The sequence below is a fragment of the Haemaphysalis longicornis genome, unplaced genomic scaffold (genome assembly GCF_048455015.1).
Source record: "Haemaphysalis longicornis isolate Haplotype H1 unplaced genomic scaffold, Haemaphysalis longicornis Haplotype H1 scaffold_1, whole genome shotgun sequence".
Classification (NCBI taxonomy): Eukaryota; Metazoa; Arthropoda; class Arachnida; order Ixodida; family Ixodidae; genus Haemaphysalis; species Haemaphysalis longicornis.
Window position 1 is genome coordinate 7,214,759 of NW_027526203.1, and position 72,089 is coordinate 7,286,847.

Sequence of the window (72,089 nt, forward strand, 5' to 3'; positions counted from 1 at the left end):
TTGCTTAAGATACGACTGCGAAAGCGTGTGGCCGCGGAGTGTTGCTGACTTAGAGCGAGAATTTAACGGTTCCAGTGTTTGAATGAGCATATTCCAAGAGCGTCGTGGTGACGCCAGCGCTTTGCCGCCTGGAGCCGTCCATAGCTAGGGAGATAGAGCTGGCGCCAGTGACCGCACCATGGGACATCTGAAAAAAATTTCAAATTCGTATAATTACACACTATCGCCTTGGTGTCTCTTCTAATTATTACGCATCTTAGTTCGTTTCTGTTTATCCAAACGTGGATATGTGCCATGAAAAAACGAGCAACCAAACGACAACTACGTTTGTTATACCACTTCCATGAAAAATGTAGGGAAGGCAGAGTGTTATCGCGAGCCCTGGGTTCAAATCCTAAATAATCACAGGTGCATTTTTATTTACTCTTTAAAGCTGCGGCCATTTCATTGACCGGACAACAACAACGACGACGAGAACAACGATGGTTTTTCGTAGAATGGGGCAATAAAGGCTTCCTCCCTCGGAAATGTAGGGCAATTAGGCCCTCCTTACGATGCAGTGACTGCCAGAACATCAGTGATCGATTGGCAAACGAATATGGCAGATAGGATCTCTCCGCAGCGTTCCGCAGCGTTCTGCCGTTCGCACTGTTCTTCAAAACCAAATCGCCGTTGACGACCACGTTTCATTACAGATGCTATCGACGTTGACAGTTCACAGTCCATCGGCGTGGACAGCGAACCGATGCAATGCGAAGAACAAGTGCCACATGTAACGGATATAGCGCACTAGTGTTCAGCCATGACTCGGCACTGCAGAGGCGCCTCCTTCCCCCTTTCAGCTGCAACGACTACAACCCTGACCCATTGTCATCGTCATCCTCTTTGTCGCCTTGCGTCATTTCTTTCTGCTCAGTGTCCTGCTGCATGACTACAAAGTACAAAGCTGACCCATTGTCATCGTCCTCCTCCTTGTCGGCTTGCGTCGTTTCCTTCTCCTCAATGTCAGCTGCAACGGCTACAACGCTGACACATTGTCATCGTCATCATCTTTGTCACCTTGCGTCGTTTCATCTTAGTGTACCCTGTAACGACTACAACGCTGACCCATTGCTATCGTCATCTTCTTTGTCACCTTGCACCGTTTCCTTCTCTTCAGAGTAAGCTGCAACGACTACAACACTCACCAATTATGATTGTCATACTCTTTGTCGCTTTGCAACGTTTCCTTCTCCTCAATGCCAGCTGCAACGACTACAAAGCTTACCCATTGTAATCTTCACCCTCTTTATCGCCTTGGCTCGTTTCCTTCTTAGTGTACGCTGCAACAACTACAACGCTGACCCATTGTCGTCGTCATCCTCTTTGTCGCCTTGCGCGGTTTCTTTCCCCTCAGTATCAGCTGCAACGACTACAACGCTGACCCATTGTGATCGTCATCCTCTTTGTCACCTTGCACTGTTTCCTTCTCCTGAGTGTCAGCTGAATGACTACAACGTTGACATATTGTCATCATAATCCTCTTTGTCGCCTTGCGCCGTTTCCTTCTGCTCAGTGTCAGCTGAAACTACAACACTGACGTTTTGTCATCGTCACCCTCTTTGTCGCCTTGCGTCGTTTCCTTCTCTTCACTGTAAGCTGCGACGACTACAACACTCTCCAATTATCATCGTCGCACTCTTTGTCGGCCTGCGTCGTTTGCTTCTCTTCAATGTCAGCTGCAATGACTACAATGCTGACCCATTGTCACCGTCATCCTCTTCGTCGCCTTGTGTCGTTTCCTTCTCAGTGTCAGCTGCAACGACTACAACGCTGACCCATGGTCGTCGTCATCCTTTTGGTCGCCTTGCGTCGTTTCCTTCTGTTCAGTGTCAGCTGCAACGACTACAACGTTGACTTTTTGTCATCGTGATCCTCTTTGTCGCTTCGCGTCGTTTCCTTCTCTTAACCCGCCGCGGTGGTTCAGTGGCTAAGGCGTTGCGCTGCTGAGCACGAGGTCGCGGGTTCGATTCCCGGCCGCGGCGGCCGCTTTTCTGATGGAGGCGAAAAGCAAATATGCCCGTGTGTACGAGATTTCGGCGCACGTTAAAGATCCCCAGGTGGTCAAAATTATTCCGGGGCCCTACACTACGGCGTTCCTCATCGCCTGCGCTGCGTCGGCGCGTTAAAACCCTACAATTGATCAATCAATCAATCAATCGTTTCCTTCTCTTCAGTGTCAGCTGTAACGACTACAACCTTCGCCAATTGTCATCGTCATCCTCTTTGTCGGCTTGCGTCGTTTACTTCTCCTCAATGTCAGCTGCAACGACTACAACGCTGAACCATTGCCATTGTCATCCTCTTTGTCGCCTTGTGTCGTTTCCTTCTCCTCAGTGTCAGCTGCAACTACTTCAACGCTGACCCATTGTCATCGTAATCCTCTTTGTCGCCTTGCGTTGTTTCCCTCTCCTTAGGGTCAGCGGCATGTCTACAAAGCTGACCCATTGTCATCGTCATCCTCTTTCTCCGCTTGCGTCGTTTCAATGTGCACACAATTTGACGGCCGTATGAGTGCGGGGGGGGGGATGGAATCTCCTCAAACTTCTCATCGACGGTACGCAAACCAAGAGCAATCAACAGATATCGATCGACAGGATCCTACATCAACAGCGCGAGAAAGGTCTAACAGACGACGACATCCTAGAAGAACTAGCGAATACCTGCCTCCCCCTTGGGACGAGCGGAGAAGAGGACTACCCGGAGTACAAGGGCGAAGCGAACCCCGGTCTGGACGAGCCGATCTCGGAACAAGAGGTCTGGGAAGCCCTGCAAAACCTAAACTGCAGATCGGCTCCTGGACCCGATGGGATCACCAACACGCTCCTCCACAACCTGGATGCTAAGTCAGTAAGAACGCTGACGAATGCGGCCAACCAGGCCTGGGAAACTGGACAAGTTCCTGATGAGTGGAAAACGGCATCAGTTATACTGATCCCCAAACCCGGCAAACCTCTGGGCCCCAACAACATGCGACCCATATCGCTCACTTCCTGCATTGGAAAGGTACTCGAGCACGTCGTACAAAACAGAGTATCGGACTACATCGAGAAACACGATGTCTTCAAGCACAACATGGTGGGTTTCCGGCCTGGGTTATCGACCCAGGACGTGATGCTAATGCTGCGCCACCAGATACTGAACAACTACTCCAAAGACGTGAGAGGCGTCCTAGCACTCGACGTAACCAAGGCATTCGACACTGTTAAGCACAAATTCATACTTGAAGCCATTTCCAAAGAGAACCTGGGGGCGAAATTCCATTCGTACATTAAGTCGTTCCTCAGAGACCGGAAAGCAACGATCAAGATCGGACTCCTCCCATCACGAGTATTCAAGCTGGGGCCGCAAGGAACACCCCAAGGAGCCGTCTTGTCTCCCTTGTTATTTAACCTCACCATGAAAGGACTGTCAGACAGATTAAGTACAATTAAAGGAATCAACCACGCCGTCTATGCAGACGACATCACAATATGGAGTCTTGGAGGATCGGAAGCAGAAACCGAACACGCCCTGCAGACTGCCCTGGAGACAACGAAGAGCTACATCCGTGACTCTGGTCTCAAGCTGTCGCCGGCGCAATCGGCCCTGCTCATGAACAGATCTAACAGGGAGGGCGGTAGAGGTAAACCACCGTCTAACCAAGCGAACATACGCATCGAAACACAATACGGGCAAACCATCCCCATCGTAGACACACTGAGGGTCCTCGGACTAATGATACAATCCCGAGGAGAGATTACGGGAACTATAGAAAAGCTCGCCAAGAAATCGGAAGACACAATCCGACTCATCGCACGAGTATCGAACAGACGAGGGGGCTTAACGGAAGACAACCTCCTAAGACTTTACAACGCCTTCCTAATGAGTCACGTACACTACGTCGCAGCAGCGGTAGACTGGGCCAAAACCGAGGTGGTCAAAGTCGACACGCTCATTAGGAAATGCGTCAAGAGGGTACTTGGTCTCCCTATTAGTGCCAGCACTGAAAAGGTTGAAAGACTGGGTGTACACAATAAACTAACAGAGATCATCGAGGCACAAAGAGAAGCCCAAAAGCAAAGACTCTTAACTACGAGAGCAGGGAGAGCCATACTCCTCACCACGGGGCACATCCCCGAAGATTTCGAAGCATACCAAGTAAAACTCGATGGGAAAACCAGGGAGACCTTCGAAACCAGGCCCATCCCTCGCAACATACACCCGCAATTCAACGAAGGCAGGAGGGCGGCCAGGGCCAAGGCGCTACTGAAAATTGCACAACAAGGGCGGCGAACGTCGACGTTCGTGGATGCAGCACGATACGGCCGTTCCAGCAAATACGTGGCGGTCGTGACCGACCCTGCTGGCAAACTGCTGAACGCAACATCCGTAGTTACCCACAAACCCGCTATCGCAGAACAAGTGGCGATTGCCCTGGCTATGGCCGACCCTTCGAGACCGAACATATACTCGGACTCAAGGGCAGCAGTCCGTGCGTTCCTCAAAGGAACGATAGCCAAGGAAGCAGCGCGAATCATTAACAACAGAAGCGAGGACTGCTATCACTGCATTACGTGGTTCCCTGCCCACATGGGACTAGAAATACACGAAAAAATCACCAACACCAACGAGATGGCCCACGACTGCCCGCGTGAAATCACCCGCCGCGGCAGCGTAGGACGCTCTACGACCAGTGACTGGAAGAGTATAGGGATCCACTACAAACTTTCAACGAGATCACGGCACACTACAAGCTAGAGAGAAAGAAATACCCAGCCCCGCCCGCCAAGCTTCAGCGATCACAATCCACTGCCATTAGAATGCTCCATACGGGTACATTCCCCTCGAGAAGCGTATTTAGCAACTTCGTACACGACATCCAACCACACTGCACAAAATGTAGTAGCACCACATGCTCCTTAAACCACATGCTCTGGCAATGCCCTGCGTTACCGCGCGGTGACTTCATAACAGAAGAAAAGTGGGAAGAAGCCCGAGAAAGGGACGAGTACGTGACTCAACTCCGGGCTGTCCAGATTGCTTGCGAGAGAGCGGAGGAACAAGGACTTCCGCCCCCTGCGGAAGTGCCGCCCGCGTCCGCAGGACGCAGTCACTAAAACTGTCTCGGATTTTCTGGACCTCAATAAAGTTCTCTGTCTGTCTGTCTGTCTGTCTGTCTGTCTGTCTGTCTGTCTGTCTGTCTGTCTGTCTGTCTGTCTGTCCTCCTCAGTGTAACTATGACTAAGAGGCAAGGCCAACCGCCCTTGTTTTCCGATAGCAAACGATCTTTCCTTCTTCTAGGATTTGCGCATAATTATCTTGCTTCTGCGCTTTTAACTCCGCCCACCCAGTTAGCGGACGAATGGATGTCTGATTAGCTCGACATTCAAGTGCGCTTTGATTTGTCGGAGAAATTAGAAGAGATTTTAAGGTAGCTTTCTGTAACTTTTTGATTGCGGCAGCTTCTGCATTTCTCCAATTACCGGAGATGTGCGTCCAAGAGAGGGATTTGTATTTATATTGACTCCCTTAGAAAGCATATAAACATAGGCCATGGAGTGTTCTGCATTTGGTACTGAGGACATAGTATTATTTGTCCAGTGGTGGCTTATCGGCGATTGTTCTGAAGGCCGCTAGCAGTTTTTTGCGTTTTCTCTTGTCTAGGAACCCTGACAGGTTGAAGGTCGCGGGCGATCTTTCCAGTGTATTATTCACCGTGCATATCCGGTACAATTCTTGAAGTAGTCTGCGTTGGTAAGCGGCCAACTATTCAAGGACTCCATACAGTCGTACAGCTAAATCGAACTTTAGCGTCCAGTTTAAGATGGGGGGAGGAGGGGTTAATCTCCATTAGCTGTCCCGATATGCGGGAGACCGCAGAACATTTTTCGTGCATCTGCCTTTGGATCGCCCCTGCGTGAACAAAAGTGGGCAGGCCGACTTGGACTGTGTGACTTCTTCGGACCCTGGGCCAACACTGACGATTCATGATTAAACATTAAAATTTTGCTCCGTTTCATGTGGGACACTAGACACGAAAAAAATTGCTAAGATTTTAACAGTACAAGTGACTTTGTATGTGTACTTGTTCATTTTGTTATGTCGATTTTTTTTCGGTTTAGCGTTCTTTCCTTTATCTGCACTCTTTTCCTTCTTCATTTTACGTAGTCTCAGCTTATTCCATAGGCGTATTCCCTTGGAATTTTGTTTCTAGTATTAGATGCGACTGCATCTCATTCACTCGCCTTGTCCCTCCATACGGCGTTGTTGTCCGTCCACACCCATCCCCCTACACTATAAAAAAAATAATAGTTAGCGGCGCCCGGTTTCGATCCCACGACCCTGTGGGCGGAACGCGGGGTACATGGTGCTCTTCCCACTGCGCCACAAAACCGAGACAGAATCAAATGCTACGAACACGCCTTATATCCTTGACTCATTCAAACTACGTCAAGAAACTACTGATACAACGCATGATGGGGCAATGATTAACAATTGCAATAAAAGAAAAGAAGCTCCCACTTACAGCAACAATGATGGAGTAAAGGTCGTTGCGACAGCGAAGCCCCAAGCATACCACTTAGAGAGATTGACCAACATGGGCCAATAAAACATACCAATATTCATAAAACATAATAATCATACGCGTTCCCGACACGTTTCACGCGATTTCAGAATCAATCCAACGGAAACACCAAGTGAACCCCCCGATGCATCGCATCTACACAGGGTTCCCCTCGCGGGAGGTGGGCGCAATTTTTTTCCTGGAGTTTATTTTTTATACGTTTTTCTTATCATTTTCTCCTTTTCAGCTGTTCCCGTATTCTCCCACATAACCCCCAGCAATGTAGCCATCCGCATCTCACGCCGACTTATTCAGTTCACAACAAAGCGCTCTCTCTATTACAGTTCATTGGATCTTCTCTGCAGTTACCACATGAATGATCGGCTCTAACATGCAATTTCTTTCCTGAATTCAATAATTGAGTTTTAAGACGCGTACGCTCAGCTTCTCGAGATGCTTCTTCGTTCAACATTGCCCTATTCCTGAAAGTTATGCACGGAAAAGGCTCGATCACTGCAGCTTTTACCTTGGAATAAATGGGATCCTCTCATCCAAATTCATGTCAATAACTACGGCTTCTTCATATTCTGCAATTGCTCCTGCATTGAAAAAAAAATGTCGAGTTGTTCACACATCTACCCGAACTCCTTTATACTAACGACATCGTTGAGAAATGCAGCGAAGGCCTCCCGTAGTAGAAAAAATTAAGGTGCTCACATCTCTGAACAGTGCCTATAAAAACATTTTGCAAGCTCCAGCTGCTTCCACCAAGCGGGTACGTCTCGAATCACTTTCTCTGCACCTCCGTTAGTTTTCACGTTGAGTAAAAAGGCTTTAATTTTTTTTTTTTTTGAGAAACCGCTGGCTTCAGTGCGCGCAAACTTTTCACAAAGGCCGCCTGCGCCGCGGGGTTTATTTTTTCCGTGGTAGCACCGGCAACCGTATCGTCTTAGTTTTTATTGGAATCTATGTAAGAGGCGGTTTTTTTATGAGCGCCAAATAAAACTTTTCTTCAATGTTTTTTAAATGTGTCGACCCAGGTAAATATTTATTCCCGCCAGCGTCCCTTTAATAGGCGAAGGCGGGTTTTTAATTCATTGTTAAAACCTGTGCTCTATTGCGTCTTCGATATTTTTAGCTTAAAAGACGATACATCGACGAAGGCGACTGGATAGCTCGAAAACACTGTCTTGCAACCGCAAATGCAGTTGTTGATAAAATTCCTGATCTTGCGCGTAATTCAAACTAGGAAGTATCCTTGTCAGGAGGGCTTTTGATTGATTGTAGGGTTCAACGCGCCGACACTACACAGGCAATGAGGCGCGCCGTAGGGGAGGGCTCCGGATTAATTTTGACCACCAGGGGATCATTAACGTGCGCCGAAATCTCGTACACACGGGCTTTTTTGCTTTTCGCCTCCATCAGAAAACCGGCCGCCGCGGCCGGGAATCGAACCCGCGACCTCGTGCTCAGCAGCGCAACGCCTTAGCCAGTGAGCCACCGCGGCGGGTCAGGAAGGCTTTTATCCTCGGCATGCGTGTATTGGGTTGGCAGAGGCAAACTATTTAATGACATCTGCCTCTGCCGCGTTATACACATGCTGGCTCAGGTTGACACAGAAAAAAACCTCTCAGAGAAGGGCGGCAAGATTCAAAGACCATTTTCAAGCTACAAAACACTGCAGAACTGAAAAGACAGATCGCGAACAAGCTGTTGGGGCTGTTTTAAGTAGTGTTCAAAGTATGTTACTTACTGGTGAGATGCAAATATGCGAAGAGAAAATGTACAGAAAAATACCCATACTGGTAGAGTTAGACAAGCATGATTATCTGATATGGCAAGGTTATCTTATAACCCTTGAAATCCATTCATATTTAAAATAAAATTACACGTCAGAATTCAAATAAGAACACCTTGAAATTAAATTACTTTAAATACATTTTGCGTCCTGAGAATTACAAATAACCGGATACCTCTTCAAATTTTGATCTCGGGCTAAAACCTTGGGGGTATGACAGATCCTTCTAATGGTAATAAAAGGATATAAATTAAATGTATATTTCCTAGTTTCATTTTGTTATTATATGGCGCAAGGAAAATGGAATCCACTGTCACATATTACTATGCTAAACCAAGTGGTAAAAAAATATTCTCCACCAGGTTACTAATTACATTTCTCAACAGGCATAGGACAAATATATGATTCACCAATTGACAACGTTTGGTACTGTCCAATGTGGGACTGAAATAAATACACATTTCACGCTTGGTCGGTTTGCGGCAAACGAAATTCCTGCGTCTTTGGGGCTAAAATATCACGCAGTGGTGCTTTCAAATTGGCGCGTCAGATACTAATGTCGGGGATTGGAGTATTTGCGCATAGCGCACATTCTCTATGCACTTCATTTGGAGGCTGCAAGTGCAAGGGTAGTCCGGTCGCTATTTCCTACGAATACTTGCCCATCCCCCCGAAGAGATATGTGTCAAAATACGGGGAGCATCATAATCATCAACATTCCACGGAGCACGACTCGAGACTGCTGGCGGTGTACCTCGAGGGAGCTGACGAGGAAGGCCTGCGCTGCCGCTGGAGCTGCTATCGGTTTTCCAGTGAACGTTCTAGCGTGCGCCTCAGCGCTTCTTGACGTCATTGTCACCGAGGTACCGTCTAGCGAGGCTTCTGTGGCATTCCGCCCAGAGACAGCGTGACCGAAGACTCGTAGACTCTCGCGGTCTGCTCACGTGAACGGTTTCTCCGCTGCCGAGAGAAGCAACACCATGCTGGGCAGTGTATCATCGTGTGCAGAACTGTTGCCGCAGAAGAAGCGCCGGCTTCCTCACGCTGAAAGCCCGCGAGAACTTGGGATAACCCTAATGCTGACCGGTTGCTTCGTGGTGCTGGCTATCATCGCTGTAAGCCTCAACGTCATCTTGAAGCCTCATCCCCAGGAACTCGTGGACTTCGGACCTGCTGTTCCCGCCATTGCGCGTCCGGCTATGACCAACCTGAGCTTCCGCGGCACCAACGGCTCCAGCAAGACCGGCCCAGAGCGCGCGAGCCTGGCGCAGGTTCTTGGCCTAGCGCCAAGCCGTGCCTTCAACGAGAGCGGCTCCTCCCAGCCTGACGAATACGAGCCACACGACAAGACTGGCTGGTGACGCGTGAATGAGAGGGTCGCGAGGCTAAAGGCTGACATCGCCATGTCGCGGGAAATTCCGTTCAGTAAAAGCTCAGAGCCCGCAAAACAAAAAAACGGCGATAGTTTTGTCTTACTTTCTTCTTTTTAAACGGTAAAGCTATTGTTAGTATCAGGGTTGATTCGCGCAACGAAGTTTAGGCTAACATTGTAAACAAGATTAGATGTATTTATCCTAGGATCCTGTCCATGCCTCGTGAGTCTCGAACCGCCACTCTGAGCAATATATTTATGCATAAGGGAACAGAAATCGAATTTTCAAAGCTTCTCGAAGACCTCAATGGCATCCATTACCCCAGTAATCAAGATACTTAAGAAAGATTTTGTAGTTGTCATACTTGTGTTGTCTGAAGGAGCTCAAGAAAATTGCCAATGGGTAATTTTCGCGTCACTGCATGTGCACGTTAATTTTATCTGTGTATTCACCTAGCGCCTTCAGTATCCGCACTTCGGCCACCCGCGAAATTTCGCTTTGCCCCGAAAAGGCGCGAAAAAATAGAAACCACCCGAATGTTATTAAAATAATTTTGTGGACGACCAACTTAAGGACGTCAAACCTACATTGCTATCTCTGTGCGTCGCTCGCGAGGCCGAAATATATTGTAACTCTCCCTCTCTCTATTCCTTCCCACTCCCCTTACGCAGGCCGCACAACCATGCTTTTTTTAGTTAATTCATTCATTCCTTCTTTCAGCTTAATTAGCGCCGTTATATCAAAGGCACACTGAAATCCCATTACTTAAATTTGCATCACGCCTTCTCATTGTAGCCTGGAAAATGTGACTTAAAACGCCGCCTAAAAAATTATTCGAAGCCGGTGTACAATAAACGGTTATATCGTTTGCATCAAATGAGGGGTGTATGGGACACTTTGCTACAGCCACCCTACGTACGATCGTGCTTCCTTTTTTCCGACGTCCCCGCGCGAACTTGTTAGTTTGATCTGTCGTTCGTGGTAATGTGAAACAAATGGAACCTAAATTACACGCACAGAGTTGGCATTAGGGGCGAGGGGTGATCTAAGGTATGCGTCTACACACAAATTCGTGGCTTAAATTCTGGACCGCCGAGACTGCTCCTCTCATAGCGGGGGAAAATATCGATATGGTCACATACAGGGATATTATAAATCTCTACAAGTAAGCCGAATGCAAACATCCAGTGGCCCGCAACACCCTTACCAGAAAAGAGGCAGTCACGTGGTGACGGTTGAAGAGACACTTACGTGTCCCGTTTCTCTCAGACCGGCTTCACATGGTGCAGCCGCCAATGCTAGCAAAGGACGTATAAATACACTCAGAAAACACAATATTAAAACAATAGAACATCGGGAGACTATTCTGGTAAGCTCCACTCCAGAGCCACAACTCACAGCGGTCCGGATGGCCGAAGCTACCGCTAGGATCCCAGGAATCCTGGATAACGGTTGAGGGAGGTAAATCGTCAAAGTTATCGTATAAAGGTATCGTATAAGGAGGAGGAGGAGGAGGAACAACTTTATTGGAATCACCGGCAGCTAGGACGTGGCCGCTACGTCGCGGAGGCCTGCCTGGTGCCCGGGCCTACTCACGCTTCCCAGGTGGGGTTGCGTTTTCGGGCCGCTGGCGTGCCAGGGCAGCCTTCGCCTGCTGGACGGCCTGGATTTGTGCTCTGTAGTCTTTAGCGTTCATGGCTTCTGTGATATGAGAGGGCAGAGTTCCTTGCGCTGCCTCGGCAGGCTGTGTCCTGCAGTTCCAGAGTATATGGCTGAGTATCGCACGCGCACAATCACATACACGGCACATTTCACTTTCGTATACACCGGGGCACAGATGTTTTCCAAGCACTGGGGTAAGGAGCGATTCGGTCTGTAATTGTCTGTAGAGAACTGCTTCTTCCCGATTTAGATTTGGGTGAGGTGGCGGCCGTCGTCTTCGGGTCTGCCGGTGCCACTCCAAGATGTCCCCGTATGTGGTGAGGGGGTCGGGCATCTCTACGTCGCCGGACGGGTCCGGTGAGGAGGCCAGACTCGTGAACGCCGCGCGTCTGGTGAGCTCGCGCACGGCGGAGTCGGCCTCCTCGTTCCGGTTCGTCAGTCCGCTGCGGAGGCCCAAGGGACCCACGTGGGCGGGGAACCATCGGAGTGCCACCGGTAGCCCGTTGGTACGCGCACTGCACAGCACTTTCACAGTGTTTGGTTCACTTGGTTGGTTGCGTATGCCAGCATTGCCGACTTGGAGTCACTTAGTACCGTGGTTGTTTGCGGGTCCACGATGGCCAAGGCTATAGCCATCTCTTCAGCTTGCTTCACATTCTGCGCCTTAAAGCTGCTTGCTGACTTTACTGTACCGTCCGTGGCCGCCATCGCCACGGCAACGTAAGTATTGGCTCTTCCCGGATAGGCCGCCACGTCCACGTAGGAAGCGCCAGTGTCTGCGGCGTACGTAGATGTGAGGGCCCTGGCCCGAGCGAGCCGTCTTTCTTTGTTGTGTTCCGAGTGCATATGCTTGGGCAGTGGGTGCACGTACAGCCTCTCGAGCGTGCTCTTAGGCAGGGAGGCTTCGTGGTCAGACTGGAGCTGCCTTGGTTGCTGCTGTGGCGCAAGCCCAGGCGCTGTAGGATGTAACACATCGGCCTGTCCGGGTGGTGGAATGTGCCGCAAGATAGCAAACGCCTTACACGGCATATCCCGAAAGTGAGCTGTGAACATACCACTAATGCCATCCGCAGTATCAGGAATTACTTTTGTGTTTTTTAAAGCCGCACGGGCTGGTAGTACTGTTTAAGAAATCACTAATTAGAGCTCTAACGCCATTCACGTAAGTAGGTGTTATCCAGTTCGACGCACAGGCCGGCAAGTGGGCTGAAGAAACAAAGAAAAAATCACGGCCAAAATGTCCTGCAGAACGCCGACACATTGAGTCCTTATGATTCTTATTAAGCAGTGGTTTGCGCGGAGCGGACCCACCACAGACTATGCATATGCGACACACCTCGGGCACAGATCAGGAAATAAAGTCCGCGAGCTACATAACAATCTTGACGGCTGTCGAATCGCCAAAAAAGTGACGAAGGTGTGGTGGGTCTAACAGTATCTCAATAGCCAATGAAGTCGCTAGAGGTAGGTGGCCTTTTTCGGGAATCCTGTTGATTGATTAATTCAATGATTGATTGATTGATTGATTGATTGATTGATTGATTGAATTATTGATTGATTGATTGATTGATTGATTGATTGGTTGGTTGATTGATTGATTCATTTATGGATTGATTGATTGATTGATTGATTGATTGATTGATTGATTGATTGATTGATTGATTGATTGATTGATTGATTGATTGATTGATTGATTGATTGATTGATTGATTGATTGATTGATTGATTCTGGGGTTTAACGCTCCGGCGCTTCACAGGCGATTTGGCGGGCCGTATTGGAGGGATCCCGAATAATTTTGACCACCTGGGGATTTTTAACGTGCGCCGAAATCTCGAACACAAGGCCGTTTTTTCCTTTTCGCCTCCATCAGGGAAGCGGCCGCCGCTGTCGGGAATCGAACCCGCATCCCGTTAAATAGCGCCAAAGTGAAGGGACAGGCACGCCGTAGGTGCACTGAGAATTCTAAGATTTTTATACGGTAAAAATAATACGGAAAATCCGCGTCCGGTTATTAAGTTAATAAACTTCTTGTAAGGTGTAACATAGAAAGGAAGGGCAAGGGCACTTGGGGTCCGTGTCGTAGTCGCTTACGCTCCACGTCTTCTGCCATATTAAGTTTGCAACCTTCATCACCCAAGAGCGCACCATGTTTATTCGACATTTCATGCAGCTCCTCTCCTCTTTTCGCAGCACTGCGGGAAGCGAAATCAACGACCTCGTCCCCGCACACCTGAGCGAGCTCGGACGTGGTATATGGACAGATGCAGAAAGCTTTAAAGTTATAAAGGCGGTGAACGGCAGGTGGACTAACAAGAGATAACAGAGGAAAAAGACTGTCTGAGTAGACGTCGACGGAGTAGTAAGGTTTGTTGGCCATAAAAACTGTGCGAGTTGCTGCTTGACAGCCGCCTCTGTATCAAAAAATTTTAAAAATCAAAACCAAATTTTCTGCTGTATGGCGGCTCAGCACTTTATTTGTCTTCCTAAGCGAAGCATCCCATTTCAGAGCATCACCCCCATACGTACAGGAGGAGCTTATTTACCAGGCAGTAGAGAAATTGTCCTTCATTTTGGAAATCGCGTCTTGGAAACTTTTGACGCCGTGTGTATACTTTCCCGCTGCACATACTACGTTTTCACACGTGAGAGCGGCGCGAATGTGTAGTCTGTGATTTGCTTTGGGCACCAAGCCGTAGCGCAGGATGGGTATCGAATTCATGGACAGGTCGCGGAAGGGCAGAATGATGCTGTATTAAAATGTAATGGGTTGCTGGTCGTGAAAACACAAAAATACGCGTGCTGTGTGTAATGTATACATGAATTTAAAGCGGAAGAGCGTTGGCAAAGACTGCGAGTACGGCGGTTCGTGTCGTTGAATGAGAACCCATGACGACGAATAATGAGGACCTCAGTAACGAGTAAACGTAGGCTTCCTGTCCATGTTTTATGTGCCGCCATGCAGGTGTGGCGTAGCAGACTACAGGAAGCCCCACACGATGATGTAATGAAGAAGATGAGATCGACTGACCATTGTGTGCATGCGTGCAAATTTTCCAAGAGAGACGGCCATTTTTTGCAACTATAAATCTTAAATGGTTTGTGCGCGCAACGCTGAGGTGGCTGTAGAAAATCACTCCGAGGAGTTTCATTTTTCTGACCCGCTAGATGGTGGTGACATTGAGCTTGATTATAGGTTTTTGGAATTTTCGATCCAGCAGATACTCCACTGGTTAGTGAAAATGTCGCGCCATTATCCGTGTACCACCTCTAAATGGGACTTCGAATATCGTTCATGATTTGTACGGCTTACCGATCTTAAAATTCTCTTCCGTCAACCCAACCCTATTCAGTAAAGTATATATAAGAACTTCCATTGCAACCATGATTGACTGCTGACTGTACAGTAGAAATTACGCCTACGCTAAAAGAAATCTATAGACAATGCAACACACTTACTGAAGTGCTTCGGTGCAATAGACCATGGTTTCTCAAAGCGGGTTCCGCGGAACCTAGGGGATCCGCAGGCCCCTCCTCAGGGTTCCGCGAGCCACTGATAAATTTTCCCTGGTTCCGTAGTCGAAAGTCTTATATGGTGAATTTGAGGCGCGATCGATCTAAGGAACCTCCATTACTCGCGCCCGAGTGTCAGTAAGCACATCTCGGTTCATAACAGAAACGCGCGAGCTGCGCAATAAATCTCGCCAGCAGCTTGTAGCCAGCCAGACTCCGGAAACGGGCCACGTGGTTAAACTATTGCACTTAAATCTCGGTCCTATAGTACCCCACTGCGCATTTCTCCTGTTTGGAGATTGGTGCCGCTAGCGTACGCATTCGCGTAAAGTCGTCGGGGGAAAAAACGATACCCTTGCTTGCTTTTGAATTTATTGCACGTTAATATAGCATGAACGGAATGAAAAATGGCGGAAGGGGGGGGGGGTTCCTTGCCACTTAACGGAGCTTAGCAGTGTTCCCTGGGACCAACATGCTTGAGAACCCCTGCAATAGACTATAGTATAATAATTATTGGGAAATTGTGTCCATGAACAGACAGACAGACAAATGTTTTTATTTGGATGGCTCGAGGCCGCAGGCTTAAGGGAGGGGGTTAATAATGTCCGGCCATGGCTGCCTCGCATGAACTCACCAGCCCCTAAAACCACACGGGGACTTGCAGTATCCGCGTATATTTAAAATGAAATTCTTTTGTTCAATGAACAACCTTAGGGGGCCAAATGACTAACTTACAAAGGGACGGCTGGGTTCGGAAAGTCAGGCTGAATCCTGATGTGGGCAACCTTATAAGGTACCTCAACCTCAAATATACCGGAAACTTACACTATCCGGTAAGGTTGAGGTCTCAGGATGCGACCTGCCGCGTGCGGTCGGATGTTTGTACTTCTGCCGTAAGTGACTAGTGGTCAGATAAGGGTTGAGGATGAGATATGAGGTTGAAAGGACGTTCTTAGTAAGCTCGTTTGCTTTACAGGGCCCCATTGACAACCTGTCATGATTTTTACATTCCAGCAAGACATTTAGGATATCTTTTAGGAAAGTCTGCTGCATATGCCTCAAAATTTCAAAGAGTTATCTGCGATACTGTTAGCGCAACCACGGGAAGGATGTCATGGATGAACACAGCTTAGAATTCGTACCTAAAACCGGCAAGTTGGTTTTGTTGCGTCACTTACAAACAGGCGACATATATTCATCATCATCACTGCAAAACTTTATTATTATTATTACTTTTATTATTATTATTATTATTTATTCTTATTGTTATTATTATTATAAGTGCTTCACTTGATTAATAAATATCACCACTATCATGCCTTTTTCAGGCGAAGGACTCAATAAAAGAAACACATAGGAAAAAGCCAAGTCAAAAGAAAGAGGACTTCATGCGCGCGGAGCGTGTAGAGCGTGCACCCATCCAGGAACCACAACCAGCGTGTTCGGAAAGTCGACGATTTTGTCGCCGGCACACGTAAGCTAAGTAACACTTATTTGACTGGGAGCTTTGCACCTTAATGTAGGTATGCGGTGTGTCGCAGATGTGCGACCTTAGCAACGCATGAAGCGCAAGCGTCGCCCATTTTCTCCGCGTATAACCGCGGAACTTGTATTCCAGGAGTAAATCGTAGCCAGCCGTGATAACCAGGTGACCAAATGACTTTGAAATCCGCTATGGTTAGGACAAGTTAGGACAAAATAGTGGCCGAGTAAAAAATACGCCCCTATAGTCTCCCATAGTGCTCGTCCTTTCCCCTTAAAATGTCTTATAGAATCCCATTGCCGAGCTCATAACGTGTGTGTGTGGCGAATGGCTGCTGTTGTGGCTTTTAATAGGCCGCTCTGCGCAGGCGAAGCCGGTGACTACTCTGACCGCTTCCCCGCAAAAAGCTGTACAAGCAATTGAGCTAAAAGCTGCCGCATTGGGGTAAGCGATGACTTCCAGTCTTTTGGCATTCCCATACGACCATTGTTCTTCTCCTCTTGCGCTAAGACAGGCAACAGCGGCTCGTGAAAAGGAGGTCCCCCCCACCAAAAAAAAAAATTGGATATATATGTAGGTAGTTTCCAGGAAATGCGTATTTTACATGGTGATATCTATTTCAGTCATTTAAAAATGGGGAATGGTGGGGTAGTATGAGAAGAAAAGACACGTGGGCTCCTGAAATCACGTAAAGAATCGACATGATTTCGTGCGAAGCTTTATGAAAGGAACTTAGCTAAAGTGTAAGTGAAGTAACTGCCACTGATTCAGTTATATTCTAAGACAAATTTTAGGATATCCGAGTAAGTCGGGTCACTGCACCTTTGACGACGACCTAATGGTATGGCTTAGATTCAGTATGCTGAGAATACGGTAGACATAGCGGCGAACGCGACTTGCAGTAGGCTGTCAGCATTGCATCCATAAGCGCGTATCGTAGAAGAGGGTATTATTCGCCATTGATCTGGGGACAGAAACGCGACAGAGCAACAGAGAGCGAAAGTGCCTGAGGCCACGGGTAAACACAGACTTGCGTGGCTGAAGTAGCGTTGCCTTCACACCGCTGCGGACATTGCTACGGAGAGGTCCAGTTGAAGCGCGGCTGGCCACCTGCCTCTCTCGACGCACCCATCTCACGCTTTCTCGGCGGCTCACGTGACTCCCGCCAGTGATTGCAGGCGTTCTGAATCAAGTCTAGCCAGTACAGGGTGGCAAAAGAGGAAGGAATGGCAATGATGGCGACGAATTCCCGATACTGGCCTACAGGCGCGGCCGCTGTTAGAGCGAACACGGAGCGCGTGGCGGAGCACCACGACGGGCGCCGCGGGAATCTTGCGCCGCATGCGCAATCAGTGTCATAGGCGGAGATAGCTGCACGTCGTCTGCCATGGTTCCTGCCACTTCGCCGCACACGGAAAAAGTGTAAACTCAATCTAGCCACGGTGCTATAACAAAACGTATACGTAAATCCATGATTCAGATATAGTGCAAGGTAAAGTACAAAACATTTAAATTTAGGAGGTGCATTTCCATGCTTTCTTCGATAACTCAGTTTGAGTACTTTAACAGAGTGCCATCGCTGCAGTGCTTTTGTGCAGCCGCGCGCGGCGAAGTGGACGGAACCGTAGCAGACGACGCTGATATCTCCGCCTCTTGCACTGACCGCGCATGCGCCGCAAGATTCCTGCGGCAACAGAGCAGCCACGCGCTCCCTGTTACCTCTAATGGCGGATTCCATTGGGAGAGCAGGAGCACTCAAAAGCACTCTGAAAGTGCTCTCTCCTGGGCAGGCGTGTTTCAGTGGTCGAACAGGAGTAGGAGCACTGTCATCCAGTGGTAGAGCGAGATCACCTTCGCTGCTCCGAGAGCAGTCGGCAGCAGTCCGATCTGCTGCCGCTTGAAAAGCGGACTAAGCACAGTACGAAGGAAGTCACATGACCTTAAACATCATATCCTCCCTTTTTTGTGTTTTTTTTTTTGTTCCCACGAATTGTCGCGGCTCGGCGAGCGCGGCCCAGAAAGTGCGGCGGTATCCATCATGCATTTGCAACATTTGCGGAATGGGCAGCGAGCCAAACGAGCATGCGCCACTGCTTTTCACGGCTTTGCTGACACATGCTTTTCCGCAGAGATTGCTGGGGTGCTTAAAGGCCGGAATACGTGGAGCGAACTTTCACGACCAAGTTCGCGCGGTGGGAAATCTCCCGCGGCAGGACGCCGTATGTTCGTCGCACTGAGCTACATCACAGAACAGAGAGGATTGCTACATGAAGCGACGACCCGGCGCGCACCGCCGCTGCGTTCTTCCCAGTTGCCTCTATGCCCAGAATCAACGGTGCATGCCGTTCAGTATACAGACCCAGTGAAAGAGCTCCCCTCTTTGGCTGCACGTCACATAACGATTCTGCGTAGGCCGGGGGCAATTCTTTTACTGAAATATTCGTTCTGGGTTCTCAAAAATGTTAGAGGCAGAAGAAAAAAAAAAGAACGAGCGGCGCCGGCGAACCAGCGACTCCAAGAACAAGTAGCCGGCATTTTAACCTCCCTTCCACCATGAGAGATGGCGCATATGTGCAAAATACAGCTACAGCCTCCTAATACGGCTGGCAGTTACTTGTTTTTGTCGTATTTTAGAGGCCCTCGTAGTGATACCGCCTGTTCCTCACTCGCCGATCTTGCAGACGGGCCTGATATTGCTACTACTCCAAGTCATGTAGCCGCATCGCCCTCATTTAACCTGATAAATGCTACCGTGCATTCCCATCTCGTCGAACAAAGCCACGACAGTCGGGTCGGGACCGTGTTTTCCCGCCTTCGTTTTTTCCTCTCCCACCTGCTCTCCAGGTCCGTGCCGCATTCCAATGGCAGGTGCAGTGGCACTGCTCCCGCGTGCTCCCAAGTGTTCTGCCCCCTACTCCTCACTGCACGAACCATAACAGTGACCGCGCCTGAACAGCAAATGAGCAATAGACCGGTAATGCGCTTGCTAAAGCGAGCAGGCACCACCATTGAGACGGTTAGAGGGCAAATAACCGTTGTACTGATTTCCCACTGCTTTGCTGCTTTTCCACTGCTCCAAAATGTACTGCTTTCCCACTGCTCCAGTACTGCTTTCCCACTGCTCCAAAATTTTTTTGCGCGAACAACCCACACGACAAAAACACACGCCCTACCAGCTGTCCTCAGAGGCCTGGTAAAACTCAGTTAGGAAAAGTCCCGCACTCACCCTTGACCGCCCTGAATTCTGCGATGCCCGGAGCCGCCTTGACGGCCGTGGTCTTGGTTCTCGCACCGCTGGCTCCAGATGTTACGAAGTTGCCATCTGACCGCGCTGCCAACCAGTTGTTACGACAGTGTCATCCCAGCGCTGACACCAGTTGTTCCGGCCGGGAGGGCCGAGCCGAGCCGAGCTCTGTCGCCTCCGACATACGAGTGGTAGCGTGGTGTGACGCGGGCGGCCAGCCGCTGTTGCAGCTGTGAAGAAGTCCAGAAGCCGTAGGCTGAGGTAACTTTTAAATGCAGAGCATTTCAGTAACTCACGATGTCACCCGCGTTGGCGTCCGTAGTCCGCGTCCGCATCGCTCCCCCTACACTATATAAAAAAATAATACTTGCCGGCGCCAGGTTTCGATCGTACGACTCTGCGGGCGGAACGCAAGGTGCACGGTACTCTACCAACTGAGCCACAAAGCCGACACAGAACGGAAGGTTACGAACGTGCCTTATATCCTTGACTCATTCAACCGTCGGCCAGAGGTGCGCCCTCTCCCCCGCGTCCTCCTCGCCTTCTCTCCGCTCGCAACGCCCTCTCTCGCCGCGTTCGGTTCGGGCGCACAACAGGTGGGGACGTGCGCAACACCCTCTCTCGCCGCGTTAGGTTCGCGCGCAAGAACAGGTGGGGCGCTCGCATCGCGCTCTCTCGCCGCGGTCGGTTCGCGCTTAAACCACATATGTCGTTCGCGCGCGCTGCGGTCGCTAACATCTGTGGCGTGATCGTGACGTCAGCATCACGCGTTCGCGTGGTGGCGATTTCGGCGCTATAACACTCTCTCGCGAGGGGCATTGGATTGGATTCGATTGGATTGGCTTGGATTGGCTTGGATTGGATTGGATTAAAGTGGATTGTGTTGGATTGTGTTGCGTCATAGCCGCGCCACGTTGCGTCATAGCCGCGGCAGGGGGTTCACGGCACGTTTCACCATCGACTTCATCGACAATGTCTACGCTGGAAGACAACAATTACAACAACAACAACCAATACGTAATCCATACGACTTGCAGGCGCGCCCCCCCGCAGAAATTCTCTGCATTTGATCGTGCCCCTCGCGAGGGGGATGTTTCTTCCTCCATGCCTGACAGCGAGGCAGTTTGAGAAACAATATGGTGCGTGCGGACGTGTGCCAAATTGTGTGATGCTACGAGCCGCCCGTGTCATTGTGGAAATTATGGGAAGAGTGCAAATTTGTTTAACCCAGCACGACCTTTTCGGCGCAGGGTAGTCTTCTTCATCAACGTACAAAGCTAACGCCATAGCGGCCAAACGACGCTTGCGCTCTGTTTCCATTTCGACTGCTCCAAAATGCGCGCGGAACCGCGAAACCAAGCGCAAAATACACATAAAACATGTGCGGCGCGGGCGCAAGCCGTTCGTATGGGTTCGCGAGTTCGTCTGGTTGGAAGCACTGTGGTGGAGAGTGTTGCTGGTTGGACCGCTCTGTCGTCTGCTACGGCGGTCCGCCGTGTGGATGCTCTCGGCGCTGTATCGGACCGCGGCGGGCCGTGACGCGGCATCACGTGACCGGTCGGACCGCGGACTCGGTCCGTCGTGTGGATCGGCCTTTACGGACTGCCTTTACGGGCCTCATACGTTTGTAGTACCTGCCCCAGGGGTGAAGCGAAAAAATTGGGTCCATCTCCCCGCGAGGGACGTCAAGAAGCTGCTGATACAATGCATTCACTACCACCAACTCCCCAAACACTAAACGTTAACGCAATACACCCACCCCCTATGCGACGCATTTACTCGAGTCCCCCTCGCGGGGAGATGGGCCCAATTACGATGGCAGTGCAACGGTGCAACGCCGGCACGTGCGGGGAGAAAAGAACAAAGAGAACAGAACTCCCGCTGGCGCAGTTTCAGGCAGAGGACGCGCGAGCACTGCGAAGGCGGGAAATTTGAATTGCATGGGGTGGTAGCAGTAAGCGGATAACGGCGGTACAGGCCACTATGGCGAATCACTGCTCTGCATTTCCGACAGCTTTCACATTGAGTGGAACGGCTTCTAATTTTTTTTTTTTTTTTTTCAGAAATGGATGAGGAGAAGACGAACAAGACTGCTCCCAAGAGCAAATTCCGAAAAGAAAAGAGAAAGCAGAAAGCGGTGTCTGTGTCGTCATCTTTCTCAAAAGACTTTTATGCACGCCAGCGCGAGCTGAGCGACAGGCGTGACAGAAATGTCCACAAGGTGAAGAAGGCCGCGGAGAAGGTAAGACGCTATATCTACCGATATGCGTGTCTGTACACGGCAACAGGCCCTCAAACATTTGATTCGGATTGATAGGAGCCACGCACCGCTAACATTTGTATGGGGTGGTGCTGTGGGAGCGCACACGTACTTCGTACACAGAGTGAGAGCACAGATTTGGCGCATATACCTAACGAGTTGCTTTCCGACATTTGGCTGGCAACGGTGGTGCGCTCAAGCAGGAGGGCGCGCGCGACACGGCAAGTTGCCACAAGGCGGTTTGTCCAGGGGCGGTATTCTCGAGTTTTGTCCCTTTTGCGTCCTTTTCAAAAGTGTCCCTTTTGGCGAGCCCTGATTGGCTAAAAGGAAACAACCGGAAGTGACGTAGCGCAAGCGCGGCAAACCTACTGCCAACGCCCACTGCGTAACCGGAAGTACGTCACGATGAAACGGACTCAAAAGGGACGTTTTCAAAAGGGACAGTTACGAGAATACAGCCCCTGTTGTGGGCGCTGTCTGGAAGGGCTTCGCATGCGTCCTCGAGTTTATATGAAGCGACGGATTATGCGTAAAAACAGCCTACAGCATACGTGCCAGGGATCTCCACAGTGTACGGCTGAGCAGACAAACACCAACTCTTAACCTGGGTAACGAGCTGAAAAAAAAAAAAAAAAAAAACTTCCGATAATGCTTGATGTGTTCAGGCTGGAAATACCCCGTGTCATTTTAGTTCCACTTTGATTGGACCGGAAAAAATCTACGATTCGTAATCCGGTTCCGTGTTTCTGTTTGTGCACGACGGAAATTAGGAGCACAGTCAGATTAGAATAGGCAACATTCAAGCGTCTGCGTTCAAGTAATAATGAGCGCCTTAAAAAGCTTTCTCAATACAAAAAACCGGGCGGAGACTAAACGGCGGAGAGATAACAGACGGGCACGATAGAGCCTGCAGGCGAACGCCTGGCTTTGCTGGCCTCCCCCTTTTCTCGCTGCTTTTTGAGTGCTTGCAGACCTGTCCGTGTTTCATATCCCATGTTTCCCAAACTCTGCGGCCTATTAGAAACGTCACGCTGTTTCATCCTCAGTCCCCCTTGCGCGGATTTCTATCAGGCGCGATTTCGATATCAGTGCAAAAACATTAGGAGGTGAATGGGGGCCGGAATGTGACTTGCTATTAATGCAACTGGTGTTAATCAGTTTTCTGGAGTCAGTCGAACGAAAAAAAAAAAAAAAACGCTTGCGAGCAAACTTGAACACTCTTGAGGGCTTAGGAGATCTTGTTTGTGAGACTACAGCTCTCCAAAGCGATAATAGAATTTGCGCGTCTGAATTTCGCGTATGCACGAGATGTATGGTTTCGCGAAAGTCATTAAAAAAGCGAATGTAGGAATCAGTGCAAAAAAGTTCAGCCCAAGGACGCGGGTTCAAATCCCGGCCGTGGCGGCCGCTCTTCAGATGGAGGCGAAAAGCGAAAACGCCTGTGTTGTCGAGATATCAGTGCTCGTTAACGATCTCCAGGTGGTGAAAATTAATCCGGAGCCCTCCACTATGCCCGCAACATCGCCTGCGTAGCGTCGGCGCGTTAAACCCCACAATCAACAATAAATAAATAAATAAATAAATAAATAAAATAAATAAATAAATAAATAGATAGATGAATAAAAGTAAATAAAAATAAATAAATAGCCATCTTACGAAGAGGGCTTCCCTCCGATCAAAGGATTTTGACGACGATTCAATTGCCTTTACACAATATCCCAGTCAGCGTAGCTGGTTTATTATAAGTGGTGTTAAACATATACGGACGCTGGTAAAATTACAAATGAAAAATTATGCTGGAGCACAAGTAGTCCTTACAGCTGCAAATGGCGCCCTAAAACGGTTTTCTGGAAAAGCTGTTTTCTTAGTTCCGATTGACAAATTCATGCCTCATACGTTGGAATGTATTGCGGTGATACCAAACGAAGCAGGCGAAGGAAATGATCGCGTGCTTGCTTAACTTAATACCGATGACACTCTAAACAAGGCCAGGATATCGGACGTGTTTGAGATATACCTTCAATATTTGGTTTTCTAAGCATTATGTAAGGAGTGAACCATTAGCTCAAAATGAGTAAGCTTCCCTCAATCTTGCTAATCAGTCCGTGTACTCGCCGGGTGCTGGGATCGATTCCCATCTGCACTGGCTCAGTGCCTAAAGCATTAAGCTGCTGTTCCCAAGGGCGGGGATTCTGTCCCGGCCGTGGTGGCTGCTTCCTGATGGAGGCGAAAAGCGAAAACGCCTCAGTGCTCAGATTTTGGAGAACGTGAAAGATGCTCCGGTGGTCAGAATTAACCCGAGGCCTTCCACTCATACCCCGGGGGTAGCTTCGGCTACACCTGATAATCTAGTTTAATTTCCCTTGACGTGAACACGGGAACGGGATGCATTAACTATGTATCACTGCAGTAGCCTAGTGAAGTCGGAATAAAATTTTGCACACGTGCAGCATTCGGGAGCCGATATCATCTCGAATAACTCACTGCGCAAGCATTCGCTGCGCAGGCTGGAAAGTCATTCGTACAGACGTTAAACGGGCGTGGTACCATGCGAAATGGTGGGCATGTGTGCTCAATGGATTGCAATAGCCCGGAATGCGATCACGTGGTAATCTACCAGACGAACTGCTCATTTAAATTATTTTTCCAAGGAAAGAGGAGGACCAGAAAAAAACGAAACAGTCTTATCCTAGCGGTAGTGTTTAGAACATGCCTTATGCAATGTACAAGTGGTTAGTTGGATGACTTGGCGTTCATTTTGGTTCAACAACGCGCTTGTACTCGCTCGTCCAGCGTTCTTTGCTGTTCGTCTTAGTGCCCTTATCGAGCTTTTAAACCGACGTTGATCACAAGTGTCGTGTCGCATTAGGCTCGTGCGTTCATTTCGTTAGGAAACCATTCAGAAAACGAGTTCGGCGCTCAAGGCTTGTTGATGGTTGAACAATGACCCTTTATCTTATGTGTTGCGCATACTTTTCATCCGGGTGTTTCCCAAAAGTTGTCCGTAGTTGATTAGCCGCATTTTTTAACATATCGCAATATGCAACCCTGTTCGCGCAAGTATCCCATTAACCACGTGTTTCTAACCCCTTGGTTATTGGCTAAAGCGAGTATAGCGGGAGACATTGCCCTTCATTCACCCTTCATGTTTACAGATTTTTAAACTATACGCGAAGATTCTTACACGTTTCTTCATTATGATACATTTATTTTTTCGTCCTTGTTCACAGAGTCATCAAATCGGTTCATTTGCTACGGGTAATAATACCCTCTGATGTGTCTAAAAAATATGCAGGCCATATGTGCTTTCTCAACTGGCCATAACACTTCAAACGTTCCTCAAGGTGTAATTCAAAGAATAACTCCTTACGCACACATTAATCAAATCCTCCAGGATGACAAAGAGAAGCGGCGATTTCGGGCTCGCCCGGCACCCTCCACCAGCAAGAGAAGCTCTGATTACTCGACAGTCCTGAGAAAGTTGCGCACCTTGAGCGTCGTGACAACCACTAAATCGGAGGCACGTCCGAAGGCAAAGGTAATGTGCACTCTAAGAAAAAAGGGTGTGGTAGTTTCTCCCTTAAGGGTGAAACAGGAATGTATCATATATCGCTCCCTAAGAGGTAGAAAGATTTTCCCTTTAAGAGGGAGAGCGCGTTTCTACCCCTAGGAGTGGAGAAAGATTTCCCCCCTTCGTGAGCTAATGGAGGAGCGTTCCTCCCCTGGCAGCGTCCCCCAAGCAAGGCTTGTCGTGCGAGAAAGGCCTAGCGAGCTGATCGGTTTGATGATCGAGGAAGTACAAATAAGTAGGTTACTGTTGTTGTGTGCGCTTAAAATACGCTAAAATAACCAAGAAATTACCTACCGAGCACCAGTACTGCGGTAAGCAAGCGATGTCGCCAATCGTATATGCGCGACTTCTTGCATTCGTCTCACTGCGCGCCCCGCCTCCGCGTTAAGAGCGAACGCGCCGCCGTAAACACAGTAGAAGTCATACCGATTGCTTTAAAAATGCCGCCTTTATTTCCGAAAGGCTCGTAACCCCGCTGTTCACCGCACACGAGATCACAAGCATATAATGCGGCCGTTTGAGAACAACCAGTTGTTGTTAGTCGTCTTACCTTGCTACAACCGATGCATCAAAACGCGGATCGTCTGCAATCGTAAATCTCAGCGCAAAGGCAATGCAGGCAATACGAAAACGCATCCGTCGCTGTCGCATCCGTTACAATGCTTGCCCTCTAGCGTGCTCGAAGTAAAGCAATCGTACACGTTTTAAAATGACCGATAGATGACGCAAAAAAAAAGTAGGGGTGGGGAGGGGCAGCTACTAAGCATCACCATCAGTGGGCACTTACATCAAGGCGTTTCCTTGGTTTCCTTTATGGATAACGTATATTATTATAGCCAGCATCACAGAGGCCGCATGTGGGCGGGTACAATATATTAGGAAGAAACACAGCACAACACAGCGACATACACTTCGTTAAAGGCACTGCCAACGCACAATACACCCAACCCACACGTATACACCGCAACATATAGTACACTTTTCACATGTCCGCATAATCACAAGCCACAATTATACATTGAAACGGCGACAAAGTATTTATAACCCTGATCGCCAAGAATGCAGGTAGGAACAGTGAGATCGTTGCTTGTTTCGATAACCCACGGCAGTGCGTAAGCCTTAGGTGGGTTTTGTTATTTCATCAAATGTAACCCGTGCAATTGCAAACTTTTATTAATTTGAGGTTTTGTAAGAAGCAGTAAAATAGCTCAAAGAAGAAAAAACGTTCCACGAAACAGTACGGCAGGTATGTTTGGGTAATGACACTCATTCATAGAGATAATATACTGACTCTAGAGGGAAAGCGCGCCGCTGAGCCAATGCATTGGAACCGTACGACACATAGTGGCAGACATGATACAACGATTTAAAGGTAGCCAGCTGAGTTTTTGCTTACTAAAAACGGCGAAAGCGATGGGTTGTAATCTGGCAACGGGCTACTGCGGCGTTTCCGCGTCCGGCTAGCGAAGCATGCCGGGATTAATTGTAACATGGCGGACCGCTGGCCAGGCGGATTTTGTGTAGGCGGCGGCGACAGCATTGCGTGGTTTATCTCCTGTGGTAGGTAACCGACGTGTTTTCGGTTTAGTGTGTGACTTATATGTACTGAGACTATATGAGCAAGATGTGGCAACGCTCACGCAACACTTGCGCGCAAGCTCGAATGCGACTGATCGCATGCGCGAGGACGTCAAGGAATCAGCTGATCCGTACTGCGGCGCACAGAAAAAATGAATCTCCGTCATGATCTCCGTGCATTTTTGCGCTGTGGTGCTTTGTTTGCCATTGTGTGACATCTTGCGAGTCGCTCGATGCTTTTCAAATGAAGTGAAGTGAAGAACTGTGGCTTTGTAGCTCAATGTAAAACCTTTGTTGACACACACAAAAAAAGAAAAACGTTATCGCATGGGCCAACGCTGATATTGCCGGTGAGTAGCGGCCCTTTGAAGCACAGGAACGAAAGAGCGCGGTCGATCGCAGGCCAATGGAGTGGCAGAATGCATGCCAAGGGAGTATGCGAAATACCGTCAGCGGCGTGTCCCGTTTTCCTTTCCGTCTGTATTCGTCAAGTTCTAGCTGCTTTCCACCACTTCAAAGGGAAAGCTTGCGGGACTCAATGGGCAGTATTGAATGGGTAGTAATTTGCCGCACAGAGCGCGCGAGGAGACAACATTGACTTGTTGACTTGTTGTGATTGATTAAAAAAGAAACCGCATTTCGTTACCTCTTTTTTCGTTTGCCCGGAAGTTCGAAGCACGAAGAGCTGTAATAAGTTCCATGAATAAAACAACTGCAACGGAACAATGATAAAAGTTCCTTTTATTTCTCTTCCAACGAGAGCGATCGCTGGCTGCCACTCCGTAGCCTGTAGTGAACTTGCGGTAGTCAAGGTCAGATCGGAATCGCTGTTCCGGCGTCAGGTCAGGGGCAATAGACAGGGTGCTTAACGTGAAGAAGCGAATGACAGCCTCGCAAGCGCCCGGGGAGGCACTTGCTCAGCGTGTGCATCCGAGTTGTACCAGTTGTACACGTTTTGCCCGCACGCAGATCTGAGCTGGAGACTGCACACACACACACTGCGCAGTCAGGCGCAAGGGCCTCGCCACTTCCTAGCACACTTAAAGAAATCGAAACCAAAACTGAGCTACGAACTTACTTTTGGTTCGAAAATTAGAGCTTTATTACACTAAAAGTTTTTTGTAGAGCTAGTTTTAATTACTGCGGCAATTATTTGCAACTGTTTTGCTTCAGTTCTTTGTTTTAGTTAAATAATTAGCGAACAACCCTTTTCAAAACTGAATACAATTGATCTGGCAACCATGGGAATTGTATCATGTCAGCGCCCACGATTCGTACGGTCTCGGAGCTCGCTTTACCCCCCTGCACTCATTGCCTCGCCTTCGCTCTTTTAGCGTAGAGCGCACCGCTGGTCTGGCAACCATTCAGCCAAGACGTTACTGTTACCGAATGGGGGCCTTTTGTTGTTGGTAACTGATGCGTCAATATGCTGCGGTCCGTGCTCGTTGACGAAAAAAGGGGCAGTTTGCTATCATCGCTTACCTCTTTTACCCTTGGGCGTCAGTATAAAACGTCCACAAATGCAGTGGTAACGTTGAACAGGGCGCAGGCGAGTCGCCCACAGCAAGCATGCAGCGGTGCCAACAGAATGTGCTTCAAACACACGGCTGGCGAGCCGTGTGTTAGCGTGGCAGGCACATGGTAATAATAAAAAAAGACAGAGAGAAAGCAAGCAAACAGCCCACCGCAGGGGAGGTGTTGCTCATAGTCGTCGTATGCTCCCGATCGGAGAAAGCCACAGTGCAACGATGAACGGTTTCGTTTTCGGTGTCGGCGCCGACAGCAGATTGCAGACGACAGGGGAGACTTGGTCTCTTTTTTTTGCCTGCTCAAAGCAGCTCCGAGCAGCTCCAAGCAGCTCCGTATTTTATTTGCCCATAGAACGCCTATTGCGGGAGCAGTTGTGGGCTGCTTGGAGCTGCTCAGAGCTGCCCTAAGCAGGCAAAAAAAAGAGACCTACTATTTCCTCCCCCGTTTCGGTGTTTCGTATACTGCTGTATTCGGGTGGTCGCTCTGATACTCCGACTCGGAGTACGCCGATGCGCCGCTTCCCCCAATCCGTGCAAGAGTCACGGCTCCCCAACCGAACGCGTACGCGATCTTGGAGTAGCACGCGACCGTTGCGCCGCGGCGCGGCCAAAACGGCAACTGCAAACAGCCAGGCCGGCCAAGGTGTAGCCAAGGTGTCTCAACAAATGGCGGCCTCCGTATCGGACGCGTCAGCTCCAAGCCAAAGTTCCCCGACATCAGCCGAGCGCCTGTTATTCGCAATGATTGAAGGTAAGTTGTAGCATGAGCTCTCAATCGTAATCCCAGCTTTTTTTTTTTTTGTCTGGATGGGTGACCGTAGGGCCAGGCTGATCTAAAAAATATAAAGGAAAACGCTCAAAATACCGCGTAGCTGAAGCGAGCACCCGCATCCCGCCAAGTTATCTGAAATCGTGTTAATAATACATACGGCCTCTGTAAAATGAACTGTTAGCAGTTAAAGCTCGCAGGTTTCGTCAGTTCACACTTTTATACTGGAGCAAGCGCAGTGGGCGAAATGACATGGGAAGAGAGCGGGATGTACCGATCCTTTGCTGCTAGGACACGACCGCCGAGACTGGGGCTCTCTTTACGCGTTGGTCGTTGTTTCCGCGAGCTGCTGTATTGCGCTCTTAACCGAATGGAGTCGGTGACGGCGAATGTCAAGGTGGTCAACGTTTCACAGGATCAGTGCTTTAACCCCACATGTGCTCACGTCTAACAAAGCAGTCTACAGCTTGTAATCTATTTGAGCCGTCGCGTTCATTGTGTTTGGCGTCTTCGCTGCTCTAATATGCGCCATGTAAAATGCTCAGGACGGCTACATTTCTTACACGATGGCTGTGTCGTTTGAACTTCCTGTAACTTTTGCATTCTCTCCTACAGGCACACCACCGAGCTCTTATGCTCCGGACGGCGACAAAACTGCGGATGATAACGCAACATGCTCTGGTAAGCCGTCTGTTTATTTAATTGATCTTCACAAAAAATATGGACTCTCTCCAAAGAGCTATGTGTCATATTGTAACTCAACGATTGCAACGCACATTTCATGGCTGCAATACTCGAAGATAGGTAGTAATTAGTCACATTTGTATTCACAGCGCCAAAGGCTAGAGGCCAGAATTAAAAGTACACCGAAGAATTAGCACTATCCTGGTTCAGTAGGGGCTAGTATATTAGTGCACTGCACGGGCCCGGGCCGGCCCGAAAGCCCGAGCCCGGCCCGCGCATAGTGGGAGAGAGCAGGCCAGACGAGGGCACTCCAGACACACAATACAACATGACTGTCTTTTATTTCTGCTTTTTTGAAATAAAACAAACAGAACAAAGGCGACATAGACTTCGCACTGTCTACTGTTGCCACCTCCGTGGTAGCAAGCGGCTCCTCGGTCACGATGCGTGGCCCTGCATTCCAAGCGCCTGGGCCTCCATAAGAAGCGCGAGACTGAAGAATGGGGGTACAGCTCTTTATTTTGAGTGCACACGTCGAATACACTGCTGTGTACACGATGGGGGTTGGTGGAATAGGCACGAGAGAGGAGACGCGGGGAGAAGCAGTCATTCACAAAACAACACAAACACATATCCCCTGAGGCTGGGAACCGTAAAGATTCCGTCGCCAGGGTCCGCCTCACAGAAGTTCCACGAAGGGTCGTGCGGCCCGCGTCGTCGCTTTGTCTCGAAGGGTTGCCGGAACCCCCCCGGTGGTGGCGCGCTGGCTCGAAGTCGTCGTCGAACAAAATAAATGGGTCAGTCACAGCGTACATGCGCGGTCGCAGCGTCGTCGGGATGCTACGGGTCCGTGGAGGGTGAAACCAAACCCTACTGAAGCGGTTCCTCCACTTCGGAAAGCAAGCTGTCACCCAAAAATGCCGAGGCAAGGCAGACAAGATTTGTTGCCATCAGCTGCCGCATTCAAGGTCCGCAAAAAAACCATGATTCAAGGCAGAAAAGAAAACAAACGCAGACAAAATAATGCGGCCCGTGCAGTGCTCTATAGTATATACAATTACCGTTACTAAAATCTGTCAGCTGCATGTGATTAATCACCATGTAGGGTGGCATGGAACATCTCACATTTTTTTGTTTTAATTTATTGCTTATCTAATTCGCTTGATATTTTTTTTTTCGTTCTGAATCATCATGAATCAGGACGTGTCGTCTCATTACAGTAGTTAAAACAGCTGCTCTGGTCTGCTGTCCACCTTGTAAGAGGCAAAATATTTTGAAAATATGTCTATTGTTCTCTGTCTTACTCTAATCCTGGCTTTCTCTATCTCCTGTATGAACAGCACCCTGGGACGAAGGCGAGACAAGGCTGCTGCTAACCCTGTACTCCCAGTACTGCAACGAAGTTGGCCCGTTAAAAAAATTTCGGACAAAGCGGGCAATGTACCAGCAAGTTGCCAAAGAAATCTTGCAGATTCTGGGGATACGCCGCTCAGCCGAGCAATGCGACTCGCGCTTGAAAACGATCATACGAAGAAAAAAAAAATGAGGTAACAAATAACAGAACATCAGGTCGAAGTCGCTGCAGGGTGTCCTACGAGGAAGAATTTGCAAAGATTAGGGCTCTGGACGACAGTATCGAACCAGAAGTCCTCCGAGGTGTCGGTACAGTGTCCTACAAGGCCGCAGCTGTCGACTCACCGAGCACCAGTGCTCAGACAACAGACAGCTCGGGGAGTGCTGACCCGAGCCCTCTTCCGTCATTTCCAGAGACTGAAGGGGACTCCAGTGGGAGCAGCAGTTTGCCGGAAACAGAAGGCACGCGGGCAAAAAGAGCGAAGAAAGATCGCGCAGCTCGACCAAGCACGGGCCGAATGCAGGACATGGCATTCTTTTTCCAAGAAATGAGGAAAATTAACGAAGAGCGCGAGCAGAAGAAGGAAGAGCGAGAAAAAAGGCGCGAGGAGAGACACCAAGAGCTCCTTCAAGCCCATCAGCAACATATAGCGGCACTGAGAGATCTTGCCAGGAACGACGAGGACATCTAGAAACTCTTTCGCTTTATTAAAGGAGCAATAAACTTTGCGAAGATGTCGTTGCGCATGTTTTTACATGGTGGTGTTTTCACCTGCTCTCGTCAGTGACGAAGCTGCTGTGCCAGGCCACTTCTTTTCAGTTCCCCCAGGCGTCGCAGTGAGCTTTCACGCTCTGTCAGTGGCTGTCGGTTTGCTTGCAGCTCAGCACGGTTCTCCCTTATGTGCAGAGCCAGGTCCTGCCTTCTTTCTTCTCTCTCTTCGTCAGTGAGCAGGTCATCCACATCTGTGTCCCCACTGTTCAGGCAAATATTGTGAAGAACACAGCAGCCTACTATGAATAGTGTAATCTTGTCGACTGTTGTGAGCTCCACGTACCGGAGCTGCCGAAACCTCTGTTTAAGCAGGCCAAATGCATTCTCGATCACGACCCTTGTCGAGGTATGGCGGTCGTTGTATGCGTTTTTTTCTGCGGTCATGTTACCGTAGTTTTTGTACGGTGTAAGCAAGTGTTCCCGGACGGGGTATGCAGCGTCCCCGAGGATATGGTACCTGTTGATTTCGCAAAGCGTAGGCAAATCCTCTTGCACAGGCGACAGCTTCAAGACTCTTGCGTCATGAACTTTGCTGGGGGGGCCCGTGAAAACGTCCTGAAATCTCCTGTTTGAGTCGCAAATTCCCTGCATCGTGATAGACACCTGGTCGTGCCTGTTTATGTAAGTCGACCTGACTTTGTTGACCGGGCAGCGGACGGGGATGTAGGTACCGTCAATGCACCCAATGACGTTTGGAAATCCTGCAAGCTGCAAAGAGAGAACGTATGCAAGTGTAGGCTTATACGTGGCATTCACACGGCCATTACTGTTTGGTAAAACACATAGTCAGCGAGTGCACTGGTGCACATAGGTGAAAGTGTGCTACAATAGTCGGGTATTCATTGTGTTAATGACTGGTTAAATACTTTTTTACTGCAACTGGTGCTGATTTTTTATTACTCATATTTTTTTCATCATACTTTAAATTCCAAATCGCGAAAAAAAAAAAAAGGAGAAACCACTGCTCACTTTCTTGAAATCCCTGGCCAGAGCCTCCTTGTCAGGTGCGAAGTAAATGACTTCTGGGGCAATGGCAACCAGAAACCCAAGCACCCTGTCAATGACGGTGAGCTGCGTAGAGTCTGCCATGTTGAACAGCACGGCAACCTCCCTGATTGAGGCCTTGTTGACCGCGTACCTAAAAACAATTGCCACAGTTTTAAACTCTAAAAACCTTCCTTTGCCACCATTAAAGCAAAGGTTTAGTTTGTCATATGCATACATGGCAATACAATGCGTGCAGATTGCGAAGCCATGCATTGACCTAGCTGCGTGGTAACAATAGGGCTTCAGAATTTTTTTTTTTTTTTGTGATACAGCCTTACGGACGAGAAATACCATGGTGAGTTGCCGTATGCCGTAATGACCAAAATGGGATGACTTACTACTCTGAGAAGAATGTTTTCTAGAGGTATTGTTATACGATGAACCAACAAGCCTGAACAGTACAACAATATTTAAAGCACACAAACGAAGTGCTGACTTTCATATTGTTTATACTCTCCCCAACAAAACCCATTTTAAGAGCCTGAAATATTAATAACCTACGCCAAAGGACTCGTAGCATACAACTAGTGCTTTCAATTTCGCTTTATTTTTATGTACGCTGGGTATGTTAGGAAGGTAGGTAATAAACAGTTGAGAGTCAGTGTTTGCCCTGCGTGTTTTCATCTTGGCGCAGCACTGCAAACATAACAATATTCGACGTTTGATGACCATTAACGAGACTACAATACACTAACGACGGGGTGACTCTCACCCGCACAGGAAATGCCCGAAAGCGAAACACCACACTGTACCACAAGCTTCGTAATATGCAAGATGTAGCTGGCTTACCAGAGAAACGAAAGAATGTGCTCTTCCGGCGTCTTCGCGGGCGCGCCTCCGTGGTGCCGGTCCAAGGGAAAGAAATGGGACTTCTCGAACTGCCTGATAAGGTCGTAGCACGCTCTCCGAGGCAGGCGGAAATTCCTGCGAAACTGCAACGAGCATTAGACCTCGACACATTAATTTGATTTTCAGCTTACCTGCTCTTCAGAATAGATGTGCACAACCTTGCGAACGTATTCCTGCACTTTGAATACTGGAAGTGGTTCGGCGAACAGTTCCGCGAACTTCGCAGCGTAAACGTGCGAGTCGTCGTCGTCTAAGCTGCTGTCCTCCCCGGCGTCGATTTCGAGCTGCAGAAGTAGCGGAGACGGCTCCCCTACACTCAACAGGCGTCTCCGTTTCGACATGATGCGGAGAACAGCACAAGAAGCAAAATCGTCGAAACACTCCCACAACTAACCGCTGTCGAGGCCTCAGCACAGAAACTGAGGATTCAGCGAACGCCACCGACTGGACAGGCGAGCGGGGCGAGCCACAAAGGCGCAGCCGGCGAGCCGCGGCGGCCGCGGTGGAGTACGACGCTCTGAGACGACCAACCGAACATACGTCGAGCGCTCGATTTCGACCACCCGAACACGGAGTCGCTTTTCGGAGTGCTCTAGAGCGCTCTAAAACGACCACCCGAATACGGGCGCTACGTGTAATTAGCTAAAGGGAGAAGCTCGCTGGTTGGGGGAGAAAACCCCCGATTTCCTCCCTTTTTCTACCCTTTTTTCTTAGAGTGTACCTTCTTCATTCGGCTACTTGCACATAGACGGTGATTCCTCTGCACCTTTTCGCGCAGTTCAAGACATTAAGTAATTTATCTTAAACGGCGATATGCAGTGTTTCTTTTTCTTCTGGTTAATACGAAAGGGGGGTGGGTTCTGTCCTCACCTGCCCTTTCTATTTGGTTTATTTGTTGAACTTAATCGGTACGAGATGACCCGCTTCCCTTTTTTTCCTGTAGCTTATTGCAAATAATGCTTAGTAGGGCTATGAAGCGAGTTTGTTGGTTCATGGTTTGTATGTAAATTGAACAGCGCCAACAAATGGCACCAAAAGCAAGAAAACGCGAAATACACAGTCATGCGTTGCCTGTGTCTCGTGTTTTCTAAACCTACGTCCCTTTTATCGCCGCAGTTATTAAAAAAACGGAGTCGATCGGTCGCCGAAGTCGATGATCGCTGATCCGATGAAGCGATGGCTCGTGGTCGACGGCACGTGGCAAAACGATGAGTAGCAAGGTGTACAACATGTACACCTTATTTACACTTCGTGTCTACAACTTTCAAGGCTTATGATCGCGTACAAGAGGTCGGGCAAGGACCGCGTCGAGCCGGGCTCGCCACACTCCCCTCCCTCTCTGCCCAGTCCTTGTCTCCCTAAAAAATATAAAACTCCTCGGTTTTACCACTAAAGCCCCGCCCACAAACGGGACGTCACAACTTGAGAGTGAGGATGGCTCATTAATTGAGCCACCCTAGGCCGCTGATTGGCCACCGTGGCAAGCAAAGGTAGGTGCTTTCCAAATAGTCACGTGACCCTGCTCTCTCACTCTCATACTAAAACTCAGAGGGGTTCAGCAAAACCCAAATGTAACGCAAATGAAAAGGAAACAACTAAAAGCAAACATTTCGCCAGCCATCGGTTGTCGGGTTGCTTGTCTTAAAGTATTGTTCATACACGCGTGCCGCCTATCCTTGTGCCCCGCACCGCCAAAATTTATTTTCTTTGTAAACACTTGGAGCGCTTAACAAAGACTGTTCGCCTACCATTTGTAATGGTAGACAGAACCATGGAACAACCATGGAACAAACAGAACCGGTAACCATGGTAGGCAGAACGTCTAGTGACCCCCTCATACTTTTGACCCATTGACTGATTTTCAGCTCCCATCCGCTTCAGGCTTTCTCGTGGCGGTAATCGCTGTCGGTAACGTGTCAACGGTCCCTCTCTGCCGGTTTCCCAAAAAAATAACGCAAGGAAACCCTCCCACGAAAGCTGGCATCGCTTTCAGCTATTATGGGGTGACCGACGCGTTGGTAAGCGTCGTGTCCGTGGATTCTGAGTGAAGCGGTCAAACGAGTCAGAAAGTCCAACGGATCAAAAGGTCCAATATTGGATCTTTTGACTCGTTGGAGTGTCTTGTCTCGGTGGACTGGATCACCGTGGACCTTTTGACGCGGCTGAGGCGAGTCAACAGGTCCAACTAGTCGAGAGGTCCAAGCTGTTACAAATGCCCGCAAGCGCACGTGTAAAGTAAGAGAACCAAGAACAGACACCCAAGCTTTCCAAGAAATCCAAAACCCGAGACGCACCGCAGAGCGTCTACGGGGGTCGGCCCAGACGGGAGAGTTTCGGCCTTCCCCGTGAAGACTCTGAAGAGAAGCTTTGCGTGGAGCACTCTGCCTTGTGAGCTCGACGTCGAAAACGTGTTTCTTCTGTAGGTGTGAAAATAATATAGTTTTTTCATTCTATTTATCTCCCTACTCGATCTCGTGGCGACGTTGTTGTTTTATGTAATTCAGTCAAAAGAACCTATAACACAAGCTATGAAAGCACACCCAAAGGACAGGCAGTGCTACAGGTACAGTGGGGGAAATTTTCATGACATTTTGTTACTCTATGCGGCAGCTGAAGTCAACCCCACCATCGCTTCTCGTGCGGAAAGACTGGCGGTTGACGGGTGGCGGAAGCTAGAGCAATCAGTAACCATCACAAGCAGCCATTAAACGCAAGGTAGACCCGCATAACTTAATTAAACGACCAAATATTACTATAGGGAATTTTATTGGACCGAATCATTATATAAAATGAGTTGAGGGGGTTAATTATCAAGAACGGCTGACGGTAAATTAAAAATGGAGAGGGCAAAAAACAAGGCTCGGTGGACATGCTGATGCGTTGGACCTTTTGACGCGTTGTACCCCTTGACCCAAATTGTACCTTTCGACTTGTTGTACCTCTTGACTCGGTTGTCACGCGACCATTGGACCTTTCGATTCGTTGGACCTCTTGACTCATTCGACCTCTTGATCAGACACAAAAGCGCGGTGAATAACAATACGCTTCCTCCGTGTCTCCTTACGCCCCTCACGCCGAAGTCAGCTCGGTCGGCGTGAAGCCAAACACCACAAAAGTAAACACTCTATACCTAACGAACGATATCTAGTTGCTGGGCGGTAATAATTAATAAAGTGAAGTGCGCGAACTTAACACTCGTTGTTTGATTTATATTAGCAAATTATGCTGCAAAGATGATGATTCTAGTGGTGAAATGGGTGCAATGTGGACATGAGGACGAATTACATCCTTGTTAAATTTGAAAGAACTAGCCTTTGGCAGCTCAAAATCTATTCCTTCCCCAAAATACGTTTTCCAACAAAACCGAAGGGTAAGAAATACGTAAAAACTTTATATATTGCGCTCACGATGTGAGCACTGATTTATTTCGGGCAATACTAAAGGGACCCTGCAACACTACTTCTTTCGATGTCTTCAATGCTTGCCGACCCGCCGCGGTGGCTCAGTGGCTAAGGCGTTGTGCTGCTGAGCTCGAGGTCGCGGCCTCGATTCCCGCCGCGGCGGCCGCTTTCTGATGAAGGCGAAAAGCAAAAACGCTCGTGTGTACGAGATTTCGGCGCACGTTAAAGATGTCCAGGTGGTCAAAATTAATCCGGAGCCCTCCACTACGGCGCGTCTCATCGCCTGCGTTGCGTTGACGAGTTAAACCCCCCCTATGAATCAATCAATTAAATGCTTGCCGAACGTAATCAACGAGCGCATACTCTACTTAAATTAGGGAGTCGCAAAGTACCTCAGCCAAAAATTACAGCTCAATGCCCATCAGGTAACTTAGACACTTACTCAAAAGATTTTTCTCTCCTTTCCGGTATTGGCGTTCTTCGACTGCTGGAATTACATCATTAGAGCGGTGTATCAGCCATTGGCCGACATTTTTAAGTTGCACCAATGGACGCATTTGATAGCCACTTAAAAAAGAAAGCCACGAAAGCAAAGCTGAAACGGAAGGCTTATCGGCTACGACGAGAAAACTTGCTCGGAGCGAAAAAGACTCCAGCCCTTGCAGTTACTGTGGCCACACGTGCTCGGAACAAGAAAGTCGTGCCATAGCGTACATCAGAAAATCACGCACTGCCGCTGCCTGCTGGCGATAACTATAGCTTTTGCAGTGCCATCAGATGCGAAGGAGAGAGTGAAATAGTTTATCGGGACTGTTGCACAGTCCTTCTACACCTGTTATCATTGTATTACCTCTTCGTTAACATCCGTGTGGCATAGAGTTTCATACAAATAACTAGAGGGGAAACTGGCGCTGCGATCGTACGCCTCAATGGGCGTGATGGGTAGTTGTGGATTCGGATTGGCGCTCAATGGCTTGCGGAAGTTACTATGGATTGCAGGCAGTTTCGTTTTCGTTTTGGATTTACATGAACACATTTGCCTATGCGGTGTGTTGGAAGACGCTATCAAAAATACGTTTCTGCTTGAACTGCATGCCGCGCGCGCACTGACGCCACCCTGAGTAGAAAGTTTTATAACTAGAGTTGCGAATTGGGTGAGTTATCAATTCGTTGCCGGCACAGCGAGCACGAAAACACAAATGACGGCGCTCTGTGCGGCGAAGTTGTCTGCGAATAAGGAGTTGCGGCGCTGCTTATTCGGCAGAGCAATGTATTGTCGAAGCTAACGACGGTTGCGAATCGCTTAGAACAGCCACACATTCCGTGCGAACGCCGGCTCCTACAACGTAGACCAGTAGTATCGGCGGTTGATAGGAACGCACCTTGATGAATGTCACTAATTCAGGCAAGAATAACTTTTTCAAAGGTAATCGGTTTCTTTTTTTTTATAAGCACAAAACTTTTCGCTTCCTATTACAAACCACCAGCGCCGAAACTTTTTACAAGTAGTTTTTAAAGAAGTCCGCGTCCTGCTGTAGTTGGCGGCAAATGGCAAACCTGCTCCGCAAACCTCCTCGACTCCGCGTCTCCTTTTTATTTAACGCGGCGTTTTATTTTGTACAAAACCAATTTTTTGTCACTAACTTTTTTGTTCGCCATGTAATTTGTAAACGGAGACCCGGACAATAAGAGTTTTTTTGTCAAAAAACACAATTTGCGCAGCCAGAAGCTTGTTTCGATCCTACGCAATCCGGTTCCACAATTACCCATCATTCCCATTGAAGCGTAAGCGCCGCTGCCATGTTCGCGTTGACACTAGCGCCAGTTTCCCCTCTAGTTATTTGTATGAAACTCTATGCCGTGTGGTACGAGAAACTAGAGGTGATACTACAATCGCACTCATGTTTCTTGGCGGTGGCCCAATGTGGTCAGCGGCCGCCAATAACAGCGCAGTTTGGTGACGTAATGACGTCGCGCAGGCGACACGACTGCTGCGTATGTTTTCTATAATAGCTACATTTTTGGCTTGAATTGTGCGCATAAATCGGTGTCATTATTATTCGGATCAAGCGGTATTTTTAGTATGCCGCGGTAGTGTTGAGTCTTTTTTTAAAAGTAGGCCACCATCTGAGGACCGTTGCATAACTTGTAATAATGACGTTATGGTTGGTGATTTGACGCGGCAGCTCGCTTGTGCCACCCTGCACTCAGCCGAAGCAATTGGCTTGCGGCTGTTGCGCACACAAGCATCTTACCCGAAGCTCTACTCTACAGGCGGCCTTCACCCCAGCGACGGATAGGATGAACAAAGTCTGCAAGGCCGGCAAGCAAGACGGTAAGGGCCATTTTTATTGCCCTCGACTGCATCCGGAAGGCTCATTGTAACAGATAACCTTGCCGTCACACCCGTGTCTGACTCTTCCAGTATCACGGAGAGGAAGGCACGGTACACCTGCGTACTGACACGCTATGCAAGACCATACGCTAGGCCTTCCTTCCACGGTGTGTTGTAAGCTGCATGCCCCATTAACTAGCACATTACGAGGTGGCGGCTGCTTGAAACCGGGGGTATTCCCGGTCGGGCACACCTACATCTGCCTCCTCAGCGTTCGCTAATATCTTCTAAAGGATGTGCTGTCTACCTCAGCCCGAACAGCGCGCCCTAATTCGAAAAATACTAAAAATATTGAACGAATGAATCCAGGGGGAGGGAATTCCCGAAGGACATGGTTGGCCTATCCAACCCTTGTCACTGCCTGTATAGCAGTCAGTTTGGCCGTGCAGCCGCCCAGCCAGCGTTCGGTTGAGGGGCATGCAGCGTTGTTGTTGCCGGCTTCCGGCGGCAGTTGTGTCGCGTACCAGGCTCCTGAATATTGCAAGGGTCGTTTTTCGCTTCACCGATGTCTTGTACGCCTTACGGTACCATCGACTTTGGCTGAAAAGATAGAGCGGCAGCTTGCGGCTCATTGCGTCTACCTGGTGGACTCAGGCTCTTGTAACCCGCACCTGCGCAGTTGCCGACCACTGCATCTGCATCTTGTTGCACATCATCTGAGTGTTGTCTCCGGCGAATGAAACTTGTATATCAACGACTCGAGTTATTTTCCAAGCATTAGGGCAACGTACTTCACGCTGCCAAGTAAAACCTGCTTTTTAGGGCGTAGATTTGTTTTCTGTTTCTTTTTTTTTGTAAGCTCCAAAAAAAAAATAAATAAAACAAGCAAGCTGCTAACGGAGAATCTGTGGGACAACTGAATGAAACTAAGAACATTTTTTTGTTGATCCAATTTCTATTCCAAGGCATCCGCGGTTTTTTTTTTTTTTTCGGGGACATTTTTGCATTGCTTGCCAGAAATATGACGGGGTTTTTCGCCATGTTTTATTCATTCAAATATTCTCATCAAAGTCAATGTTGTTCACCAAATCATTCTAGGTATTTTCTCGTTACACCCGTTTTCACCGTTTTAGATGAGCTTCGACATTTCACTATATAGTAGAGACCGTGGCTATTCTGATGGCACTTGTAAGTCCGCTTCATTTTAACGGGCAAGGCCATTCTTTCTGGGAGACCGTCAGTCTATTGTGTCATGTATGTCGATGACGGTTTGATCTTAAAAGTACACCTTCCTCATCCCCCACCTTTTATTCACGCCCTTAAGAGGGAGTTCACTGCGGCTTCGGCATAACAGTACCGTTGACAGTTAAACAATCGAAAGTTTTATTGCGCGACTACAGATGGGGCATGTCGGCAACATTTCCACGGCACCGTTCATTTTCGCCGCTCTCTGTAACCAGAAGGAGCAATAGAGTAGCAGAGAACGGCCGAGGGGAGATAACGCGCGGAGAACCTTCGGAACGCTGGCCACGTTATACGACGGAGACAAGTATAAACGCAGTGCTCCAGCTGCCGTTGCCTCGGAGCTCTGACGACTCACGAGGCCGCGATTGCATGCGCTCAAAACCGACGAGCCAGTGAGGGTGGCTGGCATACAAGAAGGAATGGAAATGACGGCGGCGAAATCCCGATGTTGGTGGGTAACGGAAGGAGCGACAGGCACCCAATGACGCTGCTAAGGCGAGCAAACGTGGCAACTGAGATGGTTAGGGCACTAAGCACGGTTGGCACGGTTTCGCGTTGAGGATTCTCCATTAAGCGTGAGCAAGGCGTGCGCTCGGGAGGTGCCTCAAGTTCTCGTGGTTTCTTTTACAGCGGAAACCTGCTATTGTCGGAATTTCCGTAAATCTTGTCCCGTACGAAAGAAGCAAAACCAGGAGCGTGTCTTGTGAACATTTCAAGAACCACTTTCAGTGCGATTCTTCGGTCACCTCCGTGTGCAAAATATCTGCTCGCTTCGCTGCAAATGCCGCCGAAGCTAGTAGACAGTCTCTTTCCCCTTGTGTGCTATGATATCCTCTTCTATATCCCCCTCCCACCCCGCTCCTTCAGGAATGGAGGTCTGCAAAACTCAATTCAATTTCCCACGCTTCGGCTGCTAGCGCGCGATATCTCCATTCGTTTCTATTTTGCACTGAGCAGCACGAGCCCACATTTTTGTGTTAGTATTTGCTTTATCTCGCCTATCTTCGGCGTCACTTCTTAACGAGCTTTTTTTTACTTGCTAAAGCCAAAAGCAACCCAACGTATTTTTAAAGGTGTTGTGCCACCAAATTTTAAGTCTGTAAAAAACCTGCTGTAGGCTTCCTCTGCATGCAACGACCCTCAACACGAAGTGCTGGGTACAGCAAGCGCTTAATATATATTTTAATTCGCTTCTAAAAATTACCTAAATGCTCTTCTGGAAATCGGGACCCATCGCTAGCGCCACTAACCATGACGTCAGTGAATTGCCAGCACAGCAAAGTTTGTGACGTCATACAACGCTAGCGACTCGAGCGACGTCAACGTGAACTCCAGTTACCACAGCTTGTTTGGTCGCTTGGTCGTATCGACACACTATACCGATACGACGGCGATGACGACGCCACGCCGACGAGAAGTTAAAACATCGGCCAACTGCCGAATTGCCAGACCGCGTTGTCACACCACGCCGACGGCGACACGAACACGTCGGCCGATGGAAAGTCGCCGTAGTGTGACTGACTCGCCGACCGAAGACGCCAACAAAACCGGTCGCCTGACTGGTCGCACGACGCGTCGTCAATCGACCGAGAAGCGAAAACTGCGCCCCGACAACATTCGTGCCGCAATGATCGCGGCTCTATTTTGTTAGTTTCTGAAGGGTAATAAACTCAGTAAGTTCCATGAAGCCCATACAACTCAACACTAGCGCAATGCGATCCGTATTTTGGCGTTCGACGCTTCGGTCGTGCTCTTCGGCGACGCCGCTACCCCGGAATGCGTGTGCGATCGGCTCGCCTGTAGAAAATATAAGGTCAGTTTCGTGCAGAAGAACAGTTACGTAGGGTAATTTGGGTAATAAGAGATCAGTATCGGCAAAGGTTTTTAACGTAAAACGTAAAACCAAAGTACGGCAAGCACTATCCCTTCAGTGCAAAATCGCAGTCGCAGCCGGGCACACTTATTTTTGCGAGCGCTTTCGCAGAAGAGCAGAGTTGATGGCGATAAGCTGTCGCGGGGGCTTCGCGGAACCTTGCTGCGCAAGCGCTATTTAAAAAATGTGAGTTTACAAGCCAGGAATTCTGTAAACTAGCTAGTAAACACCGACGTACGACTCCAAGGATGGGCCTCCATCTAGTACACCGGCTATATCGCAGCGTGGAATCGTTTGTTCGCTGGCTCAGTGGTCTCGCGCGTTCCGCCCGTCTGGTCAACGTTGCCGGTTCGATTCGCGGCGGGGGCAGCTTTTTTTTTAGCGTTTTTTTAGCATTTTTATGGTTTGCAAATCCATGGTTTTCATTTGTCTGCATCCGAGGATGCAGACAAAGAATCCGCGTCGGAGCTGTCGCGGCTTGACGTGACGAGTCGGCGTGTTTACTTCCGTGGTGAAGCACGTATGTGGGGGAGCAGACGCCGCAGTAAAGTCGCAACGTACCGCAGCGCCGCCGTGGCAGAGCCTCCTCGCAACACTGTGACGTCACTGCTTGAATCGGCGCGCAGAAACCGAAACCGAATCCTGTTCACATGAATCGTGCGATAATAAATTTTTCACTCAGAATATGTGCGTGTGAGAGCATGTATCATGCTTTCTAACGAATTATAAAACGTTTGCAACAAAGAATGCACAAGCAACAAATTTGGTGGCACAACACCTTTAATTGAAAGGAGGCTGGTGTGTTCTTTGCTAGGCCCTTAAAGGAGCCCTAAACATGGTTTCACAGGTTGAGATTTTACGTGCGCAATCGCTGGAGTACTACCAAGGAACGCCTTGCCGTAAAAAAATGATTTAACAGCGTTGTTCATTAGCCGAGTTACCTTTCATTAAAAAGGGCCATATATAAGGCCTGGAGCGTTCATCCTTTCTTCACGCCTCCAAAGCACTGTGAAAGCTACGACATCCCGGACCCGGAGCAGAGCATTCGAGATACGCACAAGCTTTGTCTCCGCTCGGCGGTATGTCACGCTCTTTTTTTTAACAGCCCGTGCGCATGCCCCGCACACTACTGCCAAGTGGGGCCAGTCGTCTCTCGGTCCGCTTGAACTTCCGGATGGCCGTGCCCCTCACATCGGCTGTGCTTGGCGTCAGCACGCCAGTTTTCGAATAGGTGAATAGTAAAAAGCTCAAAGGCTCATTGGGCACGTCGTCTGCTCCCGCCACTTTTGGTTCCACATATCTCCTGGCCCCCAGTACGCCGGGTGCTCTCTCGCTCGCGTATGTGAGGGTTGTTTATTTGTCACAGAGAGCTTACCTTTCAGAGAAGCCCCTAGTAGGATGAATCGTTGTTATTCATTGAATTCGCGATGCATGAGCGTTTTTTTTTCCTCGATGGAAACGGATAAACAGCACGCACACACGCGCGTGAAAGCGGCCGGTGTACGGAAGGCAAGGTGAGCTCTCAAACCGGAACTTGCGGTAGCAGGCAATGTACCCATGAACCTTTGGCTTTTTACCAGTCACCTATAAGGGAAATGAGCGTTTGAAGGCCACATAGGGGCATCCCGAACGCAACATACTCGCTTACGACAGTAATCGAACATTTCCACCGGCGACTAGCGGCCCGCTAGCGTTTCCGATGTGCTGTCACGGCGAACAGGTCCCTTCGAGGTCGGGTCGTGCAGAAAAGGCTTAGCATGCCTGTAGTTCTTCTGTCACCGCTTAACAAAGCCGTGCCGATGACGATCCCCAGCACAATATTGCACCGCACTCTCACCCCCTTTCCCGCATTTTTAAACTGTTTTTCAGAAATATTCCCGCTTTGGCGGGCGGTGACAATTAAGCTTTAGCTGTTGCGGTGTATGCCGTATCATGCATACACCACACAGTGGGCTCCTTGTCAACCATGCACGCACATGCTTGCCGTGGTCACGCGTGTAGCGGCGTTTTCGCCTGCAGAGATGTTCTGTGTTTTTAAGCGTTATTTATACCTTGTAAACGACGCGCTCTAAACTCAGCTACGCTCGTGTGACGGATGGCGACGATCGCGATTTGTACCTACTAAGATACGCCGTGCCGCCGGTGCCTGCGTGCCGCTCGCCAGTATCGCCGAAACGTACAGCCTGTAAAAGGCTTGTCTATAACACAGCTTTCGTACTCTCAGCCTTATCCTGCCCCGCCGGTGCGGGATTTGAATAAAACTACTGCGGAATTCTGAAGTCTTAGCCCTTCGCTTTTGCCTCCGACATGTTTGGAACGAGTATGTTTCGGCAGTTTTCGGATGTGGCTGGTTGAAGCTGAAATCGCTGTTATAGACAAGCGTTTTACTGACTGTACAGGGCCGTCCACTTTAGGTGCGAACACGCCGCAGCGTGGCCGCGCTCCGAGGAGCGCCAGCGCACAAGCCGCGGCCACGCATCGAAGCTAAACGGCGCAGGCGCATAGGGGCGTAGAGGTGGGGCTTGGTGTCGTCTGTTATAGCGCGGGAGCGCGCCGTACTTGCTTTGCTGGGAAGCAAGCATGCTTGCAGAGTCTTGCCTCTTAGCGCGCTGCGATTGCGTTGCGGGAAAGCGCACTTCTCTTACTGCGCCCCGTTGTGTATTTTCTGCGTGCGGCAACTGAGCGCTTCCTCTTTTAAGGTCCACAATCCCAGTTAAATGCATGTATTGCTGAAGGCATTGCAGGATGGTTTGTCTGTGGTTGGAGGGTTTAGCGCGCAGTGGAATTAGCAAAAATAAAAGAAACTCCAAACCGAGGGGAACAAAAAAATGCCGAGCACTAGGGAACGCGTGCCTTGCGTAGACCACCTAGGCCCCGGATTATGCAGTCGCTTTAGCAAAAAAAAAAGAAAACGCCAGCGGTGTTGTAAACCGCTCCCGCGCATCTAAAAACAACTAAAGCACAAATGCTAAACACCTAATCATAAAGCTGACAAGACACCCTGCTTGGGGGAGGTCATCGCGACCGCCTCATTCTCTGGAAGCCATTATGGATGATATGAGACATGGCTGCGAGTGTGCGAATCCTTTCCGTGACGACTTGCAGATCCCGCCACTGCCTGAAGTCGATGACGACGAGATGGTGGAATGATAAAATGCTGACAATTACTTCGCATCCCCCAGTCGCCGCGAAGACGACGACGACCTCTTTCATATATATTACGATTACTAGCGCGCACCTATGCAGATAAGCAATGATATTAATACTTAACGGTGTCCGGCAATGCTCACCTTCAACAGCTTCGCCATTCGTCTTGGCCGCGAGTGCAAGCTTCCTTAAATGTTTTTTTGATCGGAGTGTCTAGCTTCAAGACCGGAGTGTCTAGCTTCAAGAGTGTCTAGCTTCTAGCTTAAGTCTTGCTTCAAGACACTCGCAGGTTGCTCGATGCGACTTCGAACGTGATCAACGAACTCATGGAAATCGGCAACACTATCGTTAATCGTGTATCGTTTCAATGTGCATTATTAAGCACATCGAAAACGTATCCAACATATTGGTGATTTTTCAGTTCGTGGCGTTTGGCTAAGCATTGTGTGTGAGGATGGTAAAGAAAAGAAGGCAGAAGTTCTGGACCTCAACAATGGAGAAGCTGTTCCACAATTGTGTAGCATGGAACTGGTGACCACAGCTTCATTACTCGCGTAGGCCCATTGCGAGGAAGTGCGGGTCGGACCAGAAAGGAGGATAAGTAGCAGGTGGCAACAAAGGGAACAGCCGGTGTCTCCCAATAACAAGCCAGGTAGGCCGCGCAAGCAATGGCATATCCATTATAATGTAGCAGACTAGAGTGGAACGAGTCCAGGATTCGGTCGGAGAGTAGGAAGATTGTACTGCGCGCGTGATCCACTGGGTGGGATACTGCTTAAACCATCTCGACGATGCGCGATATTCATATATATGAAAAAAGCCAACACACATCGATACCAAAGTCGCGAGATCCAGACCCAGTCGCTGTGACCAAAATTCCTCGGAAAGAAAATACACAGGCCCCAATATGCTACGTAATAGCATTGCATGTGAAATAAATCCTGGTGGCCGAAATTATATGTAGCACTCCTCTACAGCGTCTCCAATAAAACCAAATCAAGTCAGTTCTGAAATGTTTGCAACAATACCTGTATTTATCTGGGACCGCTGATCTGAAAAGAGGAAGCGCTCAGTAGTCGTACGCAGAAACTATACGGCACGGCGCAGTGAGAAAAGTGCGCTTTCCCGCAACACGGTTGCGGCGTGCTAAGAGGCTACAAGCATGCCAGGCGATGGCCAGGCGTGCTTCACAGCAAAGCAATCACGGCACGACATGAATCCCCGCCTCCAAGCCCCTATGCACCTGCGCAGCTTAGCTTCGATGCGCGGCCGCGGCTTGTGCGCTGGCGCTCAGCTGAGCGCGGCCACGCTGCGCCGTGTTCGCACCTAAAGTGGACGGCCCCGTACATCCGCGTTTCCCCCAGAGCCGGGAACGCTCATTGGCCACATCATTTGAAGGGGCCCACCAAGAGTGGCGCCGTACTGTTCAGTGCTTCGTGCGTCTCAGAGGCTGCGGCAGAGCCACGGAGCAAGAATATATAGGAGGGGAAACCGCCCATTGCGGCAAGCGCAGGCGAGCGACCAGATGTCACACTGAAAACCAAGGCGGACTGCCGAGTTTCGTAGCTGCGACGGTGAAGTAGAGGGCAGCGGCACCTGATGGACGAACTGATAGCGGCCGCAATTCCTTCCGTGGCTGCGCAGTGCAATGCCGATCGCGGTAGCCGCACAGTTTCTTTGCCCGCGGCAGATGCCGCTAGCTTAACGTCTGACGAGAACTTGTGACATTATCCGGTCGCGCTAGGAAGCTTCGTTTCCCCTCCTATCTTATTCTTGCTCCGTGATCAGAGCCAAAATACGTCAGGATCGGTAGGTAAACAAGGAAATAACGGAAGATCTTTTTAAATGCAGAGCATTTCAGTAACTCACGATGTCACCCGCGTTGGCGTCCGTAGTCCGCACCGTCGTTGTCCCTACTATATAAATACGATGGGTTGCCTCCTCCTGCCCCTCGTAAATTCGGCACTCACCTCGCACGCGGTTTGCGGGGACGAACAGCAAGTCACTTAACTCTGGCGCACAAGCCGAGATGGCTTTTAGCCACGCACACTGCACACACCCCATGCGAGGTTGAGTCGTACGCCGCTTGAGAAAGATAATCCAGACCATGGGAAGCACTATCCACCCGCAGAAGCACAACGTCGCATTTCATCGCGAAACAAAGGCGTCCACAACACACACACCATCGCCTCCTGTAATGCCAAACGCATCTCGCACTTACAAATGGGAGTGAGTAGTATGCCTGCAGTGCCCATATGCGGCGAGGTGGGGCTCCAAGCTGAACCGGGATCACGCAACCGCAACTGACTTCCAGAGCGGTTTGTGCCTTGTTGCCAGGGCAACCGATGTTTGATATTGTCAAAGAAATGGTGCTCGCTCCAGCGCTAGAAAGCTCAGAGCCGCTGCGGAGCATGTTTTGCCAACGTTGCCGCTCTCCACCACGCGTCGCCCCAAGCTGAACTGGCGTTTTGTGCACGGGTTCTGTATCGGTTTAAAATGTCTTTTTTGGTCTTGAAGATCTGGTTACACGAAAAAATCAAAACATCCCCCTCGCGAGGGGCACGATCAAATGCAGAGCATTTCCGCGGGGGGCGTGCCTGCAAGTCTTATGGATTACGTATTGGTTGTTGTTGTTGTAATTGTTGTCTTCCAGCGTAGACATTGTCGATGAAGTCGATGGTGAAACGTGCCGTGAACCCCCTGCCGCGGCTATTACGCAACGTGGAGAGGCTACGACGCAACGTGGCGCGGCTATGACGCAACACAATCCAACACAATCCACTTTAATCCAACCCAATCCAAATCCAATCCAAACCAAGCCAATCCAATCCAATCGAATCCAATCCAATGCCCTTCGCGAGAGAGTGTTATAGCGCATAGCGCCGAAATCGCGCCACCACATGAACGCGAACCGAACGCGAACCGAACGCGGCGAGAGAGGGTGTTGCGAGCGGAGAGAAGGCGAGGAGGACGCGGGGGAGAGGGCGCACCTGTGGCCGACGGTTGAATGAGTCAAGGATATAAGGTGCGTGCGTAACCTTCCATTCTGTGTCGGCTCCGTGGAGCAGTCGCTAAAGTGCCGTGTACCTTGCGTTCCGCCCGCAGAGTCGTGGGATCGAAACCTGGCGCCGGAAGGCATTATTTCTTTATATAGTGTAGGGTGCGGACTACGTAGTGATGCGGACCACGGACGCCAACGCGGGTGACATCGTGAGTTACTAAAATGCTCTGCATTTAAAATAACTTACAGCTAAACGCATCGAACACTACCTATATCATTTTTAGACCAATTAATAAGAAGATAGATCAAGGCATTCATATTGAATATCGGGGCAATATGATCAACCAAGTCAAAGAACAGAAGTTCTTAGGAGTGTGGTTTCATGAAGAATTATCTTGGCATCCTCACATAGAACACTTAGGCAATAAAATTTCAAAAAATATTGGTGTTCTCTACAGATTGAGAGACTTAATACCGCTTTGGTTGAAAACGCAGCTTTATAACACTCTTGTCTAATCTAGGCTTTGCTACGGGATATTAGCGTGGGGAACAACAAACAAAACAAATTACAAACGGCTGATCGTCTTATAGAAAAGAGTTCTCCGTCTATTTGCGAGTTTTCACGGGCACTATGCCGACTTGAGAACGGGTCTACTATTTGGTCAGTATAGTATGCATAAGGCTGACCAAATTTATTATATGAAGCTTTTACAAGCTATACACAAAGAAAATCTCCATGGCAAACATAACGGCAATAGCAGTATATACCCTTTTAGGTGTGCCAAAATACATACACCGAAACTGCGAACAAACTACGGCAGGCAGTCTTCTCTGTTTCAACGCACCGACATACTCAACAAAGTTGGAGACCACATTGACTTCATCAGCACGGTTTTGTATAATCAGGGGAAGGGTTTCCCTGTACTATACCGCATCACTCGCAGAATCGATAGTCACAGCCTTCTTTTCTGTGGCGGCGGCTTAAATTTCGTGCAACGTATCAACAGACGATAGCTTTGTGGTGGGGATGGCCACGAAAATAATGACGCAAAGAAGTTAACATTGCAACATATAGAGATTGCCGCAGCCTCTGAGACGCACGAAGCACTGAACAGTACGGCGCCACTCTTGGTGGGCCCCTTCAAATGATGTAGCCAATGAGCGTTCCCGGCTCTGGGGGAAACGCGGATGTACGGGGCCGTCCACTTTAGGTGCCCCTCTCTGCCTACCCAGTTTCAGCTGGTGGACAGAGCACAGGTAGCGCGGAATGCACGTGGGCTCCAGGGAAGAAGGAACAACCCCTCTGGCCCGCCCTTTGGGGCGTTCACAAACCTGAATAGAAGTATTTCCTCCTCCTCCTCCTCCTCCAGCTCTCAGATTTTGTCGCCTCTGTCGGCGGCGGCAGAGACGGAAACTTGAGTCGTCTAACACCGGGTTTCAGCTTCCTTGAATTTTATAAAAAAAGAGTTTCCACTCATGTGCTTCCCCAATACAACTCAAACACTGTTCATTAATCATGTATTGATTTGACCTTAGCAAAGAATATCTGTTTGAGGTAGTAAAGAGTGTGGTTGAATGCATTTCACTTGCCTCTGGTTTTACTATTTGTATAGCCACGGGAGTGAATTTAAGTGATGTCGCATGGGTAATCGTTATGGGTGACGCTTATAGCTTTGCTTTCCAAGCACATTCATAGGGTGGATTGGCGCGCATTTTTCAATCTTCCTTGGGTAATATCGAATAGCTTGGTGGTTATTCCTGTAAGCTAAATGACAAATTACGCGACGTTGCCTCATAGTTACGCGGACACACGTGCACCTCACACGATACGGTGGCTCCTGCAAATTCACGGCGATTTCACGGGGCCGAAGGCATGTGAATTTTTTTTTTGCCCCATTTTGCGGTAGTGGCAACGTGCATTTGCAAGGTGTCGTTTCAATAATCTAACCGATTATGAAAACCATATTCTAACCGAGGTGTCCTTTCCACAATCTAACGGAAACTGCACCTTTGACGACGACCTAATGGTATGGCTTAGATTCAGTATGCTGAGAATACGGTAGACATAGCGGCGAACGCGACTTGCAGTAGGCTGTCAGCATTGCATCCATAAGCGCGTATCGTAGAAGAGAGTATTATTCGCCATTGATCTGGGGACAGAAACGCGACAGAGCAACAGAGAGCGAAAGTGCCTGAGGCCACGGGTAAACACAGACTTGCGTGGCTGAAGTAGCGTTGCCTTCACACCGCTGCGGACATTGCTACGGAGAGGTCCAGTTGAAGCGCGGCTGGCCACCTGCCTCTCTCGACGCACCCATCTCACGCTTTCTCGGCGGCTCACGTGACTCCCGCCAGTGATTGCAGGCGTTCTGAATCAAGTCTAGCCAGTACAGGGTGGCAAAAGAGGAAGGAATGGCAATGATGGCGACGAATTCCCGATACTGGCCTACAGGCGCGGCCGCTGTTAGAGCGAACACGGAGCGCGTGGCGGAGCACCACGACGGGCGCCGCGGGAATCTTGCGCCGCATGCGCAATCAGTGTCATAGGCGGAGATAGCTGCACGTCGTCTGCCATGGTTCCTGCCACTTCGCCGCACACGAAAAAAGTGTAAACTCAATCTAGCCACGGTGCTTAACAAAACGTATACGTAAATCCATGATTCAGATATAGTGCAAGGTAAAGTACAAAACATTTAAATTTAGGAGGTGCATTTTTATGCTTTCTTCGATAACTCAGTTTGAGTACTTTAACAGAGTGCCATCGCTGCAGTGCTTTTGTGCAGCCGCGCGCGGCGAAGTGGACGGAACCGTAGCAGACGACGCTGATATCTCCGCCTCTTGCACTGACCGCGCATGCGCCGCAAGATTCCTGCGGCAACAGAGCAGCCACGCGCTCCCTGTTACCTCTAATGGCGGATTCCATTGGGAGAGCAGGAGCACTCAAAAGCACTCTGAAAGTGCTCTCTCCTGGGCAGGCGTGTTTCAGTGGTCGAACAGGAGTAGGAGCACTGTCATCCAGTGGTAGAGCGAGATCACCTTCGCTGCTCCGAGAGCAGTCGGCAGCAGTCCGATCTGCTGCCGCTTGAAAAGCGGACTAAGCACAGTACGAAGGAAGTCACATGACCTTAAACATCATATCCTCCCTTTTTTGTGTTTTTTTTTTTTTGTTCCCACGAATTGTCGCGGCTCGGCGAGCGCGGCCCAGAAAGTGCGGCGGTATCCATCATGCATTTGCAACATTTGCGGAATGGGCAGCGAGCCAAACGAGCATGCGCCAGTGCTTTTCACGGCTTTGCTGACACATGCTTTTCCGCAGAGATTGCTGGGGTGCTTAAAGGGACACTGAAGTGATATGTAAACATTGCGGGATTACTTGCGCAAATTGTAGTCCGGGGTCCCCAGGCCATGTTACGACCACTCTGGGCGCGTTTACGCGCTTTTACTTAGTAGAAAACTTAATTCGAAAATGCTGTCCTCCTCTCTTTACGCTCGCCCATTTTCTGCGGCGTTTTCGTGTGACGTCGAGAGGAGCCGAGCTCGCAATTGGCTGAGCTATCTGCACGGCTCCCCGGCCTTCAGACAGAGTCAGTCGGCCCAGCGTTTCGTCCGCCGGACGCCGACGGGTCGTCGCAATTCGTTCGCTCAGTTGAAACGAAGCCAGGGCCAGGACACGTTTGTGAATGGAAGAATGGGCCTTTCTTTACTTGGTTAGTTTGTACACTGTATCTAGCTCCAAGTCAAGGTCGCTTCACACAAGCGCTGCGCAAACGCACATGCGACGCTTCGCTGACTGGTACGCCCGTAGGAAAATATAAGGCCTCTTGAAGGCGGGAGAAGAGTCAGCGAAGTCAATATAGGTACTAAGGAAATAAAATCAACTGATATTTTTACCGTACAGCGTAAAAATAGGGTGCGGGAAGCACTTTTTTTGCGCTGGGCGAACAAGCACAGCGGTCAGCAGCACGACTACGCATCTGCGAACGCTTTTCCGTCTACGAAATGCAATTGCTAGACGTGAGCTATTGCGGAAACTCGGGGGACGCTTACTGCACGAGCACAATGCAACAAATAGTCACCTAAGCTGCTTGAAATGCCAAAACTAAATAAAAATGGAAACTTGTTGTACAATATATACCTTATATTACCACGGTCGGCGCAGCCCGTCTCGTAGCCGAGTTGTCTAAGGCTGCAGGTATGTCGCCGCCGAGTATTTTGCACGTCACGAGTTCGAGACCCCGCGGGTACGTGATTTTTTTTTTTTTTGTAAGTTAACTTTTTTGTTTTCTGCCGATGTTTTCTACATTGAGTTCCCCTTTGTTTGGGCCGCAACGTTCATGGCTCCACGAACTAGTTCACAGAACGCGCGCAGGCTGGCACTGGCGCGCTAGCGAGTTCTCGTTGGCGTGCTGTCCATAAGCACCGACTGCTTGCGGGCAGTGGGCACAGGCCAGAATGAACAGACCCTTGGCCTGGTGGCCTGGTGCGAACACGCATTTTACGGTACAGGCATGAGTGAGGCAAGCTCCAAGTAGGGGTGGGGGGGAAGCGCATGACATTTGTGCGTCTGCGGGCACGTAGGCCTCGGCTAGTGAATGCTACGATTCCAAGCCGTCCTGGGAGGCTTATCTTTATGCATTTTTACAGCTGACAACATGGCAGAAGCGCGGTACGATGATTACTGAGTTATTGAGAATGCCCATCCAACAACGCACAGGTTGTGTTTTACAGAACCGAAACCGAAACCGAAACTTGTTTGGTTGCTCACCTTGGGCATCGTCCAATCACGGTCCCGCTCCTCCCAACGTCACAGCTTTAGTTGGTGCGGCCGCCGCAAACCGCGCATGGTAGTTTTTCTTCTTTGGCGCTTTGTAAAATAATTACCGATTTGTCAACCGGATAAACGATGAAAAGTGGGCTAATTTGAGCCAGTCTACGCAGTGCAAGCAAAAACGGGAGCTTGACAAATTCACTTCAGTGTCCCTTTAAAGGCCGGAATACGTGGAGCGAACTTTCACGACCAAGTTCGCGCGGTGGGAAATCTCCCGCGGCAGGACGCCGTATGTTCGTCGCACTGAGCTACATCACAGAACAGAGAGGATTGCTACATGAAGCGACGACCCGGCGCGCACCGCCGCTGCGTTCTTCCCAGTTGCCTCTATGCCCAGAATCAACGGTGCATGCCGTTCAGTATACAGACCCAGTGAAAGAGCTCCCCTCTTTGGCTGCACGTCACATAACGATTCTGCGTAGGCCGGGGGCAATTCTTTTACTGAAATATTCGTTCTGGGTTCTCAAAAATGTTAGAGGCAGAAGAAAAAAAAAGAACGAGCGGCGCCGGCGAACCAGCGACTCCAGGAACAAGTAGCCGGCATTTTAACCTCCCTTCCACCCCGAGAGATGGCGCATATGTGCAAAATACAGCTACAGCCTCCTAATACGGCTGGCAGTTACTTGTTTTTGTCGTATTTTAGAGGCCCTCGTAGTGATACCGCCTGTTCCTCACTCGCCGATCTTGCAGACGGGCCTGATATTGCTACTACTCCAAGTCATGTAGCCGCATCGCCCTCATTTAACCTGATAAATGCTACCGTGCATTCCCATCTCGTCGAACAAAGCCACGACAGTCGGGTCGGGACCGTGTTTTCCCGCCTTCGTTTTTTCCTCTCCCACCTGCTCTCCAGGTCCGTGCCGCATTCCAATGGCAGGTGCAGTGGCACTGCTCCCGCGTGCTCCCAAGTGTTCTGCCCCCTACTCCTCACTGCACGAACCATAACAGTGACCGCGCCTGAACAGCAAATGAGCAATAGACCGGTAATGCGCTTGCTAAAGCGAGCAGGCACCACCATTGAGACGGTTAGAGGGCAAATAACCGTTGTACTGATTTCCCACTGCTTTGCTGCTTTTCCACTGCTCCAAAATGTACTGCTTTCCCACTGCTCCAGTACTGCTTTCCCACTGCTCCAAAATTTTTTTGCGCGAACAACCCACACGACAAAAACACACGCCCTACCAGCTGTCCTCAGAGGCCTGGTAAAACTCAGTGAGGAAAAGTCCCGCACTCACCCTTGACCGCCCTGAATTCTGCGATGCCCGGAGCCGCCTTGACGGCCGTGGTCTTGGTTCTCGCACCGCTGGCTCCAGATGTTACGAAGTTGCCATCTGACCGCGCTGCCAACCAGTTGTTACGACAGTGTCATCCCAGCGCTGACACCAGTTGTTCCGACCGGGAGGGCCGAGCCGAGCCGAGCTCTGTCGCCTCCGACATACGAGTGGTAGCGTGGTGTGACGCGGGCGGCCAGCCGCTGTTGCAGCTGTGAAGAAGTCCAGAAGCCGTAGGCTGAGGTAACTTTTAAATGCAGAGCATTTCAGTAACTCACGATGTCACCCGCGTTGGCGTCCGTAGTCCGCGTCCGCATCGCTCCCCCTACACTATATAAAAAAATAATACTTGCCGGCGCCAGGTTTCGATCGTACGACTCTGCGGGCGGAACGCAAGGTGCACGGTACTCTACCAACTGAGCCACAAAGCCGACACAGAACGGAAGGTTACGAACGTGCCTTATATTCTTGACTCATTCAACCGTCGGCCAGAGGTGCGCCCTCTCCCCCGCGTCCTCCTCGCCTTCTCTCCGCTCGCAACGCCCTCTCTCGCCGCGTTCGGTTCGGGCGCACAACAGGTGGGGACGTGCGCAACACCCTCTCTCGCCGCGTTAGGTTCGCGCGCAAGAACAGGTGGGACGCTCGCATCGCGCTCTCTCGCCGCGGTCGGTTCGCGCTTAAACCACATATGTCGTTCGCGCGCGCTGCGGTCGCTAACATCTGTGGCGTGATCGTGACGTCAGCATCACGCGTTCGCGTGGTGGCGATTTCGGCGCTATAACACTCTCTCGCGAGGGGCATTGGATTGGATTCGATTGGATTGGCTTGGATTGGCTTGGATTAAAGTGGATTGTGTTGGATTGTGTTGCGTCATAGCCGCGCCACGTTGCGTCATAGCCGCTCCACGTTGCGTCATAGCCGCGGCAGGGGGTTCACGGCACGTTTCACCATCGACTTCATCGACAATGTCTACGCTGGAAGACAACAATTACAACAACAACAACCAATACGTAATCCATACGACTTGCAGGCGCGCCCCCCCGCAGAAATGCTCTGCATTTGATCGTGCCCCTCGCGAGGGGGATGTTTCTTCCTCCATGCCTGACAGCGAGGCAGTTTGAGAAACAATATGGTGCGTGCGGACGTGTGCCAAATTGTGTGATGCTACGAGCCGCCCGTGTCATTGTGGAAATTATGGGAAGAGTGCAAATTTGTTTAACCCAGCACGACCTTTTCGGCGCAGGGTAGTCTTCTTCATCAACGTACAAAGCTAACGCCATGGCGGCCAAACGACGCTTGCGCTCTGTTTCCATTTCGACTGCTCCAAAATGCGCGCGGAACCGCGAAACCAAGCGCAAAATACACATAAAACATGTGCGGCGCGGGCGCAAGCCGTTCGTATGGGTTCGCGAGTTCGTCTGGTTGGAAGCACTGTGGTGGAGAGTGTTGCTGGTTGGACCGCTCTGTCGTCTGCTACGGCGGTCCGCCGTGTGGATGCTCTCGGCGCTGCATCGGACGGCGGCGGGCCGTGACGCGGCATCACGTGACCGGTCGGACCGCGGACTCGGTCCGTCGTGTGGATCGGCCTTTACGGACTGCCTTTACGGGCCTCATACGTTTGTAGTACCTGCCCCAGGGGTGAAGCGAAAAAATTGGGCCCATCTCCCCGCGAGGGACGTCAAGAAGCTGCTGATACAATGCATTCACTACCACCAACTCCCCAAACACTAAACGTTAACGCAATACACCCACCCCCTATGCGACGCATTTACTCGAGTCCCCCTCGCGGGGAGATGGGCCCAATTACGATGGCAGTGCAACGGTGCAACGCCGGCACGTGCGGGGAGAAAAGAACAAAGAGAACAGAACTCCCGCTGGCGCAGTTTCAGGCAGAGGACGCGCGAGCACTGCGAAGGCGGGAAATTTGAATTGCATGGGGTGGTAGCAGTAAGCGGATAACGGCGGTACAGGCCACTATGGCGAATCACTGCTCTGCATTTCCGACAGCTTTCACATTGAGTGGAACGGCTTCTAATTTTTTTTTTCTTTTCAGAAATGGATGAGGAGAAGACGAACAAGACTGCTCCCAAGAGCAAATTCCGAAAAGAAAAGAGAAAGCAGAAAGCGGTGTCTGTGTCGTCATCTTTCTCAAAAGACTTCTATGCACGCCAGCGTGAGCTGAGCGATAGGCGTGACAGAAATGTCCACAAGGTGAAGAAGGCCGCGGAGAAGGTAAGACGCTATATCTACCGATATGCGTGTCTGTACACGGCAACAGGCCCTCAAACATTTGATTCGGATTGATAGGAGCCACGCACCGCTAACATTTGTATGGGGTGGTGCTGTGGGAGCGCACACGTACTTCGTACACAGAGTGAGAGCACAGATTTGGCGCATATACCTAACGAGTTGCTTTCCGACATTTGGCTGGGAACGGTGGTGCGCTCAAGCAGGAGGGCGCGCGCGACACGGCAAGTTGCCACAAGGCGGTTTGTCCAGGGGCGTTATTCTCGAGTTTTGTCCCTTTTGCGTCCTTTTCAAAAGTGTCCCTTTTGGCGAGCCCTGATTGGCTAAAAGAAAACAACCGGAAGTGACGTAGCGCAAGCGCGGCAAACCTACTGCCAACGCCCACTGCGTAACCGGAAGTACGTCACGATGAAACGGACTCAAAAGGGACGTTTTCAAAAGGGACAGTTACGAGAATACAGCCCCTGTTGTGGGCGCTGTCTGGAAGGGCTTCGCATGCGTCCTCGAGTTTATATGAAGCGACGGATTATGCGTAAAAACAGCCTACAGCATACGTGCCAGGGATCTCCACAGTGTACGGCTGAGCAGACAAACACCAACTCTTAACCTGGGTAACGAGCTGAAAAAAAAAAAAAAAAAACTTCCGATAATGCTTGATGTGTTCAGGCTGGAAATACCCCGTGTCATTTTAGTTCCACTTTGATTGGACCGGAAAAAATCTACGATTCGTAATCCGGTTCCGTGTTTCTGTTTGTGCACGACGGAAATTAGGAGCACAGTCAGATTAGAATAGGCAACATTCAAGCGTCTGCGTTCAAGTAATAATGAGCGCCTTAAAAAGCTTTCTCAATACAAAAAACCGGGCGGAGACTAAACGGCGGAGAGATAACAGACGGGCACGATAGAGCCTGCAGGCGAACGCCTGGCTTTGCTGGCCTCCCCCTTTTCTCGCTGCTTTTTGAGTGCTTGCAGACCTGTCCGTGTTTCATATCCCATGTTTCCCAAACTCTGCGGCCTATTAGAAACGTCACGCTGTTTCATCCTCAGTCCCCCTTGCGCGGATTTCTATCAGGCGCGATTTCAATATCAGTGCAAAAACATTAGGAGGTGAATGGGGGCCGGAATGTGACTTGCTATAAATGCAACTGGTGTTAATCAGTTTTCTGGAGTCAGTCGAACGAAAAAAAAAAAAAAAACGCTTGCGAGCAAACTTGAACACTCTTGAGGGCTTAGGAGATCTTGTTTGTGAGACTACAGCTCTCCAAAGCGATAATAGAATTTGCGCGTCTGAATTTCGCGTATGCACGAGATGTATGGTTTCGCGAAAGTCATTAAAAAGCGAATGTAGGAATCAGTGCAAAAAAGTTCAGCCCAAGGACGCGGGTTCAAATCCCGGCCGTGGCGGCCGCTCTTCAGATGGAGGCGAAAAGCGAAAACGCCTGTGTTGTCGAGATATCAGTGCTCGTTAACGATCTCCAGGTGGTGAAAATTAATCCGGAGCCCTCCACTATGCCCGCAACATCGCCAGCGTAGCGTCGGCGCGTTAAACCCCACAATCAACAATAAATAAATAAATAAATAAATAAAATAAATAAATAAATAAATAAATAAATAAATAGATAGATGAATAAAAGTAAATAAAAATAAATAAATAGCCATCTTACGAAGAGGGCTTCCCTCCGATCAAAGGATTTTGACGACGATTCAATTGCCTTTACACAATATCCCAGTCAGCGCAGCTGGTTTATTATAAGTGGTGTTAAACATATACGGACGCTGGTAAAATTACAAATGAAAAATTATGCTGGAGCACAAGTAGTCCTTACAGCTGCAAATGGCGCCCTAAAACGGTTTTCTGGAAAAGCTGTTTTCTTAGTTCCGACTGACAAATTCATGCCTCATACGTTGGAATGTATTGCGGTGATACCAAACGAAGCAGGCGAAGGAAATGATCGCGTGCTTGCTTAACTTAATACCGATGACACTCTAAACAAGGCCAGGATATCGGACGTGTTTGAGATATACCTTCAATATTTGGTTTTCTAAGCATTATGTAAGGAGTGAACCATTAGCTCAAAATGAGTAAGCTTCCCTCAATCTTGCTAATCAGTCCGTGTACTCGCCGGGTGCTGGGATCGATTCCCATCTGCACTGGCTCAGTGCCTAAAGCATTAAGCTGCTGTTCCCAAGGGCGGGGATTCTGTCCCGGCCGTGGTGGCTGCTTCCTGATGGAGGCGAAAAGCGAAAACGCCTCAGTGCTCAGATTTTGGAGAACGTGAAAGATGCCCCGGTGGTCAGAATTAACCCGAGGCCTTCCACTCATACCCCGGGGGTAGCTTCGGCTACACCTGATAATCTAGTTTAATTTCCCTTGACGTGAACACGGGAACGGGATGCATTAACTATGTATCACTGCAGTAGCCTAGTGAAGTCGGAATAAAATTTTGCACACGTGCAGCATTCGGGAGCCGATATCATCTCGAATAACTCACTGCGCAAGCATTCGCTGCGCAGGCTGGAAAGTCATTCGTACAGACGTTAAACGGGCGTGGTACCATGCGAAATGGTGGGCATGTGTGCTCAATGGATTGCAATAGCCCGGAATGCGATCACGTGGTAATCTACCAGACGAACTGCTCATTTAAATTATTTTTCCAAGGAAAGAGGAGGACCAGAAAAATACGAAACAGTCTTATCCTAGCGGTAGTGTTTAGAACATGCCTTATGCAATGTACAAGTGGTTAGTTGGATGACTTGGCGTTCATTTTGGTTCAACAACGCGCTTGTACTCGCTCGTCCAGCGTTCTTTGCTGTTCGTCTTAGTGCCCTTATCGAGCTTTTAAACCGACGTTGATCACAAGTGTCGTGTCGCATTAGGCTCGTGTGTTCATTTCGTTAGGAAACCATTCAGAAAACGAGTTCGGCGCTCAAATCTTGTTGATGGTTGAACAATGACCCTTTATCTTATGTGTTGCGCATACTTTTCATCCGGGTGTTTCCCAAAAGTTGTCCGTAGTTGATTAGCCGCATTTTTAACATATCGTAATATGCAACCCTGTTCGCGCAAGTATCCCATTAACCACGCGTTTCTAACCCCTTGGTTATTGGCTAAAGCGAGTATAGCGGGAGACATTGCCCTTCATTCACCCTTCATGTTTACAGATTTTTAAACTATACGCGAAGATTCTTACACGTTTCTTCATTATGATACATTTATTTTTTCGTCCTTGTTCACAGAGTCATCAAATCGGTTCATTTGCTACGGGTAATAATACCCTCTGATGTGTCTAAAAAATATGCAGGCCATATGTGCTTTCTCAACTGGCCATAACACTTCAAACGTTCCTCAAGGTGTAATTCAAAGAATAACTCCTTACGCACACATTAATCAAATCCTCCAGGATGACAAAGAGAAGCGGCGATTTCGGGCTCGCCCGGCACCCTCCACCAGCAAGAGAAGCTCTGATTACTCGACAGTCCTGAGAAAGTTGCGCACCTTGAGCGTCGTGACAACCACTAAATCGGAGGCACGTCCGAAGGCAAAGGTAATGTGCACTCTAAGAAAAAAGGGTGTGGTAGTTTCTCCCTTAAGGGTGAAACAGGAATGTATCATATATCGCTCCCTAAGAGGTAGAAAGATTTTCCCTTTAAGAGGGAGAGCGCGTTTCTACCCCTAGGAGTGGAGAAAGATTTCCCCCCTTCGTGAGCTAATGGAGGAGCGTTCCTCCCCTGGCAGCGTCCCCCAAGCAAGGCTTGTCGTGCGAGAAAGGCCTAGCGAGCTGATCGGTTTGATGATCGAGGAAGTACAAATAAGTAGGTTACTGTTGTTGTGTGCGCTTAAAATACGCTAAAATAACCAAGAAATTACCTACCGAGCACCAGTACTGCGGTAAGCAAGCGATGTCGCCAATCGTATATGCGCGACTTCTTGCATTCGTCTCACTGCGCGCCCCGCCTCCGCGTTAAGAGCGAACGCGCCGCCGTAAACACAGTAGAAGTCATACCGATTGCTTTAAAAATGCCGCCTTTATTTCCGAAAGGCTCGTAACCCCGCTGTTCACCGCACACGAGATCACAAGCATATAATGCGGCCGTTTGAGAACAACCAGTTGTTGTTAGTCGTCTTACCTTGCTACAACCGATGCATCAAAACGCGGATCGTCTGCAATCGTAAATCTCAGCGCAAAGGCAATGCAGGCAATACGAAAACGCATCCGTCGCTGTCGCATCCGTTACAATGCTTGCCCTCTAGCGTGCTCGAAGTAAAGCAATCGTACACGTTTTAAAATGACCGATAGATGACGCAAAAAAAAAGTAGGGGTGGGGAGGGGCAGCTACTAAGCATCACCATCAGTGGGCACTTACATCAAGGCGTTTCCTTGGTTTCCTTTATGGATAACGTATATTATTATAGCCAGCATCACAGAGGCCGCATGTGGGCGGGTACAATATATTAGGAAGAAACACAGCACAACACAGCGACATACACTTCGTTAAAGGCACTGCCAACGCACAATACACCCAACCCACACGTATACACCGCAACATATAGTACACTTTTCACATGTCCGCATAATCACAAGCCACAATTATACATTGAAACGGCGACAAAGTATTTATAACCCTGATCGCCAAGAATGCAGGTAGGAACAGTGAGATCGTTGCTTGTTTCGATAACCCACGGCAGTGCGTAAGCCTTAGGTGGGTTTTGTTATTTCATCAAATGTAACCCGTGCAATTGCAAACTTTTATTAATTTGAGGTTTTGTAAGAAGCAGTAAAATAGCTCAAAGAAGAAAAAACGTTCCACGAAACAGTACGGCAGGTATGTTTGGGTAATGACACTCATTGCCTCGCCTTCGCTCTTTTAGCGTAGAGCGCACCGCTGGTCTGGCAACCATTCAGCCAAGATGTTACTGTTACCGAATGGGGGCCTTTTGTTGTTGGTAACTGATGCGTCAATATGCTGCGGTCCGTGCTCGTTGACGAAAAAAGGGGCAGTTTGCTATCATCGCTTACCTCTTTTACCCTTGGGCGTCAGTATAAAACGTCCACAAATGCAGTGGTAACGTTGAACAGGGCGCAGGCGAGTCGCCCACAGCAAGCATGCAGCGGTGCCAACAGAATGTGCTTCAAACACACGGCTGGCGAGCCGTGTGTTAGCGTGGCAGGCACATGGTAATAATAAAAAAAGACACAGAGAAAGCAAGCAAACAGCCCACCGCAGGGGAGGTGTTGCTCATAGTCGTCGTATGCTCCCGATCGGAGAAAGCCACAGTGCAACGATGAACGGTTTCGTTTTCGGTGTCGGCGCCGACAGCAGATTGCAGACGACAGGTGAGACTATTTCCTCCCCCGTTTCGGTGTTTCGTAGAGACCGTACAGAGGGCGCTACGTGTAATTAGCTAAAGGGAGAAGCTCGCAGGTTGAGGAGAAAACCCTCGATTTCCTCCCTTTTTCTACCCTTTTTTCTTAGAGTGTACCTTCTTCATTCGGCTACTTGCACATAGACGGTGATTCCTCTGCACCTTTTCGCGCAGTTCAAGACATTAAGTAATTTATCTTAAACGGCGATATGCAGTGTTTCTTTTTCTTCTGGTTAATACGAAAGGGGGGTTGGTTCTGTCCTCACCTGCCCTTTCTATTTGGTTTATTTGTTGAACTTAATCGGTACGAGATGACCCGCTTCCCTTTTTTTCCTGTAGCTTATTGCAAATAATGCTTAGTAGGGCTATGAAGCGAGTTTGTTGGTTCATGGTTTGTATGTAAATTGAACAGCGCCAACAAATGGCACCAAAAGCAAGAAAACGCGAAATACACAGTCATGCGTTGCCTGTGTCTCGTGTTTTCTAAACCTACGTCCCTTTTATCGCCGCAGTTATTAAAAAAACGGAGTCGATCGGTCGCCGAAGTCGATGATCGCTGATCCGATGAAGCGATGGCTCGTGGTCGACGGCACGTGGCAAAACGATGAGTAGCAAGGTGTACAACATGTACACCTTATTTACACTTCGTGTCTACAACTTTCAAGGCTTATGATCGCGTACAAGAGGTCGGGCAAGGACCGCGTCGAGCCGGGCTCGCCACACTCCCCTCCCTCTCTGCCCAGTCCTTGTCTCCCTAAAAAATATAAAACTCCTCGGTTTTACCACTAAAGCCCCGCCCACAAACGGGACGTCACAACTTGAGAGTGAGGATGGCTCATTAATTGAGCCACCCTAGGCCGCTGATTGGCCACCGTGGCAAGCAAAGGTAGGTGCTTTCCAAATAGTCACGTGACCCTGCTCTCTCACTCTCATACTAAAACTCAGAGGGGTTCAGCAAAACCCAAATGTAACGCAAATGAAAAGGAAACAACTAAAAGCAAACATTTCGCCAGCCATCGGTTGTCGGGTTGCTTGTCTTAAAGTATTGTTCATACACGCGTGCCGCCTATCCTTGTGCCCCGCACCGCCAAAATTTATTTTCTTTGTAAACACTTGGAGCGCTTAACAAAGACTGTTCGCCTACCATTTGTAATGGTAGACAGAACCATGGAACAACCATGGAACAAACAGAACCGGTAACCATGGTAGGCAGAACGTCTAGTGACCCCCTCATACTTTTGACCCATTGACTGATTTTCAGCTCCCATCCGCTTCAGGCTTTCTCGTGGCGGTAATCGCTGTCGGTAACGTGTCAACGGTCCCTCTCTGCCGGTTTCCCAAAAAAATAACGCAAGGAAACCCTCCCACGAAAGCTGGCATCGCTTTCAGCTATTATGGGGTGACCGACGCGTTGGTAAGCGTCGTGTCCGTGGATTCTGAGTGAAGCGGTCAAACGAGTCAGAAAGTCCAACGGATCAAAAGGTCCAATATTGGATCTTTTGACTCGTTGGAGTGTCTTGTCTCGGTGGACTGGATCACCGTGGACCTTTTGACGCGGCTGAGGCGAGTCAACAGGTCCAACTAGTCGAGAGGTCCAAGCTGTTACAAATGCCCGCAAGCGCACGTGTAAAGTAAGAGAACCAAGAACAGACACCCAAGCTTTCCAAGAAATCCAAAACCCGAGACGCACCGCAGAGCGTCTACGGGGGTCGGCCCAGACGGGAGAGTTTCGGCCTTCCCCGTGAAGACTCTGAAGAGAAGCTTTGCGTGGAGCACTCTGCCTTGTGAGCTCGACGTCGAAAACGTGTTTCTTCTGTAGGTGTGAAAATAATATAGTTTTTTCATTCTATTTATCTCCCTACTCGATCTCGTGGCGACGTTGTTGTTTTATGTAATTCAGTCAAAAGAACCTATAACACAAGCTATGAAAGCACACCCAAAGGACAGGCAGTGCTACAGGTACAGTGGGGGAAATTTTCATGACATTTTGTTACTCTATGCGGCAGCTGAAGTCAACCCCACCATCGCTTCTCGTGCGGAAAGACTGGCGGTTGACGGGTGGCGGAAGCTAGAGCAATCAGTAACCATCACAAGCAGCCATTAAACGCAAGGTAGACCCGCATAACTTAATTAAACGACCAAATATTACTATAGGGAATTTTATTGGACCGAATCATTATATAAAATGAGTTGAGGGGGTTAATTATCAAGAACGGCTGACGGTAAATTAAAAATGGAGAGGGCAAAAAACAAGGCTCGGTGGACATGCTGATGCGTTGGACCTTTTGACGCGTTGTACCCCTTGACCCAAATTGTACCTTTCGACTTGTTGTACCTCTTGACTCGGTTGTCACGCGACCATTGGACCTTTCGATTCGTTGGACCTCTTGACTCATTCGACCTCTTGATCAGACACAAAAGCGCGGTGAATAACAATACGCTTCCTCCGTGTCTCCTTACGCCCCTCACGCCGAAGTCAGCTCGGTCGGCGTGAAGCCAAACACCACAAAAGTAAACACTCTATACCTAACGAACGATATCTAGTTGCTGGGCGGTAATAATTAATAAAGTGAAGTGCGCGAACTTAACACTCGTTGTTTGATTTATATTAGCAAATTATGCTGCAAAGATGATGATTCTAGTGGTGAAATGGGTGCAATGTGGACATGAGGACGAATTACATCCTTGTTAAATTTGAAAGAACTAGCCTTTGGCAGCTCAAAATCTATTCCTTCCCCAAAATACGTTTTCCAACAAAACCGAAGGGTAAGAAATACGTAAAAACTTTATATATTGCGCTCACGATGTGAGCACTGATTTATTTCGGGCAATACTAAAGGGACCCTGCAACACTACTTCTTTCGATGTCTTCAATGCTTGCCGACCCGCCGCGGTGGCTCAGTGGCTAAGGCGTTGTGCTGCTGAGCTCGAGGTCGCGGCCTCGATTCCCGCCGCGGCGGCCGCTTTCTGATGAAGGCGAAAAGCAAAAACGCTCGTGTGTACGAGATTTCGGCGCACGTTAAAGATGTCCAGGTGGTCAAAATTAATCCGGAGCCCTCCACTACGGCGCGTCTCATCGCCTGCGTTGCGTTGACGAGTTAAACCCCCCCTATGAATCAATCAATTAAATGCTTGCCGAACGTAATCAACGAGCGCATACTCTACTTAAATTAGGGAGTCGCAAAGTACCTCAGCCAAAAATTACAGCTCAATGCCCATCAGGTAACTTAGACACTTACTCAAAAGATTTTTCTCTCCTTTCCGGTATTGGCGTTCTTCGACTGCTGGAATTACATCATTAGAGCGGTGTATCAGCCATTGGCCGACATTTTTAAGTTGCACCAATGGACGCATTTGATAGCCACTTAAAAAAGAAAGCCACGAAAGCAAAGCTGAAACGGAAGGCTTATCGGCTACGACGAGAAAACTTGCTCGGAGCGAAAAAGACTCCAGCCCTTGCAGTTACTGTGGCCACACGTGCTCGGAACAAGAAAGTCGTGCCATAGCGTACATCAGAAAATCACGCACTGCCGCTGCCTGCTGGCGATAACTATAGCTTTTGCAGTGCCATCAGATGCGAAGGAGAGAGTGAAATAGTTTATCGGGACTGTTGCACAGTCCTTCTACACCTGTTATCATTGTATTACCTCTTCGTTAACATCCGTGTGGCATAGAGTTTCATACAAATAACTAGAGGGGAAACTGGCGCTGCGATCGTACGCCTCAATGGGCGTGATGGGTAGTTGTGGATTCGGATTGGCGCTCAATGGCTTGCGGAAGTTACTATGGATTGCAGGCAGTTTCGTTTTCGTTTTGGATTTACATGAACACATTTGCCTATGCGGTGTGTTGGAAGACGCTATCAAAAATACGTTTCTGCTTGAACTGCATGCCGCGCGCGCACTGACGCCACCCTGAGTAGAAAGTTTTATAACTAGAGTTGCGAATTGGGTGAGTTATCAATTCGTTGCCGGCACAGCGAGCACGAAAACACAAATGACGGCGCTCTGTGCGGCGAAGTTGTCTGCGAATAAGGAGTTGCGGCGCTGCTTATTCGGCAGAGCAATGTATTGTCGAAGCTAACGACGGTTGCGAATCGCTTAGAACAGCCACACATTCCGTGCGAACGCCGGCTCCTACAACGTAGACCAGTAGTATCGGCGGTTGATAGGAACGCACCTTGATGAATGTCACTAATTCAGGCAAGAATAACTTTTTCAAAGGTAATCGGTTTCTTTTTTTTTATAAGCACAAAACTTTTCGCTTCCTATTACAAACCACCAGCGCCGAAACTTTTTACAAGTAGTTTTTAAAGAAGTCCGCGTCCTGCTGTAGTTGGCGGCAAATGGCAAACCTGCTCCGCAAACCTCCTCGACTCCGCGTCTCCTTTTTATTTAACGCGGCGTTTTATTTTGTACAAAACCAATTTTTTGTCACTAACTTTTTTGTTCGCCATGTAATTTGTAAACGGAGACCCGGACAATAAGAGTTTTTTTGTCAAAAAACACAATTTGCGCAGCCAGAAGCTTGTTTCGATCCTACGCAATCCGGTTCCACAATTACCCATCATTCCCATTGAAGCGTAAGCGCCGCTGCCATGTTCGCGTTGACACTAGCGCCAGTTTCCCCTCTAGTTATTTGTATGAAACTCTATGCCGTGTGGTACGAGAAACTAGAGGTGATACTACAATCGCACTCATGTTTCTTGGCGGTGGCCCAATGTGGTCAGCGGCCGCCAATAACAGCGCAGTTTGGTGACGTAATGACGTCGCGCAGGCGACACGACTGCTGCGTATGTTTTCTATAATAGCTACATTTTTGGCTTGAATTGTGCGCATAAATCGGTGTCATTATTATTCGGATCAAGCGGTATTTTTAGTATGCCGCGGTAGTGTTGAGTCTTTTTTTAAAAGTAGGCCACCATCTGAGGACCGTTGCATAACTTGTAATAATGACGTTATGGTTGGTGATTTGACGCGGCAGCTCGCTTGTGCCACCCTGCACTCAGCCGAAGCAATTGGCTTGCGGCTGTTGCGCACACAAGCATCTTACCCGAAGCTCTACTCTACAGGCGGCCTTCACCCCAGCGACGGATAGGATGAACAAAGTCTGCAAGGCCGGCAAGCAAGACGGTAAGGGCCATTTTTATTGCCCTCGACTGCATCCGGAAGGCTCATTGTAACAGATAACCTTGCCGTCACACCCGTGTCTGACTCTTCCAGTATCACGGAGAGGAAGGCACGGTACACCTGCGTACTGACACGCTATGCAAGACCATACGCTAGGCCTTCCTTCCACGGTGTGTTGTAAGCTGCATGCCCCATTAACTAGCACATTACGAGGTGGCGGCTGCTTGAAACCGGGGGTATTCCCGGTCGGGCACACCTACATCTGCCTCCTCAGCGTTCGCTAATATCTTCTAAAGGATGTGCTGTCTACCTCAGCCCGAACAGCGCGCCCTAATTCGAAAAATACTAAAAATATTGAACGAATGAATCCAGGGGGAGGGAATTCCCGAAGGACATGGTTGGCCTATCCAACCCTTGTCACTGCCTGTATAGCAGTCAGTTTGGCCGTGCAGCCGCCCAGCCAGCGTTCGGTTGAGGGGCATGCAGCGTTGTTGTTGCCGGCTTCCGGCGGCAGTTGTGTCGCGTACCAGGCTCCTGAATATTGCAAGGGTCGTTTTTCGCTTCACCGATGTCTTGTACGCCTTACGGTACCATCGACTTTGGCTGAAAAGATAGAGCGGCAGCTTGCGGCTCATTGCGTCTACCTGGTGGACTCAGGCTCTTGTAACCCGCACCTGCGCAGTTGCCGACCACTGCATCTGCATCTTGTTGCACATCATCTGAGTGTTGTCTCCGGCGAATGAAACTTGTATATCAACGACTCGAGTTATTTTCCAAGCATTAGGGCAACGTACTTCACGCTGCCAAGTAAAACCTGCTTTTTAGGGCGTAGATTTGTTTTCTGTTTCTTTTTTTTTGTAAGCTCCAAAAAAAAAATAAATAAAACAAGCAAGCTGCTAACGGAGAATCTGTGGGACAACTGAATGAAACTAAGAACATTTTTTTGTTGATCCAATTTCTATTCCAAGGCATCCGCGGTTTTTTTTTTTTTTTTTCGGGGACATTTTTGCATTGCTTGCCAGAAATATGACGGGGTTTTTCGCCATGTTTTATTCATTCAAATATTCTCATCAAAGTCAATGTTGTTCACCAAATCATTCTAGGTATTTTCTCGTTACACCCGTTTTCACCGTTTTAGATGAGCTTCGACATTTCACTATATAGTAGAGACCGTGGCTATTCTGATGGCACTTGTAAGTCCGCTTCATTTTAACGGGCAAGGCCATTCTTTCTGGGAGACCGTCAGTCTATTGTGTCATGTATGTCGATGACGGTTTGATCTTAAAAGTACACCTTCCTCATCCCCCACCTTTTATTCACGTCCTTAAGAGGGAGTTCACTGCGGCTTCGGCATAACAGTACCGTTGACAGTTAAACAATCGAAAGTTTTATTGCGCGACTACAGATGGGGCATGTCGGCAACATTTCCACGGCACCGTTCATTTTCGCCGCTCTCTGTAACCAGAAGGAGCAATAGAGTAGCAGAGAACGGCCGAGGGGAGATAACGCGCGGAGAACCTTCGGAACGCTGGCCACGTTATACGACGGAGACAAGTATAAACGCAGTGCTCCAGCTGCCGTTGCCTCGGAGCTCTGACGACTCACGAGGCCGCGATTGCATGCGCTCAAAACCGACGAGCCAGTGAGGGTGGCTGGCATACAAGAAGGAATGGAAATGACGGCGGCGAAATCCCAATATTGGTGGGTAACGGAAGGAGCGACAGGCACCCAATGACGCTGCTAAGGCGAGCAAACGTGGCAACTGAGATGGTTAGGGCACTAAGCACGGTTGGCACGGTTTCGCGTTGAGGATTCTCCATTAAGCGTGAGCAAGGCGTGCGCTCGGGAGGTGCCTCAAGTTCTCGTGGTTTCTTTTACAGCGGAAACCTGCTATTGTCGGAATTTCCGTAAATCTTGTCCCGTACGAAAGAAGCAAAACCAGGAGCGTGTCTTGTGAACATTTCAAGAACCACTTTCAGTGCGATTCTTCGGTCACCTCCGTGTGCAAAATATCTGCTCGCTTCGCTGCAAATGCCGCCGAAGCTAGTAGACAGTCTCTTTCACCTTGTGTGCTATGATATCCTCTTCTATATCCCCCTCCCACCCCGCTCCTTCAGGAATGGAGGTCTGCAAAACTCAATTCAATTTCCCACGCTTCGGCTGCTAGCGCGCGATATCTCCATTCGTTTCTATTTTGCACTGAGCAGCACGAGCCCACATTTTTGTGTTAGTATTTGCTTTATCTCGCCTATCTTCGGCGTCACTTCTTAACGAGCTTTTTTTTACTTGCTAAAGCCAAAAGCAACCCAACGTATTTTTAATTTAAAGGAGGCTGGTGTGTTCTTTGCTAGGCCCTTAAAGGAGCCCTAAGCATGGTTTCACAGGTTGAGATTTTACGTGCGCAATCGCTGGAGCACTACCAAGGAACGCCTTGCCGTAAAAAAATGATTTAACAGCGTTGTTCATTAGCCGAGTTACCTTTCATTAAAAAGGGCCATATATAAGGCCTGGAGCGTTCATCCTTTCTTCACGCCTCCAAAGCACTGTGAAAGCTACGACATCCCGGACCCGGAGCAGGGCATTCGAGATACGCACAAGCTTTGTCTCCGCTCGGCGGTATGTCACGCTCTTTTTTTTAACAGCCCGTGCGCATGCCCCGCACACTACTGCCAAGTGGGGCCAGTCGTCTCTCGGTCCGCTTGAACTTCCGGATGGCCGTGCCCCTCACATCGGCTGTGCTTGGCGTCAGCACGCCAGTTTTCGAATAGGTGACTATAAAAAAAAACTCGGTTTTACAACTTAAGAACGGCGCCGGATGTTGCCCTTGCGCCGCATCACTGCAAGCGGTTGTTCCTCCGCTCGGCGCAAATAGTGCGTTACTGCGAATATTTTTGGAAGCACAAAATAAAAGAACCCCCCCCCCCCCAAAAAAAAAAAAAAAAAGTAAACTTAATGTTCTTCAGATTTTAAAATTTCAATGTGAGATGCATTACCACAACTAAAGTGTATCAAAACATAAAAGTATCATAACGAAATTGCCATTCCCAGTCAAAACCTGGTGCAAAAATGACAAAACAGAACCTTATTAAGAAAAAATAGCAAAAATCAGTTTACTTTTTATAGCTTACGTGTTGTATTTTACACTATTTCATTTCATTTCATTTATTTCATTTAATTTATTCCACCTTAAAGACCCGAAGGCATTACATAAGGGGGGGCGGCGTACAAAGTATAGGAAACAACGCAAAAAAAAAAAAAAAACTCAAAGGGTACCAAGGGTTAACATTCAGAGAACAATAATAATACAAAGGATACAAAATGCAAAGTATACAGTAAACATTACAAAGTGCAAGGTAAACGTAAAGTTACAGGGGTAAACATTCAGAGAAATATGAAACATTTTAAACAGTACTTCAAAATTATTGTAAAAACTGGCAGGAGAATAAAAAATTTAGTTAGATTGTGACAAGTGAATTTTTAGTTTATTGCGGAAGGCTTGGCGGTTAATGCATGTTACTTAATTATCGGGTAGTTTATTCCAGATTGTAATCCCATTAGGAAAGAAGGAGGTAATCATTGCAGATGTGTGTCCATTTATGGGTGCGATAGGATGACTGTGGTTTATGCGGGATGAAGTTCTGTGTGGTGGTTGAAGCAGGACGTGTTGCGATTTAGGATGATTATAGAAAGCATGCAGAAGACACAACCGAGAAATGATGCGACGAGATTCAAGTGACGGCAGGTTCAATGATTCTTTTAGTGCAGTAACGCTAATATCGTTAGAGTATTGGGAGCAAATAAAACGGGCAGCGCGGTTTTGAATCCGTTCTATATCATTAGTAAGATAAGTTTGTGAGGGGTGCCAGATTGAGCATGCATATTCTAATTTCGTTCGGACATAAGTTTCATAAGCTAGCTTTTTAATATCTGGTGAGGCTAATTTTAAGTTCCGGCGCAGGTATCCGAGGGTGCGTGAGGCCTCCGAACAGATGATTTGAATATGGTTTGACCATGATAGCGACGATGATAGATGCACTCCGAGATATTTGTAAGATAGCGTAGGGCTAATGGGAAGAGACTTTATGCTATAGGTGTACTGTGCTGGGATCATTTTACGGGTGAATGACATCATTTTGCACTTAGTGAGGTTTAATGGCATAAGAGATTTATCACACCAA

At 49.0% G+C, this 72,089-nt stretch overlaps 1 protein-coding gene and 1 pseudogene across 1 annotated transcript; one reads left to right on the forward strand and one right to left on the reverse strand.

Moving 5' to 3' along the window:
• Window positions 1-11,721: 11,721 nt before the first annotated feature.
• Window positions 11,722-32,128, forward strand: LOC144170357 (uncharacterized; annotated as a pseudogene).
• A 1,580-nt stretch (window positions 32,129-33,708) lies between these two features.
• On the reverse strand, window positions 33,709-34,410 carry LOC144163131 (uncharacterized). The gene is made up of 2 exons (XM_077693950.1): window positions 34,201-34,410; window positions 33,709-34,152 (listed from the first exon to the last, which is right to left on the reverse strand). Exons 1-2 carry the CDS (start codon window positions 34,408-34,410, stop codon window positions 34,006-34,008), a joined length of 357 nt encoding a protein of 118 aa, XP_077550076.1. The 3' UTR covers window positions 33,709-34,005.
• Window positions 34,411-72,089: the final 37,679 nt, after the last annotated feature.

Coding starts and splice junctions, on each gene's coding strand:
- LOC144163131 (XM_077693950.1), bottom strand. CDS start 34,410: ATGTCGAAACGGAGACGCCTGTTGAGTGTAGGGGAGCCGTCTCCGCTA. Junction 34,153..34,200: donor ACATCTATTCTGAAGAGCAG/GTAAGCTGAAAA, acceptor TGCTCGTTGCAG/TTTCGCAGGAATTTCCGCCT.